Source organism: Triticum aestivum, chromosome 5D, assembly GCF_018294505.1.
Source record: "Triticum aestivum cultivar Chinese Spring chromosome 5D, IWGSC CS RefSeq v2.1, whole genome shotgun sequence".
Classification (NCBI taxonomy): Eukaryota; Viridiplantae; Streptophyta; class Magnoliopsida; order Poales; family Poaceae; genus Triticum; species Triticum aestivum.
In genome coordinates this window covers 223,628,987-223,701,075 of record NC_057808.1, presented here as the reverse complement: position 1 = coordinate 223,701,075, position 72,089 = coordinate 223,628,987, and the positions used below count along the sequence as shown (strand labels likewise).

The following is a 72,089-nucleotide window of genomic DNA, read 5'->3' as shown; positions in this document are numbered from 1 at the left end:
CTTGTATGACCTAGGTCTAGTTTTGGGCTGCCTTGGGACATCCTCCCACCTCCTTGGCCGCCACCCTTGCTCCTATATAAGTAGTGTTGGGGAACGTAGCAGAAATTCAAAATTTTCTACGCATCACCAAGATCAATCTATGGAGTTTACTAGCAACGAGAGGGAAGGAGTGCATCTACATACCCTTGTAGATCGCGAGCGGAAGCGTTCAAGAGAACGGGGTTGATGGAGTCGTACTCGTCGTGATCCAAATCACCGATGATCCTAGCGCCGAACGGACGGCACCTCCGCGTTCAACACACGTACGGAGCAGCAACGTCTCCTCCTTCTTGATCCAGCAAGGGGGGAGGAGAGGTTGATGGAGATCCAGCAGCACGACGGCGTGGTGGTGGAAGTAGCGGGATCCCGGCAGGGCTTCGCCAAGCGCAAGCGGGGAGGAAGAGGTGTCACGGGAGGGAGAGGGAGGCGCCAGGGCTTAGGTATTGCTGCCCTCCCTCCCCCCACTATATATAGGGCCAAGGGAGAGGGGGGGCGCAGCCTTGGCCCTTCCTCCAAGGAAGGGTGCGGCCAGGGAGGAGTCCTTCCTCCCCAAGGCACCTCGGAGGTGCCTTCCCCCTTTAGGACTCTCCCTTTTTTCTTATCTCTTGGCGCATGGGCCTCTTGGGGCTGGTGCCCTTGGCCCATATAGGCCAAGGCGCACCCCCTACAGCCCATGTGGCCCCCCCGGGGCTGGTGGACCCCCTTGGTGGACCCCCGGACCCCTTTCGGCACTCCCGGTACAATACCGATAAAGTGCGAAACTTTTCCGGCGACCAAAATAAGACTTCCCATATATAAATCTTTACCTCCGGACCATTCCGGAACTCCTCGTGACGTCCGGGATCTCATCCGGGACTCCGAACAACTTTTGGGTTACCGCATACTAATATCTCTATAACCCTAGCGTCACCGAACCTTAAGTGTGTAGACCCTACGGGTTCGGGAGACATGCAGACATGACCGAGACGACTCTCCGGTCAATAACCAACAGCGGGATCTGGATACCCATGTTGGCTCCCACATGCTCCTCGATGATCTCATCGGATGAACCACGATGTCGAGGATTCAATCAATCCCGTATACAATTCCCTTTGTCTATCGGTATGTTACTTGCCCGAGATTCGATCGTCGGTATCCCGATACCTTGTTCAATCTCGTTACCGGCAAGTCTCTTTACTCGTTCCGTAACACATCATCCCGTGATCAACTCCTTGGTCACATTGTGCACATTATGATGATGTCCTACCGAGTGGGCCCAGAGATACCTCTCCGTTTACACGGAGTGACAAATCCCAGTCTCGATTCGTGCCAACCCAACAGACACTTTCGGAGATACCTGTAGTGCACCTTTATAGCCACCCAGTTACGTTGTGACGTTTGGTACACCCAAAGCATTCCTACGGTATCCGGGAGTTGCACAATCTCATGGTCTAAGGAAATGATACTTGACATTAGAAAAGCTCTTAGCAAACGAACTACACGATCTTGTGCTAGGCTTAGGATTGGGTCTTGTCCATCACATCATTCTCCTAATGATGTGATCCCGTTATCAACGACATCCAATGTCCATGGTCAGGAAACCGTAACCATCTATTGATCAACGAGCTAGTCAACTAGAGGCTTACTAGGGACATGGTGTTGTCTATGTATCCACACATGTATCTGAGTTTCCAATCAATACAATTCTAGCATGGATAATAAACGATTATCATGAACAAGGAAATATAATAATAACCTATTTATTATTGCCTCTAGGGCATATTTCCAACAGTCTCCCACTTGCACTAGAGTCAATAATCTAGTCCACATCACCATGTGATTAACACTCATAGGTCACATCACCATGTGACCAACATCCAAAGAGTTTACTAGAGTCACCAATCTAGTTCACATCACTATGTGATTAACACTCAATGAGTTCTGGTTTGATCATGTTATGCTTGTGAGAGAGGTTATTAGTCAACGGGTCTGAACCTTTCAGATCCGTGTGTGCTTTACGAATATCTATGTCATCTTGTGGATGCTACCACACGCTACTTGGAGCCATTTCAAGTATCTGCTCTACTATACGAATCCGGTTTACTACTCAGAGTCATCCGGATTAGTGTCAAAGTTCGCATCGACGTAACCCTTTACGACGAACTCCTTTTCACCTCCATAATCGAGAAAATTCCTTAGTCCACTAGATACTAAGGATAAGTTCGACCGCTGTCATGTGATCCTTTCCCGGATCACTATTGTACCCCTTGACCAACTCATGGCAAGGCACACTCCATGTGCGGTACACAGCATAGCATACTGTAGAGCCTACGTCTGAAGCATAGGGGACGACCTTCGTCCTTTCTCTCTCTTCTGCTGTGGTCAGGTCTTGAGTCTTACTCAATACTCACACCTTGTAACACAGCCAAGAACTCCTTCTTTGCTGATCTATTTTGAACTCTTTCAAAATCATGTCAAGGTGTGCGTTCTTTGAAAGTATCATCGGGCGTCTTGATCTATCTCTATAGATCTTGATGCCCAATATGTAAGCAGCTTTATCCAGGTCTTCCTTTGAAAAACTCCTTTCAAACAACCCTTTATGCTTTCCAGAAATTTTACATCATTTCGGATCAACAATATGTCATTCACATATACTTATCAGAAATGTTGTAGCGCTCCCACTCACTTTATTGTAAATACAAGTTTCTAACAAACTTTGTATAAACCCAAAAACTTTGATCACTCCATCAAAGCGTATATTCTGACTCCGAGATGCTTGCTCCAATCCATGGAAGGATCGCTGGAGCTAGCATACCTTTTAGCATCCTTAGGATCGACAAAACCTTTCTGATTGTATCACATACAACCTTTCCTTACGAAAACTGGTAAGGAAACTTGTTTTGACATCCATCTGCCAGATTTCATAAATGCAACTAATGCTAACATGATTCCGACGGACTTAAGCATCGCTACGGATGAGAAAATCTCATCGTAGTCAACTCCTTGAACTTGTGAAAATACTCTTTGGCACAAGTCGAGCTTCGTAGACGGTAACATTGCCGTCCACGTCCGTCTTCTTCTCAAAGTTCCATTTATCTCGGATTTCATGGCTTCTAACCATTTGTCGGAATATGGGCCCACCATCGCTTCTCCATAGCTCGTAGGTTCAATATTTTCCAACAACATGATATCTCAGACAGGATCACGTACCACTCCGAAGTAGCACGCATCCTCGTCGTCCTACGAGGTTTGGTAGTGACTTGATCCGAAGTTTCATGATCACTATCATAAGCTTCCACTTCAATTGGTGTAGGTGCCACAGGAACAACTTCCTGTGCCCTGCTACACACTAGTTGAAGTGACGGTTCAATGACCTTATCAAGTCTCCACCATCCTCCCACTCAATTCTTTCGAGAGAAACTTTTCCTCGAGAAAGGACCCGTTTCTAGAAGCAATTACTTTTGCTTCCAGATCTGAAATAGGAGGTATATCCAACTGTTTTTGGGTATTCTATGAAGATGCATTTATCCGCTTTGGGTTCGAGCTTATCAGCCTGAAACTTTTTCACATAAGCATCGCAGCCCCAAACTTTTAAGAAACGACAACTTAGGTTTCTCTAAACGGTGTCGTCTCAACGGAATTGCGTGGTGCCCCTTTTTAAAGTGAATGCGGTTGTCTCTAATGCCTAACCCATAAACGATAGTGGTAATTCGATAAGAGACATCATGGTATGCACCATATCCAATAGGGTGCAGTTATGATGTTCGGACACACCATCACACTATGGTGTTCCAGGCGGTATTAATTGTGAAACACTTTCCACAATGTCTTAATTGTGTGCCAAACTCGTAACTCAGATACTCATCTCTATGATCATATCACAGACATTTTATCCTCTTGTCACGACGATCTTCAACTTTACTTGAACCTTTCAATAATCCAGACTTGTGTTTCATCAAGTAAATACACTCAGCATCTACTCAAATCATCTGTGAAGTAAGAACTTAACGATATCCACTGCATGCCTCAGCACTCATTGGACTGCACACATCAAAATGTATTACATCCAACAAGTTGCTCTCTTGTTCCATCTTACTGAAAACGAGGCCTTTCAGTCATCTTGCCCATGTGGTATGATTTGCATGTCTCAAGTGATTCAAAATCAAGTGAGTCCAAACGATCCATCTGCGTGGAGTTTCTTCATGCATATATACCAATAGACATGGTTCGCATGTCTCATTCTTTTCAAAAACGAGTGAGTCCAAAGATCCATCTACATGGAGCTTCTTCATGCGTTTCTATACCAATCTGACTCAAGTGGCAGTGCCACAAGTATGTGTACTATCATTACTATCTTATATCTTTTGGCATGAACATGTGTATCACTACGATCGAGATTCATTTTAGGTGCAAGACCATTGAAGGTATTATTCAAATAAACAGAGTAACCATTATTCTCCTTAAATGAATAACCGTATTGCGATAAACATAATCCAATCATGCTTAACGCAAACACCAAATCTTGATGGTAGAGGGAGCATGCGATGCTTGATCACATCAACCTTGGAAACACTTCCAACACATATCGTCATCTCACCTTTAGCTAGTCTCCGTTTATTCCGCAACTTTTATTTCGAGTTACTACCACTTAGCAACCGAACCGGTATCTAATACGCTGGTGCTGCTGGGAGTACTAGTAAAGTACACATTCATATAACGTATATCCAATATACTTCTGTCGACCTTGCCTGCCTTCTCATCTACCAAGTATCTAGGGTAGTACTGCTTCAGTGACCGTTCCCCTCATTACAGAAGCACTTAGTCCCGGGTTTGGGTTCAACCTTGGGTTTCTTCACTAGAGCAGCAAATGATTTGCTGTTTCATGAAGTATCCCTTTTGCTCTTGCCCTTCTAGAAACTAGTGGTTTTACAAACCATCAACAATTGATGCTCCTTCTTGATTTCTACTCTCGCGGTGTCAAACATCGCGAATAGCTCAAGGATCATCATAACTATCCCTGATATTTATAGTTCATCACGAAGCTCTAATAGCTTGGTGGCAGTGATTATGGAGAATCATCACTATCTCATCTGGAAGATTAACTCCCACTCGATTCAAGCGATTGTAGTACTCAGACAATCTGAGTACATGCTCAACGATTGAGCTTTTCTCCCTTAGTCTTCAGGCTTAAGAAACTTGTCAGAGGTCTCATACCTCTTGACGCGGGCACTAGTCTGAAATCCCAATTTCAGTCTTCGGAACATCTCATATGTTCTGCGACGTTTCAAAAACCGTCTTTGGTGCCACAATTCTAAACCGTTAGCATTACGCACTGAACTATCACGTAGTTATCAAAATGTGTATGTCAGATGTTCCGCAACATCTACATACGACGCTGAGGTTCAGTACACCGAGCGGTGCATTAAGGACATAAGCCTTCTGTGCAGCAATGAGGACAGTCCTCAGTTTACGGACCCGGTCCGCATAATTGCTACTACCAACTTTCAACTAAATTTTCTCTAGGAACATATCTTAAACAGTAGAACTAAAGCGTATGACATAATTTGCAAAGACCTTTTGACTATGTTCATGATAATGAAGTTCATCTGATTATTTAAAGAACTCCCACTCAGATAGACATCCCTCTAGTCATCTAAGTGATACATGATCCGAGTCAAACTAGGCCGTGTCCGATCATCACGTGAGACGGACTAGTCATCATCGGTGAACATCTCCATGTTGATCGTATCTGCTATACGACTCATGTTCGACCTTTCGGTCTCTTGTGTTCCGAGGCCATGTCTGTACATGCTAGGCTCGTCAAGTCAACCTAAGTGTTTCGCATGTGTTCCGAGGCCATGTCTGTACATGCTAGGCTCGTCAACACCCGTTGTATTCGAACGTTAGAATCTATCACACCCGATCATCACGTGGTGCTTCGAAACAACGAACCTTCGCAACGGTGCACAGTTAGGGGGAGCACTTCTCTTGAAATTTTAGTGAGGGATCATCTTATTTATGCTACCGTCGTTCTAAGCAAATAAGATGCATAACATGATAAACATCACATGCAATCAAATAGTGACATGATATGGCCAATATCATTTTGCTCGTTTGAACACCATCTTCGGGGCGCCATGATCATCTTCGTCACCGGCATGACACCATGATCTCCATCATCGTGTCTTCATGAAGTTGTCACGCCAACGATTACTTCTTCTTACATGGCTAACGTGTTTAGCAATAAAGTAAAGTAATTTACATGGCGTTATTCAATGACACGCAGGTCATACAAAAAATAAAGACAACTCCTATGGCTCCTGCCGGTTTTCATACTCATCGACATGCAAGTTGTGATTCCTATTACAAGAACATGATCAATCTCATACATCACATATATCATTCATCACATCTTCTGGCCATATCACATCACACAACACATGCTGCAAAAACAAGTTAGACGTCCTCTAATTGTTGTTGCATGCTTTTACGTGGCTTCTATAGGTTTCTAGCAAGAACGTTTCTTACCTACGTAAAACCACAACGTGATATGCCAATTTCTATTTACCCTTCATAAGGACCCTTTTCATCGAATCCATTCCGACTAAATTGGGAGAGACAGACACCCGCTGGCCACCTTATGCAACTAGTGCATGTCAGTCGGTGGAACCTGTCTCACGTAAGCGTACGTGTAAGGTCGGTCCGGGCCGCTTCATCCCACAATGCCGCCGAAACAAGATAAGACTAGTAGCGGCAAGAAGAATTGGCAACATCGACGCCCACAACTACTTTGTGTTCTACTCGTGCATAGAAACTACGCATAGACCTAGCTCTGATACCACTGTTGGGGAACGTAGCAGAAATTCAAAATTTTCTACGCATCACCAAGATCAATCTATGGAGTTTACTAGCAACGAGAGGGAAGGAGTGCATCTACATACCCTTGTAGATCGCGAGCGGAAGCGTTCAAGAGAACGGGGTTGATGGAGTCGTACTCGTCGTGATCCAAATCACCGATGATCCTAGCGCCGAACGGACGGCACCTCCGCGTTCAACACACGTACGGAGCAGCGACGTCTCCTCCTTCTTGATCCAGCAAGGGGGGAGGAGAGGTTGATGGAGATCCAGCAGCACGACGGCGTGGTGGTGGAAGTAGCGGGATCCCGGCAGGGCTTCGCCAAGCGCAAGCGGGGAGGAAGAGGTGTCACGGGAGGGAGAGGGAGGCGCCAGGGCTTAGGTATTGCTGCCCTCCCTCCCCCCACTATATATAGGGCCAAGGGAGAGGGGGGGGCGCAGCCTTGGCCCTTCCTCCAAGGAAGGGTGCGGCCAGGGAGGAGTCCTTCCTCCCCAAGGCACCTCGGAGGTGCCTTCCCCCTTTAGGACTCTCCCTTTTTCTTATCTCTTGGCGCATGGGCCTCTTGGGGCTGGTGCCCTTGGCCCATATAGGCCAAGGCGCACCCCCTACAGCCCATGTGCCCCCCCGGGGCTGGTGGACCCCCTTGGTGGACCCCCGGACCCCTTTCGGCACTCCCGGTACAATACCGATAAAGTGCGAAACTTTTCCGGCGACCAAAATAAGACTTCCCATATATAAATCTTTACCTCCGGACCATTCCGGAACTCCTCGTGACGTCCGGGATCTCATCCGGGACTCCGAACAACTTTCGGGTTACCGCATACTAATATCTCTATAACCCTAGCGTCACCGAACCTTAAGTGTGTAGACCCTACGGGTTCGGGAGACATGCAGACATGACCGAGACGACTCTCCGGTCAATAACCAACAGCGGGATCTGGATACCCATGTTGGCTCCCACATGCTCCTCGATGATCTCATCGGATGAACCACGATGTCGAGGATTCAATCAATCCCGTATACAATTCCCTTTGTCTATCGGTATGTTACTTGCCCGAGATTCGATCGTCGGTATCCCGATACCTTGTTCAATCTCGTTACCGGCAAGTCTCTTTACTCGTTCCGTAACACATCATCCCGTGATCAACTCCTTGGTCACATTGTGCACATTATGATGATGTCCTACCGAGTGGGCCCAGAGATACCTCTCCGTTTACACGGAGTGACAAATCCCAGTCTCGATTCGTGCCAACCCAACAGACACTTTCGGAGATACCTGTAGTGCACCTTTATAGCCACCCAGTTACGTTGTGACGTTTGGTACACCCAAAGCATTCCTACGGTATCCGGGAGTTGCACAATCTCATGGTCCAAGGAAATGATACTTGACATTAGAAAAGCTCTTAGCAAACGAACTGCACGATCTTGTGCTAGGCTTAGGATTGGGTCTTGTCCATCACATCATTCTCCTAATGATGTGATCCCGTTATCAACGACATCCAATGTCCATGGTCAAGAAACCGTAACCATCTATTGATCAACGAGCTAGTCAACTAGAGGCTTACTAGGGACATGGTGTTGTCTATGTATCCACACATGTATCTGAGTTTCCAATCAATACAATTCTAGCATGGATAATAAACGATTATCATGAACAAGGAAATATAATAATAACCTATTTATTATTGCCTCTAGGGCATATTTCCAACAAGTAGATCAATCTAGTAGCTTTTTTACTTGGGATTTGTTTAGTTAAAAGTTAGCCATTGCAACTTCGTGTACTTAGTTTGTATCCAATGACCAGGCGAAGACTGCTTACGAATCCACACCATTATCAATACTTCATATATTTGTAATATTTAGATTGCTTTATCATATTCTTGCTCGTTCCTCGATTGCTTGCAAGAATAGACCTTCGTGGTCAGGCTGATTGTGTTTCCGGCATTGTCAGTAACCTCGGGAGATTGGTTTAGCGATTACTAAGGCGCAACGTGGGCGCACGTTTGTAGTCGAATCATCAAAGTTGTCTCCATCAAATCGATAGTTACCATCTAATCGAAAGATCGGGACCCTCGCCTCTATCAAGTGGTATCAGTTTTCAGGTTGCTCGGTGAGAATTTCTAGTTATCCCTAGATTACATTTATTTTCTTACCTATTGTCCAAGAAATGATGGCATAGACCCAACCACGAGGAGATGGAGTTCTCCGGCAAGTTCATCAACCATGATCAAATATTAGGCTTTAGCTCCAAGGAAAGTAGTTGGCAAGGATCTTCTTGTCACGAGCCCCGGCAGCTTGCAACGCGATGGTGTATATGCATAGGACTGTGACGGATGAATCTTGTCGTCATATTTCTCCGGCAGTTCTGGCTTGAAGTGTCGGGAAGTGGGCCACTGAACTTGTCGCAACTCTCGTGCAAACGCTGGGTAACCCACCTCATAAGGTAAGTATCTAGTGTACACTGGCGCGGGCTCATCAATAGTGGGCCCTGCGCGCCTATCAGATTGACGGCGTGCTTCCCGTCGTCATTCTATGGTACTACGGGCATATTCTCCGCGCCGTGCTTGAAGAACTTGGCGCCGATCGCAGTGAGTTCGTGGATCGGACGACACCATGGACATGTCATCATGGGCGTCGACCCGCTGACTCGGCCGCTGTTGTTGTCGTGGAGGGGACTGCATCGTGGCCGCATCACCTCCAGTCCTGTCGCCGGTAGCACGCACCGGAGCGGTGGGCTGCTGCTGTGAGGGCCCCACCTACTACGGCTTGTCGTTTTTGGCGAAGCTAAGGAGGCTCTGAATAGTAGCTCTCCACTCCATCTTCTCCACAACATGAGGGAAGTTCAGGAGCAATTGTGCACGTGCAACAACTTCTGATGGCGTTGATGGCATGGAAAGGTGTGAGGAACGAGAGGTGTTCTTGCTTCCAACAGACATGGAAGGAGCTCCGTCTCGAACCTGCGACCGTGGCCTGTTTTCGCCAGCATATTGTCGTGCATGTTGGCCCTGCACATCCTGAGAATGATACATAAGGGCTTTGCCATGGGGACGCTCGGAGCTGCCGATGGCATGGCGCTGCTCATCGCGCGTGACCTGAGATGGTCGTGATGTGTGCGCCGGCATGGGTGACTTTGAGGGCGTCGTGCCGTCCTTGGAGTTCGCCATGCCACCCGCAGGCAGCATGGCTCCGTCCTTGGACCTGGTGGCATGTGGGTTGTCATGGACGATGTCGCTCACCTGGCTCTGATCGCCAGAACGTCGCGGAAACTGCTCGTGACCTCCGCCTCCTCCGTCGCCGCCCGTGCCGTCGCCCGTTTGCATGGGCGTCATCAACTTGGACATAGAAGGACTGACCGCTATGGCGCCCTTCTTCTTGGGATCCATGATGATGAAGATGATGAAGCTGACGCGCTAACTGCTAGATCAGGTTCACGCAAGTGATCTCCCTGCCTGGCGCGCCAAAGATGTCATGCATAGTATGGGACCAGCAAAGGCCCCTTTGCGGTTCGACTAGGGAGATAAGCAAGCACAAAGAGCAGAACTAGCAGAACGCACAAAGTTTACCTAGGTTCGGGCCGCTGTGAAGCGTAAAACCCTACTCCTGCTTTGTTGTATTGAGTGTGTGAGCACAAGTACAAGGAGCGCTACTTGTCAGCAAGGTTGCGCGGGAAGTGCAGTTATGCGTGTAATTGAGCAAAGTGTCGACCTTTGTAAAGGTAGACATGGGCCTCCTTTTATAGAGAAAGGGGTCACCATAGTGGCAAAATGGTAATTACATAAGGCGAATAGTGGCTATAGTGAAAAATACCTAACTCTGACGGGTTAGGACAAACGCATTAAATGCGCCGTTAGGTGTCATGTTGATGGAGCTCCCCGACAAGAGTTGTCTCTCCTTCTGTGTCGTTCGCCCATCTACCTCATATTTCCTTGACACGATCCTGGAACGGGTGTCATTAAAGTTGCGTCTTCGGCGGCGAGCTGCCACGTGCCCAGGAAAAGCTCACCTAACTGCTTGCCCGCTTGACACCTATACGACAAGTGACAAGCTGGTCGATGAGGTGGAGTGGTGGCAAGGCAGTGGAAACTTGTTGGGCCCGGAGCTTGCCGAGTCTTCACTAACTTGCCGGCAACCCCAAGCTTGATCTTTTGTACTTCTAATCTCTGGCTTGGGTGTCTTCTTCGCATCTTTTCAACTGGTCTTGATCTTGTTCTTAATTGCCCCCCGGCAAGCCTTGCCGTCGGGAAGGCTGCTACTACCTGTGCACAAGTCTGGGGTACTGAGGACCCAGATCTTAGTACACCGACAAAGGAATTATTGGATAAGTTTGCTCTTGTTTTTGCAGCTCTTATTGGCCTTCCTCCCAGAAGAAAGTATGATCACACCATTCCCTTAATCCCTGGAGCTCAACCTGTTTCCATCTGACCCTACAGGATTGCTCCTGCCCTAAAGGATTAGATGGAAAAACAAGTTCAAGAAATGCTTGCAGCTGGGATGATTAGACATAGCAACAATGCTTTTATCCTCTCCCATGATCTTAGTATAGAAGAAGGACGACCTGGAGACCTGTGTTTGACTATAGGCAGTTGAATACTATCACCGTTAAAAGCAAGTATCCAATACAAGTTATTGATGAATTGTTGGATGAATTGGCAGGCTCCAGTTGGTTTCCCGAGTTAGATCTCAGAGCTGGTTATCACCAAATCAGGCTGGCTCCTGGAGAAGAGCATAAAACTGCTTTTCAAACTCACATTGGCCATTTTGAGTTCCTGGTTCTGTCATTTGGTTTAACTGGAGGACCTAACACTTTTCTGTTTGCTATGAATGACACCTTGTCTCCTTGTCTCAGAAAATATGCAGTGGTCTTCTTTGATGATATCCTGGTTTTCAGTGCTTCCTATGCACAACACATACAACATCTGGCAGAAGTGCTACAACTGTTACTCAAACATCAGTGGTTGGTCAAGCTGTCCAAATGTGCATTTTCCCAAACTCAAATTGGTTACCTGGGGCATATAATAAGTGGTCAAGGAGTTGCTACTGATCCCTCTAAGAATTCTGCTATAAAGGAGTGGCCAGTGCCTGTCTTTGCTAAGGAAGTTAGAGGATTTTTGGGTCTTGCCGGGTATTACAGGAAGTTCATTTCTCACTATGGCATGTTGAGCAAGCCCTTAACAAACCTTCTAAAGAAGGGAGTTCCTTTCACCAGACAGATAATGAGCAACAAGCCTTTGTGCTCCTTAAACATGCATTAGTTTCAGCCCCTGTTCTTTCTCTTCCAGATTTTTCCAAGACATTTGTAGTAGAAACTGATGCCTGTGATGTGGGTATGGAGTAGTACTCATGCAAGATGGACACCCCCTTGCTTATGTCAGAAAAGCCCTTGGGCCTAGAAACCAAACTTTATCAGTCTATGAAAAGGAGTACTTGGCAATCCTCTTGGTAGTTGAGCATTGGCGCCAGTACTTGCAGCTTTCTGAATTTATCATTAAAACTGACCAGCACAGTCTAGCTTGTTTATCTGAACAAAGACTGCACACTAGATGGCAGCAGAAAGCACTGACTAAGCTGCTAGGGTTGCAATACATCATTGTATATAAGAAGGGTGTTGAAAATAGTGCAGCTAATTCACTGTCCAGAAGGTCATCTACTGCCAGTGACACATTGCCAGAGTTCCATCACATTTCCTCCGCTCAGCCTGCTTGGCTTGATGATATAATTCAGAGTTACACTAATGACCCCTTGCTTCGGAATTGCTGCAACGTCTATCAGTGTCCCCTGTTTCTGATGATAAGTTTTCTCTCAAAACTGGTGTACTGCAGCAAGGGAAATGTGTTTGGATTGGATATTGATCCCGAAACATCAATATCCCGGTACTGTGCACTGTGATGGGTATTGTCGTGTGATAGACAATACCCATCACAGTGCACAGTACCGACACTGCAATATGGCACTGCCTCAAGTCTTCTCTCCAGCTAGTTCTACAGTCTACAAGATGTGAACTCGGAGATGGCACAAAAATTTCATTCTGGTTTGATCTTTGGATGGAAGGTGGCCGGCTCATCCACTCTTTTCCGACCCTTTTCACCTTCTCCACATCAAAGCTTTGCACTATCGCCTCCCAGTACTCCAATGGTCACTGGATGATGCAACTACACCCCAATCTCTCCCACACGACGCTGCAAGAGCTGGAGGCACTCAACGGCCTGCTAAGCAATATCTCACTGAATGCTGATAGATCAGACACCAAACGGCCAGTGGCTTTTGACAACAAGATATCAACGACATACTTTTATAAGCTGCTCACCTTCAGAGGGATGGACTGCCCATCGGCTCCCTTCGTCTGGGACAGAATCATACCCAAACGACACCGCGTCTTCCTTTGGATAGCCCTCAGAGACAGGCACAATGCGAGAGACAACATGCCGAGGAAGCAATGGACAAGGGTTGTCAAACACAATGGATGTGATCTATGCCCAGCAGCTGAGACCATGCATCATATCCTACTCAGATGCAAGCTTGCCCAAGTCGTGTGGGCCAAAGCCGACCTTCTGGAACCTGCAACCTCCACCGCAACTGCAAAAGACCTCCTGGCTTCTGTAGTGGCGCGGGAGGCATATGGCGCGCTTTGGAACATCTTCTTCGCAGCATGCACAGTGGCACTTTGGCATGCTAGGAATGCACAAGTCTTCCATAACAACCTCTGGACGGGCAGGAAGGTTCTTAACGAGATTGCGGAACTTTTCATGCTCTGGTGACTGCGAGTCACTAGCAGAGAATGCAAAGGAACTTCTAACTACTTGGGCTGATGTAATGACGCAAGTCTAGTTGCGCAGAAATCCCCCCCCCCCACCCCACACACACCCCTTTTTTTTCCTTCTTCTCTTCTTCCTGTTTCCCTTCAGGCTTGGCGATGGCCTACTGCACACTCAGGGCAGCGCTTACATCGCCTTCATGTAAAATGACCTTGGTCATTCGGGCTCCGGCCGTTTTGAATGCATAAGGTAAAACAAGATCTACCTTTTCTTTTAAAAAAACATCAATATCCCTCCAAACAAAATATGTTTAGCGATCTACAAGGTTTTACATTCTACAGTTTGAGCCAACATTCTCTAAACCCGCACCCTTTTCTGGAATATGCATATAGCCAACATTGTTTAAACCAGCACATGAACGTAAAGAAACACAGGTGCCCATCAAATCAAATATTCCATGGACGATGCATGTCAAATACTTCCTCCGTTCCTAAATATAAGTCTTTGTAGAGATTTCTCTATGAACTACATACGAATGTATATAGATGCATTTTAAGTGTGGATTCATTCATTTTGCTCCGTATGTAGTCCACCTAGTGAAATCTCTATAAAGACTTACATTTAGGAACGGAGGAAGTATATGTGTCATGTTCTGCTCCGCAGATGCGTCAAGAAACATAGAACTCCATTTTGCGTCAAAGTCGAATGTATATCATGCTATCTTCTACATGCCATTAACACACAACGTAATGATCCTCCTCTACCACAACAATAAGTTATAAACCAAAATTTGAATTTGGTCAATTTTAGGGTGGTTAGGTAGCTGGACTATCGCAATAACTGCTCCCAGGTCAAACTAATGTGCTCAGTTTCGGACTAATATGGGGGTTAATATTATTCCAAGGATTTTCCTGTCTGGTTCTTATCCAATACGCCAAATCAAGCCGTTGGCGCATGGAATGAAAGTTCAGTAGAGCATTGGATTTAACATGACGAGGAAGGATAGTATGCATATAGTAGTTTCGTATTTCAACTGTCCAAGCTTCTTTCAAAAACTGTTTGAGCAGCTGTAAAAGCTTATCATGATAAGTCCCTGTTTGGATTCTCGTTTTCCATCTGAATACCCTTGTAAAATATACAGGTCTCCGCCGGTCGTTTTGGTTTCGAGCTGAAAATAGCTCTAGACCGGTAAGTTACACCCGGAAGTTAAATACACCTGTATCGAATTACAACCATACCAAGCGCGGCCTAATAGTCATGAACAGTACAGCTTAATCAATGAGCAATTGCCATTATAATAACCTACGCACTTCCTGAGAGCTTGGTGGCCTCATCTTGCAAGAGCTTCCAAGCGGCATCCACATGTTGCTCCTCTGTCAGCGGTGCTCCAACCGCAAATCTCAAGACAAATTTGCCAGCAAGAACCTGTTGAAATAGGAACCATAAAGGAAATCAGTGGATTATGCTTCATGAATAGATATCCAGATCATCGACAGATCTGCTAATAACCAACCGTATGTGAGATGAAGATCTTCCCACTTGAGTTAGCGGCATCCATTAGGTCATAGTTAAGTTGACGACCACCCTCATACTCAGAAGTTGGGGGCAGAAGGCGGAAACAAACAAGGGAAAAAAGTCTCGGAGTCACAACCTGAATTAATGAAGTAAATAAGAAATTTGTAAAATAAAGATTTCCAACTGAAGAATAAACTATAATGTGCCTTTAAACTACAGCGAGAGAGTTTAATAATCTCATTAAATATATATTAATTGGTTCATTTCTTCTTTTACCTCAAATCTTGAGTCAGATAGTACAAGTTGTTCAAAATGTTCAGCCAATTGTATGTGCTTTCTGATATAACTCTGCAGATTTTCCACGCCATAAAGCCTCAAGACCATCCATAGCTTGAGTGATCTAAAAGAAAGGTTCCACTTGGTAAGAGAAATCAATTTAATTGTCATAGAAGGAACTACCACATATAACCTCAACAATAGTGCGACGACTCATACTGTCATAGTGACTGCATTTAGAAAGTCAGAGGTCAACTATATTGATATATGGTGCTGAACAACATTAATTGTAAGATTCCTCTTTCTGTAATAGCCATATTGGTTCATGTTCTTTTGATAATATAGCCATATTTGACTGCTTGGTGAACAAGTTGGGTTCTTAATCATTTGAATGCATCCATGTCACGCTAGTTATGAATTTCTTGAATTATTTGTCACCAAAATAAATGGCTTGGTCAGGGAAAAGATCATGTATGGCAACTCAATCCAATGACGTCAATACCATGGGTACCAATGAGAAAGTAATTGGATAAGCTGTCTAATTATTTCAATTCCATTTGCATAGATTAGAGTAAGAGGTATCGGAGGTCCTGAAAGTATTTGAGTTCTGTCAGTTGGGTCCCGTAAGTATGAGAATGCATATCTAGGTCCTAAATGTGGATAAGTAGTTCATCGCAGGTCCTACCCAGCTATGACTTGCCTACGTGGTGTTAAAATTAATCCGAGGTACGCATTCGATCTACTGAGCAATCACACGAGGCACGACACCGAGATTTGTTAACAAGGTTCACCAAGCTTGGCTACACCCCAGGGGCTGACTATGTGCGCTCCACCCCATGATACCAATGACGCATCCCAGACACCAGGGAACCGGCACATGTCGGCGGCTCTCCCTGCGTCCATATGCTATGATGTTGGCACTAGCAAAAGAGCTCGTGCGTTGCAACGGGAGAAAAAAAATACCACATGCCCCTAACCCAATAACCATGACTCAAGACCCCAATAGGTCCAGGTCCTTTATTTGACCATGGTATCCCATATGTGTTGCCATTTATCCTCCCCACCCTCGCCGACGGTGTCCTCCGTGCTCACACAACCACAACACGTTTGAATGTGGTCAATCCTAAGGCGTCGCTCTCTCTCAGCATAAGATGAGAAATCTGTTTTCTTATTCCCCCCGTGAAGTTTTGACGTGGCGTGCATGCGTGATTATTGATGGTTTCTTTCGTCTCCAATTTGGTTTTGTTGAGGTGTTCATTTGCAATCCAGATTGGCGCCGGTATGAAAAAAGACAGATCATGCGCTATTGATTAAGGTTGCACCCTAAAAAGCAAAAATGGTTAACAGGTAACATAACATCATATTTAGATTCTACATATTTTTCTAATCAAAGTTCATATATAACATGTTAAAATTGGAGTTAGGGTTTAAAAGATATGAATATTTTTTAAAAGCATTTGTTGTAGATGGACTGCAGGTTGATTAACCCAAATATCAAGGGATTTTCACTTTAATTCTTGTCACCTAAAGGTGGACTGTTGGTTAATTACTAGAGAAGGCAGGGGTTTTGTAAAAATAAAAAAGGACCCTAATAAGTGCCACACGTCAGGTACAAGCACATGTCAACTCTCAATGTTTTTTATGACAAGTTTAATGACGCGAGGATGGCAACTTTAATTGCCAAGCATGGCAACTTTCGTGCTTCAGTTTCTTTTTGACAGAAACTTGTCGTGTCACTGGAATTTTCCATCCTTGCCATGACTGGAATTGTCATAAAAAACGTCAGGGCCGGAGTGCCACGCACCTGACATGTGACACTTATCATTTATGAAAAAAAGGGGAATTTGAGGATTTGCCCCATGTTTCCTTGCACTTTGAGGATTTGCCCTCGTTTTCATTGTAACTTACGATTTGCCACACCTTTGCCTGCAGTTTGATGAATTGCCCCTGACGAGGGGAGCCCACTATAAGATGTCTAAAATACCCCTGCAATTGAGATGACCTTAGCCCAGCCCCTGAGAGGACAGCGTGACGGGTGCCCGGCTGCCGGCGTTTGTGCTCGCAGCGGCCACAACGACTGGCTTGACCTGCAGCCGTCGATGTTGAGGCTTTGTGGCGGACGGCGCGGCGGGTGCCAGTGTTGGCGACCGCGGTCGGCAGACGGTGCTGCGCGCGGCAGCCGCAGCGCCCGAGATCAACCTTCAGCCAAGCGATCACAGTCGGCGAGGCGGCCCTGCGCGTGGCGGCCATAGCGGCCGGGCTCGACCTACAACAACTTGTCTGGCTGGCGTACTTGTTGAGGCGCCGAGCAGGCCCTCATCTATCAATGCGTTGGACGACGCCGCACGAGGCTGACGGTGGCCACGCACACAACCACGGCGAGCAGCATGGCCGACATGGGGTACGTGCCAGACGTCGCCGCGAGGAGCGGTGCCACGACTACAAGAAACCGCGGCGCGCATGAGTAGAAGGAGGCCGCGCGACATGGCGTTCGTGACACAGCCCCTGAGCGCCGCTCTGCGATTGCTCACTAATGGCGACTTGGACATCGTGTCCGCGCCACGGTGACCGCGGCTGTGGAGATGCACGCGTGGCTGTTGGAACTCGTGAAGGACAATGGGGTGCGCGCTGTCATGGGAGACTAACGCAGGGAGGTGAGATACCTTGCGAGGAGAGCTCACGGCTCTACAATTACAAGTGATGCGCCATGCCCGAGCATCTCGCCCATGGACGAATGCCGGAGTTGCCCCTCGAGCACATGCCGTTGTAGAGGATGGAGGTGGTGGTGATGAGAAGAGCAGAAGCATCTGCTCGTGGGCAGCAGAGCATGTGGAGAGAGGAGCGGCAACTTCAACGACGGCACCGGAGCATAAAGAGAGGAAAGCAGCACAACAGTACGAGGAGTGGGCTGCCGGATGAACTTTGAGTTGGTTTTGGAGAGAGGGTATATTGGTCATCCGTTTTGTAGTGTAATCTCAAACCAGGCATAAAGGGCAAATCATCAAGTTTTTGAGAAAGTAGTGGCAAATCCTAAGTTACAACAAAATCGAGGGCAAATCCTCAAAGTGCAAGGAAAGATGGGGCAAATCCTCAAATTGCCCAAAAAAACCGTCTTCCTGTCACTTAAGGGTGGACCGTGGGTTGATTCCCTGAAAATTCAGGAGATTTTCTGCAAAATGCGCAACGGACAGGCAGAAACAATCCCCTCTTTATTACTAGGTATAGATAGATTACATTGTGTGTCTACCCCTACATTATATAGTAGGTCTATGATACAAGTGTCCTACAAGGACATGACTCCATACTCTGACTACACACCCTACGACTCAGAGTCCAACCGTTGTAAAAAATATTCGATACTCCAACAAACTCTACCTTCGCGAATATTCTCGCCACCTTGATTTCGTGTATGTATCAATCTTCAATGTACATTGGACTAGAGCTTATCCCATGAGCACCGCTACTACTCCCAGACTCCACGTGACTGCAACTATAGTCTCTTCTTTTCTTGACCACAGTCAACACTCGAGAGAAATTAAGTTCCTCTTCACTCCAGTTTTCGCTCCCAACTTTTAGAGTATCCACTCAACGCCATCACACACTAATTGCAGATCTGCATAAAAGTGGACACCTAAAATACTGAACCACATATAAGACTCAACATCCTCGCAGTCGTCTCACCTTCTTTTCTGGATAGTCTTTTACATACCCAAACTATAGCAATCCGCCTCCTTCTGTACTTGTCATCCGCACTTTGTCATGTGCACTGAACACCACGGAATATACGGCCATATGCTCTTCAAGCTTTTGACATTTCATAATTTCCACCACTTTCTTGGATTCTCCATGGTCAACTCGCATCCATCTCCTGGTACCGATAGACTCAGTCACCAACTTGAATTTGGTAAGGCCAATGCTGCTTCAACACCCTCTGCACACTTTGTCTGACTACCAATGCCTTGGCATGTCGTCATGTCCCGCGCTTGCCGCACGCCTCGCCACTATCACCGCGTGGAGCCTCTGCTGTCTCGGTCGAAGTCTCCCAAGTAGCTAGCCCACACCACCTCAACCCCCACTGCAGAGAACCACCGATCATCACCGACCGATGCCGAGGTTCACGCATCCTTTAGACTGGACCACTATGCTCCAGCCCGAATAATATGTCACTCGCTTCTCACTGAAATAGGCTTTGACTCTCCGTCTATTTACGTCGTATCCCCTCCTCAGCGCCGACTGAAGTCTTCCCTCAGACTCCAGCTCCACCTTCAACATGACGCCATGGTGAATGACCAGTCCACCCTTGCATCACCGTCAACTCCAAGCTCTGATGTTTGAACCAACCCCTCACACTCGCCATGTCGAAGCACACAAGTCCTCGGGCCGGCGCTCTTTTTCCACGCCCAGAAGTCGGCCACAATCAACATCATGCTCCTATGTCATTGTCGCCGATATCACCACCGTTTTCTATTCCAACCGACATCCTGTTAATCCGCCAGACTATTCAGGCCATCCGCCTTATGTGTTTGACCACAGCCGAACTTGTGCCACTGCAACCATGCTTCACCCCACATCGTGTCAGCCAACATATTCATGCATCGCTCGATGCCCCTACAGAACATGATCCTCATGATATGGTTCTCCGCGCGCCTCGGTAGCCTGTCCACCTGTTTCAAGCTCTCTCAGCAAATTGACCCAGAAAAAAAAACTTTCATGCAAGTTGCACAATATTATTTTATTGTTTCTATTTGTTGTTGTAGCTTCTCCATTTTCTATTTGTTGTTGTAGCTTCTCCATGCACCTTGTAGCAGAAAAAGACCAAAGTTGATCCAGCCAAACTGCTCCTGCACACACACATGGCCCTAGCTAAGCCCGGGCATAAAAACCAAAGACCGGACCTGTAAAGACAGAGACCGAACCCATAAAGACCGGTCGGATCGGTCTTCATCTCTCGATGACTGAATAAACCAGGTAGACCGAATTAACACAACTCTCTGGATATTTATGGCACAATTAGCACAATCCCTTGCCTGCTCTGGATGTTTATGGCACAATTCTGGTTACATACACCTACTATATACACATGTTTTTTTTTGAGGGAACTACGGCGGGCAAAAGCCAGCCTGAACTCATTTATTAATTTTAAAGTTTAAAAGAGAATATATACAGAGGGAGGGGCAAAGGAAAAGAGGGAAACATCAAATAAAAACTACTATGCTACATCTAGCCGGGACAACATGATTCCCCAGTCGATCAGAATTTGTTTGCGATTCTCCTTTCCACATCGATGAGCCCAAAGAAAGAGGTCTTGCGATGCCCGCCGAAGAACGCAGCCCAAAGACTCATCTTCTTGCTTGAAAACTTTAGCGTTCCTTCTATTCCACAGGCTCCAGAGGATGGACATAGTAACCGTATTGCGAAAGTTGCAAGCAGGTGAACGCCCTTGCAGGTCTTGGATGGAAGAACAATCTGAAGGGTTGATGTTTAGCGAGTCCACAGTCATCCAAGCTTGAGCGGCAACATGGCAGTGAATTAGCATGTGGGAAGTAGACTCCGTTTCCGAACAGAAAGGGCAGGTATCGGAATCCGTTAGGTCCCTCCGGAAGCGACGCTCGTTGGTAAACAGTCTTCCTCGATGCGCCAGCCAGATAAATAACCTACACCGATTAGTCGCATAGTTCTTCCTCCAGATGAATTCAGAGAACTGATCATCCGGCCGAGATGAGAAAGCAGCTCCATACGCAGAAGCAACAGAAAGAGGCTTATCGTTGATCCTGCATAAACGGTTATCCGGTACCTGCGGCACCAAGTTAACTGTGGCTAAAACAGTACGCAGGCAAAGAAGCTCGTTAGTAGCAGCGATGGTCAGACGTGGTTGTAACGAAAGACGAAGATCCTCCGCCGAAAGAACAAACGCAACAGATACATTAGGTTTTGTAACATGGGAGAAAAGACTTGGGAAGCGAGCAGCCAAGGTATCGTTGCCGATCCATAGATCCAACCAAAACGCGGTTGAGACACCGTTACCGATCTTGACGTGGGTAATAGAGCGGAAGAAAGGGAGACCAGACAGGAGGTCCTTCCAAACAATTGTGTGTAGTCTATGAGTGTCACCAATGTAGTGCCCGCCTTCCCAACCATACGTGGAGGCAAGCCAAGAGTCCCAAGAGCCAAGACCGGGATGGTGTATTTTACTGAGGGATTTTAGAAGCAGGCAAATATTACGAGTATGAAGGCATCTAAAGCCCAGGCCGCCCTTCTTAGTGGGGGCACAGACGTCTGCCCAAGCAACTTTGCATTGACCCCCATTCACGTGGTCATCGCCAGCCCAAAAGAAAGCACGGCACCGCTTGTCAATCTCCTGAATAGAACCAACAGGAAGCAGCATAACGCTCATAGCATAGGTGGGAAGAGCTCGAATTACAGAGTTGACAAGAACTGCCCTACCGGCCGCAGAGAGGTGTCCTCGCCAACCAGCTAACCATTTGTCAACCTTAGCAATTAACGGGTGGAAATCTATTAGACGAAGTTTGTGGGTAGACAAAGGGAGACCAAGATAGTTCTGCGGGAAAGTAGCGACCGAGCAACCCAACATACTTGCCATGCGAGCGGCCACAGAAGGGTCAACATGGATTGGGGCAAAAGTGCTTTTAGCAAAATTGATGTGGAGACCCGTGGCGAGGGAGAAATTGAGCAGGATAGATTTTAGGGAGGCAAGGTTATCTTCGTCTGCCTTTATGATAATTAGAGTGTCATCCGCGTATTGAAGGACAGGACTGTTAGAGTTATAATATAAGTCATGTACCCCTTTGTATTTATCCCGTTGTATAAGGGGTTTCCTGCATATGTTCCACACCTGTACATGTATATATATCGGCCTATGGCCTCATGGGAATACAAGTTGCATATTTTCCTAACATGGTATTAGAGCTAGGTCAATTTTTTGCACGCTGCAACTCGTGCTGATTGATCCGCCTCGCGACGCCATTATCCTCTGTGGCCGCCGCTCTGTTTCCCCGTCGCCGCTGCCTCTCCTCCCGATTGAGCGCCGTGTGGATCGCTCGACCCGACTAGGCCGCTGCCTCTCCTCCCAATCGAGCGCCGTGTGGATCGCCCGACCCGACTGGGCCGCTGCCTCTCCTCCCGATCGAGTTGACGCCGTGCTCCCCGATCCCGTCGTCACTTGCCGCCGTCGTCGCCGCCGTGTGGATCGCCAGGCTGGGCTGCTGTCCCTCTCCCCCCGATCGTGTCCAGGCAGTGCTCCCCGATCCCGTCGTCCCCGCACCGGATCCCGCCCCCAGCTGCCCTTCTCGCTGGGTTTCGCCGGCTTCCCGTGCCGGATCCCGCTCCCAGCCGCCGTCCTCGTCCGGCTTCTGCTGATTTCGGATCTCTGCTAAAAAAATGTCTGCTGCATCGGGCTATGTTGCTGTCCCTCGCTGTCCGGTGATCTTCGATGGTACTAACTACACAGAGTTCGCTGGCTTCATGCGCATTCACATGCGTGGCATTCGTCTCTGGGGTGTTCTTTCTGGCGAGGTCTGCTGTCCGCCACGTCCGGTCCCTCCGGTGGCCCCTACTCCGCCGACTCCACTGGTTCTTCCTACGGACGCTAATCAGGCCGCCAAGGATGCGGCTAAGCTTGCTGATGAGACTGCTGATCGTGCTTATGATGAGAGGGTTTTGGCTTATGAGGAGGCTCTTCAGACGTATCATGGTGCTTTGTCTGTTTACACCCAGTGGCTTGATGATGATGCTCGTGCTGCAGCTGTTCTCATTGCTAGTGTTCTGCCTCAGTTTGCTTCTGAGTTTCTGGGTCTTCCTACTGTCTTTCAGATGTGGACCTGTCTTCGTCAGCGCTATGAGCCCTCTGGTGATGCCTTATACCTTTCTGTGGTTCGTCAGGAGCATGCTCTTCAGCAGGGTGACTCTACTGTTGATGACTTTTATGCACAGAGTTCTGCTATCTGGCGCCAGCTTGATTCTCTCCGCAGTGCTGGTTGTCGTACTTGCCCCTGCTGCCAGGCTGTCCAGGCCAATTTGGAGTTTCATCGCGTCTACGAGTTCCTGTCTCGGCTCCGTAAGGAGTTTGAGCCCCGGCGTGCTCAGTTGTTTGCTCGTGGCCGTATTTCTCTCATGGAGGCGCTTTCAGAGATTCGTGCTGAGGAGACTCGCTTACGTGGTGCTGGTTTGCTGGAGGTTCCCTCTGTGCTCGCTACTCGGGCTTCTTCCACTCCACCTGCTGCACCGACCCATTCTCGCTCGAGTGCTCCGCCGCTCTTGCCCACTCCTTCTGGAGGCTCAGGTCGCCCCCGTCCACATTGTGACTACTGCAACAATGATGGTCATATTGAGTCCCAGTGCTACACAAAGCGGAAACACCTGCGCAAGGCGCGATCATCATCCTCAGGGACTTCGTCATCTCCCTCGACAGCTTCAGCCATTGCTTTGACTGAGCAGGATATTCTGAGACTTAAGCGTCTGCTCGCGGCTTCAGGTTCTTCCTCGACGGGTACTGCTGGTTCTGTGACTGATGCTTCCCGCACTGAGCAACCGCCCTCTACACAGTCAGGTACATCCCCATGGGTTCTGGACTCTGGAGCTTCTTTTCATATGTCTTCTCATTCTTCCGCTTTGTCCTCTCTTCGATCGCTGGATTCTCCTGTTCATGTCTTCACTGCTGATGGTACTCCACTTTCTGTTGCTAGTAGAGGCAATCTTTCCACTCCTTATTCTGTTCCTGATGTTGCTCATGTTCCTCGACTTACCATGAATCTGTTTTCTGCTGGTCAACTTACTGATTCTGGTTGTCGTGTCATCCTTGACGTTGACTCTTGTTCTGTCCAGGACCGTCGCACGCACACTCTGGTTGGGGCTGGCCCTCGCCGCCGTGATTCTCAGGGTCTTTGGGAGTTGGACTGGCTTCATGTTCCTTCCGCTGCCACCACCATCGCCAGTTCCTCCGCTTCTGTCGCCTCTGTTACTGGTTCCTTCAAGCAGTGGCATCATCGACTTGGTCATCTGTGTGGTTCTCGGTTGTCGTCTTTAGTTCGTCGAGGTCTTCTGGGGTCTGTCTCAGGAGATGTCTCTTTAGAGTGTCAGGGTTGTCGTCTTGGCAAGCAGATTCAGTTAGCATATTCACATAGTGAGTCAGTGTCTAAGCGTCCTTTCGATTTAGTCCATTCTGATGTATGGGGGCCGGCTCCTTTCGCTTCGAAAGGTGGTCATAAATACTATATTATTTTTATAGATGATTTCTCTCGTTACACATGGCTTTATTTCATGACTTCTCGTAGTGAGGTGTTGTCTATTTATAAGCGTTTTGCTACCATGGTTCATACTCAGTTCTCTTCACCCATTCGTGTTTTTCGTGCTGACTCCGCTGGCGAGTATATCTCTAAGATGTTGCGTGGTGTCCTTGCTGAGCAGGGTACTCTTGCCCGGTTCTCTTGTCCTGGTGCTCATGCTCAGAATGGTGTGTCTGAGCGCAAGCATCGTCACCTTCTTGAGACGGCTCGTGCGATGATGATCGCCGCCTCTCTTCCGCCTCATTTTTGGGCTGAGGCTATCTCCACTTCCGCCTATCTCATCAACCTTCAGCCGTCCGCTGCTTTGCAGGGTGGTGTTCCTTTTGAGCGTCTTTTTGATCGTTCTCCCGATTATTCGATGCTTCGCTTGTTTGGTTGTGTTTGCTATGTTCTTCTTGCCCCTCGCGAACGCACCAAACTGACCGCTCAGTCTGTTGAGTGTGTCTTCTTAGGCTACAGTGATGAGTATAAGGGCTATCGTTGCTGGGATTCTATCAGTCGTCGGATGCGTATCTCTCGAGATGTGACTTTTGATGAGTCTCGTCCCTTCTACCCACGCCCATCTTCCTCGATTTTTTCAGTGGAGGATATCTCTTTCCTCACTTTTCCTGACTCACCTATCACCCCCGTCGCGCCTGTGCCTATTCGTTCCACTCCTCTGCTTCTCCACCTCTAGTCGATTTGCAGCCACCATCTTCTCCGGTCTCCTCGCCTAGCATGTCACCGGATTCTACACCTTCATCTCCGGTGACTTCTTCGTCCCCACCCCCCGATTCTACCTTGGCGATTCCTCCTTCTATTGTTCCATCTTTTCCTCAGTATTACACTCGTCGTTCACGACCTGTGGATGCCTCATTGGATGAGTCGTCCTCTTCCTCTCAGCCTACTTATGGCTTGCGTTCTCGTCCTCGTCCGCCTGTTGATCGCTTTGGATTTCCCACCGCTGGTGCTGCTGTTCTTGAGCCGACTTCTTATCGTCAGGCTGTTGTTCATCCTGAATGGCAGTTTGCGATGGCAGAGGAGATTGCTGCTCTTGAACGCACTGGTACCTGGGATCTTGTTTCTCTTCCTCCTGGAGTCCGTCCCATCACTTGTAAGTGGGTCTACAAGGTTAAGACTCGCTCCGATGGTTCTCTTGAGCGTCACAAAGCTCGTCTTGTGGCTCGTGGTTTTCAGCAGGAGCATGGTCGTGATTATGACGAGACTTTTGCTCCTGTGGCCCATATGACCACTGTTCGTACACTTCTTGCCGTTGCCTCTGCACGCCACTGGTCTATATCTCAGCTTGATGTTAAGAATGCCTTTCTTAATGGTGAGCTGCGTGAGGAGGTGTACATGCAGCCACCCCCTGGGTATTCTGTTCCTGATGGCATGGTATGTCGTCTTCGTCGCTCTCTCTATGGCCTTAAGCAAGCCCCTCGCGCCTGGTTTGAGCGTTTTGCCTCTGTGGTCACTACTGCTGGTTTTTCAGCAAGTGCTCATGATCCAGCCTTGTTTATTCACCTTTCTCCTCGTGGTCGGACTCTTCTTCTTCTCTATGTTGATGACATGGTCATCACTGGGGATGACCCCGAGTATATTGCCTTTGTAAAGGCCCGTCTTAATGAGCAGTTTCTTATGTCTGATCTTGGACCTCTTCGCTACTTTCTTGGGATTGAAGTCTCTTCTACCTCTGATGGCTTTTTTATATCCCAGGAAAAGTATATCCAGGATCTTCTTGCTCGTGCTGCTCTTACTGACGAGCGCATTGTTGAGACTCCTATGGAGCTCAATGTTCACCTCCGTGCTACTGATGGTGATCCTCTCCCTGACCCGACGCGTTATCGTCATCTTGTTGGCAGTCTTGTCTATCTAGCTGTCACTCGTCCGGACATCTCTTATCCGGTTCATATTCTGAGTCAGTTTGTCTCTGCTCCCACATCGGTTCACTATAGTCATCTCCTTCGTGTTCTCCGATATCTTCGGGGCACGATCTCTCACCGTCTATTCTTTCCTAGCTCCAGTTCTTTACAGCTTCAGGCCTATTCGGATGCTACGTGGGCTAGTGATCCTTCTGATCGCCGTTCACTTTCTGCTTACTGTGTTTTTCTTGGTGGTTCTCTCATTGCCTGGAAGACGAAGAAACAGATTGCAGTTTCCCGTTCGAGTGCTGAGGCTGAGTTGCGAGCCATGGCTCTTTTGACGGCAGAGGTGACTTGGTTACGGTGGTTACTTCAGGATTTTGGTGTTTCTGTGACTACACCGACTCTGCTCCTATCTGACAGTACATGTGCTATTAGCATTGCGCGCGATCCTGTGAAGCATGAGCTCACCAAGCATATTGGTGTTGATGCTTTCTATGTGCGCGCTGCTGTGCAGGATCAGGTTATTGCTCTTCAGTATGTGCCTTCCGAGTTACAGTTGGCGGATTTCCTGACGAAGGCCCAGACTAGAGCACAACATGGCTTTTATCTCTCCAAACTCAGTGTTGTTCATCCACCATGAGTTTGAGGGGGGGGGGGGTGTTAGAGTTATAATATAAGTCATGTACCCCTTTGTATTTATCCCGTTGTATAAGGGGTTTCCTGCATATGTTCCACACCTGTACATGTATATATATCGGCCTATGGCCTCATGGGAATACAAGTTGCATATTTTCCTAACAAGGACATGGCGAGTTGGGAACAATTGGGTGCTGCAGCAGCCCCTGAGCTGAGGCCTCTAGGATCATGCGTTGGAGGATATCGGCAATAATGATGAAGAGGTAAGGTGAAACGGGGTCGCCTTGTCTGAGACCATTTTTACATTGAATCCAGTTCCTGGGAACGCCGTTAAGAAGAATAGCCAATTGGCCAGAGTCGTTCAGCATCATAATCCAACGAATCCAAGTTTCTGAAAAGCCTTTGGCTTGAAGGATACGATAAAGACTCTCCCAAGAGACAGAGTCAAAGGCTTTCCTAAAATCCAATTTTAAGACTAAGGCCGGGCATTTTCTTTTGTGGCAAGCTTGCACAATAGCAGCTGCGAGAATGAAGTTTTCCGAGATACACTGTCCTTTGATAAAGCCGGAATGATCCGCATGGACAAGATCACGAATAACCGGCTGAACTCTAATAGAAAGGCACTTGGAGCAGAGTTTGACCGAGCAGTTTTGAAGGGAAATCGAACGCATCTGGTCAGGGTCAGTTGTGCTAGGTTTTTTGGGGATGAGGACAATGTAAGCTTTGTTGATACGCCTAAGATCTGCAGAGCAAGAGTAGAAACTGTTGAGAAGGGATAGAAGGTCGTTTTTAACTAGGTCCCAATTGGCCTTGTAGAAAGCTGGCCCAAAACCGTCTGGTCCGGGGCTAGCATTATCGTTCATGTCGAAGAGGGCCGTTTTAATCTCCTCGAGAGAGAAGGGGCGAGTCAAATCGAGAGACTGAGAGGGTCTTAGACGAGAACCGGATACTAGCTCGTTTAGATTGGGAGGAATAGAACAGGCTATAGGGGTACCAATGACAAGTTTAAAGTAGTCACGAAGAGCACGATGCTTGCCGGAGTGGGAAGAGACCTTGCTACCATCTATGTTGAGGGATTTAATTTGGTTTTTACGCAGCCTGATCGTAGAGCAAAGATGGAAGTAGTCCGTGTTCTCATCACCGAGCACACAGTCCTTGATTTTAGCCCGTTGCCGCCAGTAAACAGCAGCTAGGGCGTTGTGCCGGTGAAGGGACAGAGAAACCTGCGTGCGAAGAGAGCGTTCTAAGGAGGAGAGCGAGCGGAATTCTTCTATTTTGTCTAGGAAGGTGATGACCTTGCTTGACCCAGGCCTTAGCAGCTGCGCGCACTCTCTTAAGTTTGAGACATAAGTGGCCCAAGTGGGTAGATGGGACAACACTATTCCAATTTTGCAAAATGATGTTCATGAAAGGTTGTAAGTGCAGAAGGCCGTTGTTGAACCGGAAGACCGAAGGCGTGGGAACTTTGGACGCAGCAATGAGAACAAGCGGCACATGATCAGAAGTTGACCGGCAAGCGGACGTGAGTGTGGAGTCCGGGAGGAGGAAACTCCAAGCTGTGTTGACAAAAGCCCTATCCAAGCGCACCAAAGTCGGGGAGTCTTGTTGGTTAGACCAAGTAAATAGCCTATCGAGAAGGGGAAGCTCCTGAAGATTAAGACGGTTTAAGGTAGACGAGAAGAGCAAGGCTTCGGAATGGTTAAAGTTGTCATTCGAGCGCTCGTTTGGCTTTAGAGTAAAGTTGAAATCGCCTAAAAGAGCCCAGGGGCCGGTTACAAAGGAGCCCTGCCGGAGGCTATATACACATGTTACCTGAACTCTGAATTCTGGTTGCACACACCTGTTACACATAGCTGTTGTCTGAATTCTGCTTGCATACACTTGTACTAGTACTATAATGTACATGGTCTGAGTTGTAGCATAAAATTTGGTCTGTTTGGTCGGAACCGAATACCATCCTATAAAGACCGAAGACCGAATAGTGGAGAACCGAGAAGACCGACATAATTTCGGTCGTCAATTATGGAAGACTGAAAAGACCGGACAGAGCAAACCGAGAAGACCGAACACTTGGGCTTAGCCTTGGCAGTCCTTTTTCCAACAAATCTCGTGCCTAAGCAACCTCTCACGTGCTTGTCTTGTCTTGAAGCCAATCAGCCTGCTGCCTTAGCTCGCATGGGTTGTGTTCTCTTGCTCCCGTGCTTGGGCCACACGCGCTTTCCATGCTGCCTAGACCTCGCGTGCAGCTCGGGCCTGTGGGCCTGGCCCTTCCACACTGCCACACCACGCGCTGGAGTGTGCGTGTTACGCCGCAGCCGCTTTGATCGATCTCGTTGGCTTTCAGATACTGAGAACACCTGCTGCTACATGATTCCACCACCGCCATGATCAAGCAATCGACCTGCTCCTCTTGATTGCTTCAGTAAAGATTACAATACGACCAACGTCTGCTTCTGGATCGCAACTCGCCGACGACTTCGTCCGGTATTACGACCGCTTCCCGCAGATTTTTGTGCAACCTCGCTCTGATACCCCTTCTTAAAATTAAAAACCGAGGTATGCAGTTGATCTTACCGAGGACCAAGCAATCACATGAGGCATGACACCGAGATTTGTTAACAAGGTTCACCGAACTCGGCTACATCCCCATGATACTGACGCAATACTGCACCCCGCCCTGGCGCGGGCACACGCCGCTGGCTCCCCCTGTGTGTCTGTGCTATTATGTTGGCATAGGTTACATCGTGTGTGTACCCCACATGATATAGGTGTCTACCCCCACATGATATAGGAGGCCTAGGATACAAGTGTCCTACAAGGACACAACTCCATACCCTGTCTACACTCTACACACCGTACGACTCAGAGTCCAACTTTAATCTACCTTGGACAAAATATTCGACAGAAAACAACACATGGTGCGTTGACTGCGTTGACTGATGCCAAACAGGCGCTATTTTTCAACAAAAATACCCTCAAAATTATATCTTCGAATTCGAAGAAGCCTGGGGGCTCATAAGTATCTAAGCCGGGGAGGGGGGGGGGGAGGGGACTGGCATCCAGAGTGGGCAATAGACGTAGCCGAGCAGCAACCGGTAGACACGTACAACACTGACGTTGTGGTAAGCTGTGAGCGGCTGGGCCTTTAAAATTAGAATATATATTTTTAGGGTCTATTCTTTTTGGAAAACAGAGTGTCTGTGTGACCAGATTTTCATGCTTATAGGACCTAGCTGACATGCCTTGAATGCTGGGTTCTCTATATATTTCTCTATGGAAAAAAGAATTATAGCACAAATAACAAATACATATAAGTATGGGAAAATTAATTCCTTATCAAAATTGGAAGTACCGAACTACTCCCTCCGTCCCATAATATAAGAACGTTTTTGACACTAGTGTAGTGTTAAAAACGTTCTTATATTTTAGGACAGAGGGAGTATTAAATTTGTAAAAGAAAAACAGTACATTTGACAAATGGTGGTTATCAAAGTTGCCAAAAGGATTTCACCTAAAACGACGACCAAGTGGAATTTGCCAATCCTTGAAATCAACAACAGAATTTGCTTGGGAAGCCTGAAAATGTAAAACAGTTGTTATGTCACAAACGAAACATAATTTTATGTGAACTCATCAAAGCTAACTTATTTCCAAATGTAGAAACTCAGTAATGAGCTTTTACACGTAATTCTTTTGATCACATTGCAGGCATACAGACCATGCCATTGTTCTTTCGACACAATCTTTTTGTTCTCTTGAAAATATATTTTTCAGTTTGTCAAGTCAATCAATTAAAACTGCAGGGGATAATTTTTCTTCGTGGACTGAATACTCAAATGCTTTGCATACCATTGTTTGAAAAGAAACACTTTGTTACATCGTGGTTTGGGAAAAAGTGGCCAACCGCACACTCGTACACGAGGATGGGGTTTACTCTCCAGGAATAGTATCACCCAACACTTTGGCCCTAACCTGGGCGATTCCCATCTGAAAGTGCATCTAGGCCACCATAGTGGCTTTTGATATTTCAGGACAACAAATAATTTACTCTAGTGATGATCAGCTGAAGTCCAAAAAGATGCTAGTTGGAAAATGGTTTTCGACCCCTTAAAATCTTTGCAAAGAAATTAGCATGATTATGGACTCTTTAGACTTTTGTGATCCTGGATCACTTTGAGTCATAAATATGCCAATACTATCAAAATGGGAATCTTGACCCCAGTGAGGAGAAGAAATTCTTGCTAAGTGCTCAAACTCAAACCTTGAAAAACTCGATCAAATCTCAAAAGTTCCATTCTTAATCTTCTGTGTTTTTTCCTGATTGGAGCCACCAAGTGTTAGTTGTTTGTCCCTCCAAGTGAGTTCAGAGAGTTGCACCAGTGATACTATGTGCATTCGGACACTCTAAGCGAGGTGTTCGAACTAGACAGGATGCCACAGAGGTTAATAGCTCTTGTTTGGAACCTCCCAGTGAGCAACATTTGGAACCTCTGAGACTATGTAGCCTGACTCTCATGCTTGCTCTATTCCTCCGAGCAGAATCCACCTGGACAATCCATCTCAGGTGTGTGTAATACTTCCAGTGGTTCCAGATGTTGCCGGTGGTTTCAGCGGTCTTGCGGGTGCAGTCAACCAGCAGCTTGCCGTACCACCCAGCACCTTCATGAGAGCTTCACGATGGTGCAAGAGCACGCCAATGCCCAAGCGTGAGAGAATTGATATGCATAGGAATGTGCAGAGGTGGGAATCGATCAAGGAGTAGACTGTTACGCACATCGGCCGGTGGACAGGGGCACACTGGCCAGGGTGACCAGTACTTAGGGGTAGCTCGCGGCCGTGACAGCAACGGTGAGCGCGCGCTGCTGCTGCTTGGGTGAGATATTCCATTGGACAGGTGGTGGCTACCACTTATCCACTTTTAGGACTTACATGTGCACCGCTTATCCACTTTTAGGACTTAGATGTGCTTTTTCATACTTATAGAACCTCCGGTGCATTTTACTCCACTAGGAAAAATAGCTCCCGGTAGCAAACATGTCCAGTGATAACCAGCGGGTTACCACTGGGATTTGGAAACTGGGGATCAGACACTGGTGCAAAGTCCCTAAGCCTAAGGAGATTGTCTCAAGACGCTTGACGCCGTGACCACTGTAACAGCAGCAGTAGGGCAGTTGTACAGTTTTTTGTTTCTTGGCTTGTTTCATTCGGTTTCTCCGTTTCTTTGCTTAGGTTTCGTTCTTTGTTAAATTTTAGTTTTTTTTGTCCCTTTGAGTTGTATAAGATGCACATCGTTTCGACACTTTCTCCTAATACAAAAAGACATGCGCTTTGATGCATGTACGAGAAAAAAAGATAAACGAACAAGCATCCAGAATTCAGTTCAGAAAGTAGATTAAAATCCACTTCCATGAAATGATGAAAATCTCTAAGAGAAAAACATAGAAAGGGAAGGAGTTCTTAACCTTATTCTTAAGAAACTCTGGATTTGTAGACAATGCTTCTACAAGATAACTCCTGTCCTGTTCGTTATATGTGATGTCAGTTTGTGCAATATCAATATTGATATACTTAGAAAAAACAAGAAACCTGAGATTATTTAGAAGCGCAAATCATGTTATCCCAATTGGAACAGTATCACATGGCTTACTTTAACCCATAGCAAAGAACAGTCGAAGTTTGTGAGGAACCATTTGTGTGCATTCATATTGAATGAATCAGCCTTTTCCACTCCATCAAGGTGATGTCGATACTCTGGGCATATACAAGCACTTCCAGCGTATGCAGCATCAATGTGGAACCACATGTCATGGCCCTACCAAAAATCATAAACAGAAATAATTAGTGAAAGTACATTCATGAATAACAATATGTACAATTTGCACAAGTCATATACAAAAACAAGGTTGCTAATAACAGTGGGGGTGCAACCAACATCCCAAAAACATGCTCCAGAAAAATCCCAGACATAGGACAGTATCAGGTTCCCACTAGAGAGCTGATAAATACCTAGTTCTAGCTCTACTGCAAATTTAGATTGATTGGGATTAACATATGGACAAAAAAAATCAATTTACAAGGATTATTTTTCAAAGTTCTGGTCCCATATAAAATTTCTGCGAAACACTGTTAACCTACCAGCTACCAGTTACTACCCATCAATTTGCAGACTTGTTCCTCAGAAGTGGACATAACTAGGTTTCGAACTAGCACCAACACAACTGTGTTGTTTTCTATTCCTGCCTGGCAGAAGATCGTCAATTTTTTGGAAAATACTTATAGAAAATATAGCAAGAGAAAGTATCAAATACAGACTGATTATGTTACTTCATTATACAAATATAATTTTCCAATTATCACAACCAATGGGCCTAAACACCTGTGCTATGTTTCCTAGTTCAGGCAAGGGGTCCACGGCCGATGAAGATGTTGTGCCTACCTGAAACAAATAAGAGCTTTCCTTAGAAAGTAAATAAGGAGCAAAAATATGTGTTACCAGATAAAAAGATAAGCTTATTACACATCGGAGAACACCATCATGTTACAAAGAGTGGTTAGAGATAAGGATCCCAGTTACCCAGGGGATAAGTATCTTAGTTACCTTTTGCAAGTAGGGATTTTACTGATCACTTGCATATAATTAGTTTCCTGGTACACAAGTTGGTAGTTCCTTAATTTTGTGGTAAAGCGTTGGCTGTCTATCTAACAAATGTCAGCAAGAAACCCAAATATATATCTTCCTACTATTCTGTTACAGCGTTATGCAGTTACCTATTCTATCACCTCTGCTCTGGAGAGCCATGGCTAGAGTGATAGCCCCCATCAAGCAATCCGGCAATTTTCAAACACATTTAAGGATCATACTAGTTTAGTATTGGAGCCTGGTGATCTTCACCAGCGAGCATGATCCTGGAAGGGTTCGTTGAGAACCTCCACGTCAAAACGAGGGCTTCAACTTCGGCGGCAAGGGGGGTGCTTCTAAACGCGGTGCTCTCCGCCCTCCCGTCCTACGCCATGGCTGCCCTGCAAGGCTGCAACTTCCGGAAGGGATGCCTGCTGCGCTGTCGGTTCTTCTGGGCCAGCACCGACGTGGTCACCGGCACCCAATGCAAAATCGCATGGTCGGAGATTTGCCTCCCGCTTGTGTTGGGAATATGCCCTATAGGCAATAATAAATGTTATTATTTACTTCCACATTTATAATTAATATTTATTTCTGTGCTATAATTGCCATGGTTCTTGAATGTGAGATTTAGAGGAAAACTCATAAGCATGTATGTGGAAACATAAACACAAAAATAGGTTCCTAGTCTTGCCTCTAAGACTAGATCATGTGTTGCATGATAATCCCGTTTTCTTGGTCATAGGTCATCGTTAAAGTAACCAGTACATGTGCAAATAGAAGCCTATGTAAAGGGGAAACTACACAGCTAACAAATACACTGGACACATACCACACCAGTAGGTGGTGTTGGAATTATCTAATGTAAACAAACTGCCACCACTGCCTTTAGTTGGTCGCGAGATCTTATGGGTTTCACCTCTAGCCTACCCCAACTTGTTTGGGACTAAAGGCTTTGTTGTTGTTGTTGTTGTTAGGTCATCGTTAAAGTAACTACTACATATGCAAATAGAAGCCTATGTAAAGGGGAAACTACACAGCTAACAAATACACTGGACACATACCACACCAGTAAGTGGTGTTGGAATTATCTAATGTAAACAAACTGGCACCACTGCCTTTAGGCCTTTGTTCAGTTACACCCCTTGTCAAAGGGATTGGAGAGGATTTAAGGGGATTTTGACTTGTAGAGGATTTAATCCCCCTCAATCCCTACCAACCCCCTCCAATTCCCTGTCAACCGAACAAGGCCTTAAGAGTATCCGACTGGGAATGAAGAGTTCAGATTTTATTTTATTGTCAGCTTAGATTTGCCATTGTATGGTTTTAAGCCTTTAAGGCAATATCTTTCGGGTGGAAATAACTGCAAACCTGATTCTGTGTGGGAGCAGTTCGTATATTGCAAATGTTAGATGTGTATAGCCCTTTTCGGTTTATCCCCATTGTATAAGGGGTCTCTTGCACTTTACCCTACACATGTATATGTATTGGCCTTTGGCCCTCCTGTGAATGTAGTTGCTCACTTATCCAACATGGTATCAGTTGCCAGGTTCCTCTTCCTCTCCCGCACGCTGCAGCTCCGTGCCTAGCTTCCTTGTCGCAGGCCACCTCCTTCCCCGTCGCCGGCCACCTTCTCCGCGCCCGGCAGCCCTCCTGCTGCTGCTCTGCCCAAGCCCGCGTGCTCAGTCCGCGCCGCGCCCCAGGCCACGCCCTCCCCGCCAGGCCGCGCCCCAGCCGCGACCAGGCCGCGCCCTCCCTGCCCGACCGCGCCCCGGCCACGCCTCTGGCTGCCGCGGCTCCTCCCGCGCGCGCCCAGGCCGCGCCCTCTCCACCCGAGCGCCGCGCGCCCCGGTTGCGCCCTCGTCTTGCTCCGCGTCGGCTGGCCACCGCTGCTCCATCCGCTGCCGCAGGTGCAGCCCAGGGCCGGCCCTCCTCCTGGGCTCCCCCTTCCTCCCGATTCGGGGCTGCATCGGGCTAGCGTGAGGCTCTCAGCCCCGATCCAGATCGGGGAGAGTTGACCCAAAAAAAAAGAGAAGAGAAAAGCAGAGTTTCCTCATGTCTTCTTCCGGCTATGTTACTGTTCCGCGGTGCTCAGTGATCTTCGATGGCACCAACTACGCTGAGTTTGTGGGGTTCATGCGCATCCATATGCGTGGCCTTCTTCTGTGGGGTGTTCTTTCTGGCGAGGCCCCCTGTCCGCCATGCCCTGTTGCGCCCGTGGCCCCAATCCCACCGGTGCCGCCAGTACTTGCTGCTGAGGCTTCTCAGGCTGACCGGGATGCAGCCAAGGCCCTTGATGATGCTGCAGTTGATGCTTATGATCAGCAGGTATCTGCTTATTCCGATGCTCTTTCGGTATACCGTGATGATCTCTCTGCTTACACTCAGTGGTGCAATGACGATGCTCGTGCTGCTGCTGTTCTCACTGCGAGTGTCCTCCCTCAGTTTGCCTCAGAATTCATGGGACTTGGCACAGTTGCAGTGATGTGGTCTTATCTTTGTCAGTGCTATCAGCCCTCTGGCGATGCTCTCTACCTATCTGTGGTGCGTCAAGAGCACGCACTCCAGCAAGGTGACTCCTCTGTTGATGAGTTCTATTCGCAGTGCTCTGCCATCTGGCGCCAGCTTGACTCTCTTCGGACAGTTGTTTGTGGCACCTGTCGTTGCTGTCAGACTACTCGGTCTAATCTGGAGTTTCAGCGGGTCCATGAGTTCTTATCTCGTCTCCGCTCTGAGTTTGAGCCCAGACGTGCTCACTTGCTTGCTCGTGGTCGTGTTCCTATCTCGAAGGTGCTTGCCGAGCTTCGTGCTGAGGAGACCCGCCTTCGCTCTGCTGGTTTGCTGGTGGTCCCGTCTGTGTTGGCTGCTCGGGCTCATGTGTCGTCTGCTCGGCTCACCGCTCCACCGCTTCTCCCCACACCTTCAGGGGGGGTGGGTCGCCCTGCTTATACTGAGAGGAGCCGGTCGCGCCGTGACACCTTCTGTGGCTACTGCTCTCGGCCAGGTCACCCAGAGTCTGATTGCCGTGAGAAGAAGCGAGACCAGCGGCGCTCCTCTTCCAGCGGGACTCCTGGATCTTCCTCGACCCCGTCACTCACTGACCTGGACATTCTGAGGCTCAAACGTCTCTTGGCTTCCTCAGGCTCTTCGTCGACTGGTTCAGCTGCTGCTGTGATGGCATCCACTTCTCCACCACCGCAGGCATCTACACAGTCAGGTACATCTTCGTGGGTTCTGGATTCTGGAGCCTCCTTTCATATGTCTTCTGATTCTTCCGCGTTGTCTTCTCTCCGACCTCTTGATTCGCCTGTTAATGTTCTTACTGCCGATGGCACATCTCTTCCTGTTGCTAGTCGTGGTATTCTTTCCACTCCATCTTTTTCTGTTCCGAGTGTTTCACATGTTCCTCGCCTTACCATGAATCTTTTTTCCGCTGTCCAACTTACTGATTCTGGTTGTCGTGTCATTCTTGATATCGACTCTTGCTCCATTCAGGATCGTCGCACCAAGGCTTTGGTTGGTGCTGGCCCCCGGCGCCGTGAGTCAGAGGGCCTTTGGGAGGTTGACTGGCTTTGTGTTCCTTCCGCTGCCACCACTTCTGCCAGCTCTCATGCTCTTGCTGCCTCTTCGTCTGCGTCCTTCCAGCAGTAGCATCATCGCCTTGGTCACATCTGTGGCTCTCGCTTGTCTTCTTTAGTTCGTCAGGGCCTCTTAGGGTCTGTATCTGGAGATGTCTCCTTACATTGTAATGGTTGCAGACTTGGCAAACAGACTCAGTTACCTTATCCTACTAGTGAGTCTGTATCTCAGCGTCCTTTTGACTTAGTTCATTCTGATGTCTGGGGTCCTGCTCCCTTTGACTCGAAAGGTGGTCATCGCTACTATGTTTTGTTTATTGATGATTTCTCTCGCTACACTTGGCTCTACTTCATGAAATCTCGTAGCGAGGTTCTCCCTATATACAAACGATTTGCTGCCATGGTTCACATCCAGTTTGCCACGCCCATTCGTACTTTTTGTGCTGACTCCGCTGGAGAGTATATCTCTCAGTTGTTGCGTGGTTTTCTCGCAGAACAGGGTACTCTTGCCCAGTTCTCATGTCCTGGTGCTCATGCTCAGAATGGCGTTGCCGAGCGAAAGCATCGTCATTTGCTTGAGACGGCTCGTGCGCTGATGATTGTTGCTTCCCTTCCACCCCATTTTTGGGCTGAGGCTGTTTCCGCATCCACCTATCTCATCAACATTCAGCCATCGACTGCTCTGCAGGGTGGTATTCCTATGGAGTGTCTCACTGGTCGCCCTCCTGACTACTCAACTCTTCGTACGTTTGGATGCGTGTGCTATGTTCTTCTTGCCCCCCGAGAACGCACCAAACTGACTGCTCAGTCGGTTGAGTGTGTTTTCCTTGGCTACAGTGATGAGCACAAGGGCTATCGATGTTGGGATCCTGTGGGTCGTCGCTTGCGCATCTCGCGTGATGTGACTTTTGATGAGTCTCGTTCTTACTACCCACGTTCTTCTTCCTCGAGTTTCTCTGTGGACGACCTTTCTTTCCTTCTCCTTCCCGATACACCCTGCTATGTGCCTCATGTGTCACCTCTTCCTCCGGCACCTCTCATTCCTTCTCATTCACCACCGACCCCGTCTTCTCCATCCTCCTCCTCCACCTGTCCACCATCCTCTCCAGTCCGTCGCCCTCCCTCACCGTTTCCTCTCCACTATACTCGTCGATCTCGTACTGAGGATGTCTCCTCTGACGAGCCTTCCACCTCTGGTGCACCTCCTCTCACGCCTCCCCTGGTTCACAACCTCCGTGCTCGGCCTCGCCCCCTGCCTGATCGCTACTCCCCTGATCGGTACGGTCTCTCTGTTATTGCTGAGCCCACTTCCTATCGGACTGCCATGACTCAGCCTGAATGCAGCTTGCGATGGCCGAAGAGCTTGCTGCTCTTGAGCGCTCTGGCACATGGGATCTGGTTCCCCTTCCTTCCAGTGTCCGTCCCATCACCTGCAAGTGGGTCTACAAGATTAAGATTCGCTCCGATGGTTCTCTTGAGCGCTACAAAGCTCGTCTTGTGGCCCGTGGATTTCAGCAGGAGCAGGGGCGCGATTATGATGAGACATTCGCTCCTGTCGCCCACATGACCACTGTCCGCACTCTTCTTGATGTGGCTTCTGTTTGTCAGTGGTCTATCTCTCAACTTGATGTTCAGAACGCTTTTCTCAATGGCGAGTTGCGTGAGGAGGTTTATATGCAGCCACCACCGGGGTACTATGCTCCTGATGGTATGGTCTGTAGACTTCGCCGCTCCCTATATGGTCTCAAACAGGTTCCTCGCGCCTGGTTTGAGCGCTTCGCCTCTGTGGTGACTGCCGCTGGTTTCGTGCCCAGTGATCATGATCCCGCATTGTTTGTTCACACGTCTCCTCGTGGTCGGACTCTTCTTCTCTATGTTGATGACATGATCATCACTGGTGACGACTCTGATTACATTGCCTTTGTTAAGGCTCGCCTTCGCGACCAGTTTCTCATGACTGATCTTGGTCCACTTCGCTATTTTCTTGGGATTGAGATCTCCTCGACCTCTGATGGCTTCTACATCTCCCAAGAAAAATATATTCAGGATCTTCTTGCTCGCGCTGCTCTCGGTGATGAGCGCACAGTTGTGACTCCCATGGAGCTCAACGTTCAGCTTCGTGCCTCTGATGGTGACCCTCTCCCTAATCCCACTCGCTATCGTCACCTTGTTGGCAGTCTTGTCTATCTTGCTGTTACGCGTCCTGACATCTCCTATCCTGTCCACATTCTGAGTCAGTTCGTTTCAGCCCCCACCTCTGTCCACTATAGTCATCTCCTCCGTGTTCTACGATATCTTCGTGGCACGATCTCTCAGCGCCTTTTCTTTCCCCGCTCCAGCTCTCTTGAGCTCCAGGCCTACTCTGATGCTACCTGGGCTAGTGATCCCTCTGATCGACGCTCGCTGTCTGCTTATTGTGTCTTTCTTGGTGGCTCTCTTATTGCCTGGAAGACAAAGAAACAGACTGCAGTTTCTCGCTCGAGTATAGAGGCTGAGTTGCGAGCCATGTCTATGCTGACGACTGAGGTGATCTGGTTACGGTGGCTACTTGAGGATTTTGGTGTGTCTGCTACTACCTCGACTCCCTTAATGTCAGACAGTACTGGTGCTATCAGTATTGCACGTGACCCGGTGAAGCATGAGCTCACCAAGCACATCGGTGTGGATGCCCACTTTGTGCGTGCTGCTGTGCAAGATCAGACTCTCGCTCTTCACTATGTGCCCTCTGAGTTATAGTTGGCGGACTTCTTCACGAAGGCTCAGACTCGAGCGCAGCATAGTTTTCTTCTCTCCAAACTCAGTGTTGTCGATCCACCATGAGTTTGAGGGGGGGTGTTAGATGTGTATAGCCCTTTTCGGTTTATCCCCATTGTATAAGGGGTCTCTTGCACTTTACCCTACACATGTATATGTATTGGCCTTTGGCCCTCCTGTGAATGTAGTTGCTCACTTATCCAACCGCAAACACTAATGTTCATATCTGTTACAATGGCTTATATGATCAGGGTATCCTGGTTGCAATCCTGGGACAATATGGTATAGAAGTTACAAAAACTTCATAAATAATCAGTAGTTATAGAAAAGGGATGTCCTATATCCAGTGCAAAATGTAAGGATCAAATTCAATCTCATTTATGAGACACAAAAAAGACAACTGCTTAGTGACCATGCAATGGATACCAGTAGTGCATTTTGTCTTTTTTATCTTGTAGATGAGATTGAATCACTCTCGTAGAACTACAAGTTATTTGAGGTTGAATTGAAACCTGTACTACTGCTTATTATCATGGAATTTACAACTTGAGGAACCTTTCCATGTAATATTTTCCCATTGTCAGAAACTTGCATCGCGAACTACATTATTCAACATTACTTACATGACCAATAGGATAAACAGACGCTGGTCTAATATCAGGATTTCAAATTTTTAGTAACTACTCCCTTCGTTCGTAAATATAAGATGTTCTAGCTTTTTTCTGAATCAGATGTATATAGACATGTTTTAGTGTGTTTGTTCACTCATTTCAGTTTGTATATAGTCCATATTGAAAATATACAAAACATCTTATATTTGTGAACGGAGGGAGTATATATATTTTTTGACTCGTGAGGGAGTATATATTAACTTAAGTAGTTCATTAAAGTAGTCTCATGTTGAGATGTAAGCAACTTGATCTGTTCCATGCGCTCAAGGCCAGTATATATACATGTACTAGAGAGGAGATACGTAGGTATCCTAATACAAATGGGAAACAACAATGCATATATCTCTAGCAATATCAATGTCAAAATTCACATACAAATTTTCCATTATCTAATTCAAAGAAGTTTGCATACGAAGAAAGCATGGCTTATTGCTTACTGTTGCACAGATGAAGAATGGTATCAAACCAGATGACAAGTCAACGGAAATGGCCTCTGACACTGCTTCAGGTGCAACAGCATAGTTCTTACTACAGTCAGCTTTGACAACTCTGAAGTTCTCTGGGAAAATTCCTGCAACCTTCAACAAAAGAATGTTACCTCAGGTCAACAGAAAATAAAATAAAAAGTACATGAACATAATGCATATTTATCTAACTACCTAATTGTAATTCTTTGAAATAACTTCAAACCTGAAGAACAGAAAAGACAGGTAATTTATTCATAAGAAATAACTGGAAAACATTCTAGTGGGACTTTGGTTGGATTATATCTGGATACCTGGCATGCCTTTTGCAGAGCAGAATGTGTCTGATCAGATGCATAAACTACTAATTTTTCAAGGGATTTTTTCCCATGCTTCTTTAAAGTTCTATCTCGTGCAGCCAATAGTACAACAAGAACTGCTTCACTGGCAGTACCCTGGATTACTCCTCCACCAGGCGCTGCAAAGAGGGATGCCATAGAGAAACTCAGAAGCATGACTTTAGCTAGGAACACAAGTCCGCAATTTTTACACCAAGGAAAAACATATACATGTACTATATCAAAAGATAGCAGCGAAGCACTCCCTCTGTAAAGAAATATAAGAACGTTTAGATTACTACCTTAGTGATCTAAACACTCTTATATTTCTTTATGGAGGGAGTAAACATTCTGCTAAAGCAGCATCTATAAAGTAGATATCTCAGATCAAGGATAGTCCAAATCACGGTCTGAATCACATGATTCTAGGATCACATCAAAATATTTCGATTCCAATCCACGTAGGAGGATAATCAAGTGGCAGCTGTAACTCTAACTGGACCACATCCCCCAGTTAGTCTTACAGAGTTGCCGATGTCTACCGAGAAATCTATGCAAGGAGAGAGAGCACATGCATGCATGAAGGAATCTCTCACCTCATGCTTACATCATCGCATTAATTGCTAAATTCCATTTTTGTAACATGATTTAAAACCGTTAATCCATTTTCACCGGCGAGTTCTTCTCAACGAGGGCTTCAAAATAAGATCCCATGTTGGCGCGTTTTGATGAATTTTTTTTCGTCGCTACTGAAAGGATCGATATAGTTGACTAGAGGGGGGGTGAATAGGCAACTAACAATTTTTAGCTTTTATTTACCAAATTAAACTTTGCATCAAAATAGGTTGTCTAGATATGCAACTATGTGAACAACCTATATGATGCAATGACAACAAGCACGAGCAAGTAAGATATATAACTCGAGTAAACTTGCGAAAGTAAAGGAATGAGATAACCAAGAGTGGAGCCGGTGAAGACGAGGATGTGTTACCGAAGTTCCTTCCTTTTGAAGGGAAGTACGTCTCCGTTGGAGCGGTGTGGAGGCACAATGCTCCCCAAGAAGCCACTAGGGCCACCGTATTCTCCCACGCCCTCACACAATGCGAGATGCCGTGATTCCACTATTGGTGCCCTTGAAGGCGGCGACCGGACCTTTACAAACAAGGTTGGGGCAATCTCCACAACTTAATTGGAGGCTCCCAACGACACCACAAAGCTTCACCACAATGGACTATGGCTCCGCGGTGACCTCAACCGTCTAGGGTGCTCAAACACCCAAGAGTAACAAGATCCGCTAGGGATAAGTGGGGGGAATCAAATTTCTCTTGGTGGAAGTGTAGATCGTGGCCTTCTCAACCAATCCCGAGCAAATCAACAAGTTTGATTGGCTAGGGAGAGAGATCGGGTGAAAATGGAGCTTGGAGCAACAATGGAGCTTTTTGGGGGAAGAGGTGAGTCAACTTTGGGGAAGAAGACCCCTTTATATAGTGGGGGGAACAAACCAACCGTTACCCCACTTCTGCCCCGAAGAGAGCGGTACTACCGCTGTGCCAGCGGTACTACCGCTTGCCACTATAAGCGGTACTACCGCTCCACATCGCGGTACTACCGCTTGGCCCACAGCGGTACTACCGCGGTGGGAGGGCGGTACTACCGCACAGGAGCGGTACTACGGCCCCCCACAGCCGCCGCCAGTACCGTAAAACCCGACACGAAAAAGGAGCCCTCGAATCGAGGCGGTACTAGCACGAGACCACCGCGGTACTACGGCTTGGGGCTACTAGCGGTACTACTGCTCTGGAGTGGTACTACCGCACCCAGAGCGGTACTACCGCTTGTGGCACCCAAGCGGTACTACCGCTCCGTCCCGCGGTACCACCGCTGGGACCAGAGTTAGTACACACATGGGGGCTACTAGCGGTACTACCGCTTGTAGCACCCAAGCGGTACTACCGCTCTGGCCCGCGGTACTACCGCTGGGACCAGAGAGGGCACAATGAGAAGAGAAACAAGCCCATCATCGAAACGGAAAGGCTCGGAGGGAGGGGCAAAGGAAGTGTACGTGATGATTCCGCCCTAGCCTTTCCAAAACGGACCCCCTCTTGATAGTACAGTGATCCCTATGAAACTAGTCCACCAAACTAATCCGAAAGGACTACACCGTCTTCGCTTCAAGCTCCGAGGGGAGGGAATCGTCTCGTGCCAAAAGGATGAATCTCTGAAAAACACTCAACGCACACGATTAGTCCGCAAAAGCATTGTCATCAATCACCAAAACATCTTAGGGATAAATATGCCCTTACAGCTACCATTTACCAGATTTGAGTACCATGTAGAAAGCTAAAATATATGTGCATTGCATCCCATGTTGGCGGTTTCAGCGCTACTAGGCACGAGGAGGAGGAGGTTAATCTAGATGGGCAGGTGGTACCTCAGAAGGACACCTTTCGATATTTGGGGTCAATGCTGCAGAAGGATGGGGATATTGATGAAGATATGAACCATCGAATCGAAACCGGATGGATGAAGTGGCGCCAAGCTTATGGCGTTCTCTCTGACAAGAGAGTGCCACAAAAGCTAAAAGGCAGGTTCTATAGGACGGCGATTCGACTTGCAATGTTGTATGGCGCTGATTGTTGGCCGACTAAAAGGCGACATGTTTTTTCTTTTTTTTACCAAAAAGGCTTTCGCCCCGCTTTATATATAAAGCACCGATCAACAATCACCCGGTACAAACACACGCCACCACAACACACGCACACACCGAGGGCAGGATACATAGGCGCTGAGCGCAGCAACATCACCCCTAGCACTACCGCCGCGAAGAGATGAAGCCACATATGACGAACCATGGGCTCCAAGGCGGCGCCTTCAGGAAGGGAACGACACCAGAGCGCCGTCACCGTCCGATCCGAGGATCAGAGTTTCCCCTGGAGCCGCATGACGGGCAATGAGAGCCGCGACGACGCCTTCAAGAAGGGAACGAGCTTCGCCGCCGCCGGTCCGTCCGAAGAAAGAACAGGTTTTCACCCTAGCCAACACTCACCGCCACCCAACGCCACACCCCGGCTGCCACGCCGCCCAGACGGCCATGGCCACCGGGCAGCACCAAGCCACGGGTTCTGCCAAGAGCACTGCGCTACCACCACCAGGGCCGCCGCCCCAGCATCCAAGACCTTGACACCGCCTCACCCGAGACCCGCCGCTACCCCAACCAAAGAGACGAGCGGAAAGGTTCCACCTTTCGCACCCCTGGGCGACCCCCAGCGTCGAGACCCAATAGGCCGGCCAGAACTAGCATCCATCGGCCCGTCCTGCAGCCCCGAGCGCGAGACGAGCTCGGTCCTGCAACACTGTGAGGGGGACGAGGTCAGTCCTGCTGCACCGTGCGCGAGACGAGCTCGGTCCTGCCGCATGTTAAACAGTTAGGTGTAGCGGAGATGCACATGTTGAGATGGATGTGTGGTCACACAAGGAAGGACAGGATCCGGAATGATGATATATAGGATAGAGTTGGGGTAGCACCGATTGAAGAAAAGCTTGTCCAACATCGTCTGAGATGGTTTGGGCATATTCAGCGTAGGCCTTCAGAAGCTCCAGTGCATAGCGGACGGCTAAAGCGTGATGATAATGTCAAGAGAGGTCAGGGTAGACCGAACATGACATGGGAGGAGTCCGTAAAAAGAGATCGGAAGGACTGGAGTATCACCAAAGAACTAGCCATGGATAGGGGGTGCATGGAAGTTAGCTATCCATGTGCCAAAACCATGAGTTAGCTACGAGATCTTATTCAGCTCTAGCCTACCCCAACTTGTTTGGGACTAAAGATTTTTCATACTGAGTTACCCGATTATTTCACTATCTGATTTGAAAATTGTAGCCAGTGTCATGTAATGGCGCCCGCGGAAAAGAAAGAAACGACCACATGTTTTGATGGAGTAGCTTGAACAAGTAGTTAAGGATTCTATGCAAAACTAGACCAGACAAAAAAAAAGGGCAGCCCAGTGCACGTAGGTCCCACTTGCGCAGGGTCCGGGGAAGGGTCCGACCACTTTGGGTCTATAGCACGCAGCCTTTCCCTACATTTCTGCAAGAGGCTGTTTCCAGGACTCGAACCCTTAAAACTAGACCAGACACTCAATATGTTTTTTTTAGGGACAGACACTCAATATGTTAAGGAAGAAGGAAACAATAAAGAGTAGTTGAATAAATACAGAATGGCAACGCACGATAAATAAATACCGAATAACCAAGTATGCAAAGTTTTCATGCAGTATTTGTCAATCAAACATTCTCATTCATTTTTTACCTAGACATGCCAGTTAATTATGAGGTGATACATATTATAGAAGAACCAAATTGCAAAAAATAATGTTGAGATCAACAAATAATTTATGTATCAAACCACAATATATGGTTGCATTCTTACCATCTGACAGAAATTGGCTTGGAAGCTTAAGCATTTTTGCAAACCAGTCTAAGACTATAACCTCTAGCTCAGTTGCAGCAGGAGAGGTTATCCAGCTGAAGCCAACGATGTTAAAGGCAGCACTAAGCATCTCCCCCAGGAATCCAGCAGTGCTGCTATTTGAGGGATAGTACGCAAAATAACTTGGACTTTGCCAATGAGTTACTCCAGGTATTATCTTCTCACGAATATCTGGGCATCAGAACAATTTGCTGAATAAATGAAGGTTTCTTTTAGCAAACACATGGAATGCAATTGATAACCTAAATTCTGATATCACTTCAAAGTAGACTGGAAAGAAGATCACCGTCAAAAAGGGCATCCAAAGTATCAGGTCGGTTAGGAGCTGAATCTGGAAGAAGTTCCTTCAGATATCCTGGCTGCAATGAAATGGATGCACAAATCTTAGTCAGTGCCAACGATACTCCTTCACACAATCCATCTTCTCTAGATAAAGAGTAGTAAATTTGACTGTTTTCTTAATTTTTTAATCGCAACGTCACCACTTCACAACATGAAGGACCCAGAGTTTTCTAACCGTTAAAATGTCATTAGTTGAACTAGAAAAGGCATGAAAGTCCGATTCTGGGTGAGTAAAAAAATATGTCGAGTCTTCAGTATCAATTATCTGAGAATCACCTAATGTGCTATAGCCATGGCCCATGGGACTTATATTTGTTATATCTGTACGTGTGTGCGATTAAAACTTAGCCATACCCGCGACTGCATTCCCTCAGTGGCACAATCAGTAGTACCACATTACCCCCCACCATCTGCACTTTCTCCTCTGTTAGCCACACCATCTATTGTATGTAAATTTTGACAGTTCTGAATTTCCATTCACTGTATTCGCCGATGCACGGCACCTTCTGAACCGCAGTCCCCATTACTTACTGTCTTTGTGATCCTCGGTAGTCAGTCCTCCACCCCAACTTCCTCATACTCCCGGCAGCATCACTTTTAATATTTGTTACGGTGACTCGTAGCCTCCATACACATCTGAGATATAGTCTTCATAGTTCTACCTCTCTGTTCGATCTGGTCTGTATGGTTTTCCCGCTGCAAATCAGGCAACAGATGGTAACAGGATTCCTGAGTGGCAGCTAAGTATGCCAACACTGAAGGCTCTGATTGTTCAGTATTGCATCTTATATCATTATTAGTAGCGGGGTTATATACTCCATACTAGAGAGTTATTTACAGAACACACGGATTAAAGCTAGTAGATGGATCAATCAATAGGCCAAGTCATAATATAGGCGATAAGGGTGAGGAAGCAGCACGTGAGCAAGTTGTACTGCAGGATTAGCCGAGAGTAAGAGTGGTCGTGCCTGGACTTGGCTGAGGACGGGAAATGTCTCCATGGATTTGTAGTAATCGGCGATGAAATCCACCATCCGGTGCCCGCACTCCCGTAGCTGCTCCGCGTCCATCGGCCGGAGCGACCCGCCGCCGTCCCCGCCATCGCTGGTACCGCTCCCGTCCCTTAATTGGCAACAACAAAAACAACATAAAAGTTTAGCGCAGGGGCATTGCGCCACATGGAACTGCGTACATGAGGATCGCGAGATGTTCACATGATTGCGAGGGTTTGCAACGCGATGGCAGGAGGGGGGAGAAGAGGATACGGTGGTGGAGAGAGAGGCGCCAGACGTGGGAGGAAGAGAAAAGGGGTGGATTTTTTCAGTTGGGGTTTAGAGCAGCGACAACCGAAGGTGGACTAGGAGCACTGGCGACGCAGCCCTCCGGAATCACGGCCGATCCTCTGCCCGCTTGGGAAGGGATGCGTGCCACTTTTGACGAAATGATTGTTACGACGCCTAGAACTAAACAGTGTACATACCTGTGATGCAGGTGGGACACTTTATCAAAAAAAATGTAGGTGGGACAACATATAGTAAATTCGGCAGCTGAAATCCGCAAACATTGATCTACATTGACTGAGTGGAAGACTTATGCACGTCGCCTTGATTGTAAAACAGTATATGTAGGTAAAAGATGTTCGTGGGAGAATGTTTGTTACCGTCAGAAACTAGCTGTGTTAGGAATGAAAAAGATGTGAAAGTTCACTGTCAGGAGTAAGAAAAACATGAAGATCCAGGATACACTATCGAGTCTACAGATCGTGATAAAAATGGATATAGGTAAAGAAGAATTCGAGTCGACAAAAGATTCGCTTGAACACGATTGAGATTAACACTAATGGTAAGCGGTACAAGTTAAGAAGCACGTAGCAACCACATCCGGTGCTTATAAGAAGAAAATATTACATAGTACCTGCAAAAACTAGTCCGGCGCATGCGCCCAGAGGATGATCCCCAGTTCATTTATTTCATCATACAGACATATCAATTATATATAAAAACATCTAGTTTCCAGGAAAATACACAAGAGCTCTTGGGTGCTTCTCTTCGCAAAAAGAAAAAAGCTCTTGGGTGCTCCACACCCCTATACGGAAAGTAATCATAAAAAATACCAAAAATTCAAAAAAAAAGCTGAATTTTGGGGATACCAAACCTGGGTCCCCGATCTACTCCCGTGTGAAATTTCGTGAAAAAATACAAGGAAACGTATCCGTGGCAAAAAAGACAAAAAAATTCCTATGTATAGAAAAATACTATTTAGATGGATTTTTGTTCGGACAGTATTTCATTCACCACGGATATGTTTTTTGGTATTTTTCATGAAATTTCACACGGGGGTGGATCGGGAACCCATATTTGATATTCCAAAATTCCAAAAAAAAAAAATCTTGGTATTTTTTTAAACAAAATGTTTGTATGGAGGTGCGGAGCACCCGAGAGCTCCAAATCCTCGTCCCTAGTTTCCAGGACTAGTTGTTATAACATGTACACATTAGAGACGAGCATCACATAAGGTAAGATTGTGAGAAGACAACGGATTCAGGCAACCTTGCAGCATACGAGCAGCATAGTGACAGTGGCAATTAGAACCATCTAACAATGGGATCGAGCATAGAGGAAGAAGATTGGAGCTGAGAATGAAACAACTGGGGGGAGATATGATGTGGTGAAGAAGATGGCCGTTTTTATGAGCATGAGGAAGGAGGAAGATGACCGTTACCGTGACAACATTGAGGAAGAGAGAGAGCATGTGCATTAAATTCAACCAGGTGGTTTGGGAGTTGTTAGGTGAGGGCGGCTCCACCACAAGAACTTTGTGAGACAGGGGTAGAACCGTGTGGACTTTAGCTCTAATTTACTGCACAGTGGAAAGAGAATACGATGTGATAAAGCAGTGAATACAATGCATCTATTATAGTGGGTGAGGATCCCGATGTGACTGGATGTGCAGGATTCCAGTTAGCGTCGTCGTTGTGTGCTCCTATGCAATTTCGAGCGACAACCACACTCGCCTAATTTGGCCCTCTCTTTTTGTCCACGGATGGATGGATGCGTCCTTGCATCCGCAGAATAGGCTCGCTCCTTTTTCTTTTTTTGATTTTGAAAAGGAGATAACCCCGGCCTCTATCTAGAGTCATATATTATTATTATTTTGTGAGAAAACTTCCAATCTATTCATTTTCAATCATGGCAATACAACGGACACCAGAAATAATTAAAATTACATCCAGGTCCGTGGACCACCTAGCAACGACTACAAGCACTGAAGCGAGCCGAAGGCGCGCTGCCGTCATCGCCCCTCCCTCGCCGGAGTCGGGCAAAACTTGTTGTAGTAGACAGTCGGAAAGTCGTCGTGCTAAGGCCCTATTGGACTAGCGCAGCAGAACAGCAACCGCCGCCGATGAAGAGTAACATAGATCGGAAGGGTCTAACCTGAAGAAACACAAACGTAGACGAACTACGACCAAATCCGAGCAAATCCACCAAGGATAGATCCGCCGGAGACACACCTCCACACGCCCACCAACGATGCTAGGCACACCACCGGAACGGGGGCTAGGCGGGGAAGACCTTATTCCATCTTCAGGGAGCCGCCGCCGTCTCGTCTTCCTGAACAGGACACAAACCCTAACAAAACTTAAAAAACACCTAAAAATGAGTCCTCCCACCGGCAAGGGCCGGGATCCACCGCGCCGCCATGGCCTTAAGGCCACCGGAGACGAGGCGGATCGGCGGTGGAGCCGACGAGAGGCAAAGAAACCCTAAGCTTTTCTTGGGGAGTCCAATATTATTAAGAATGTAAAATTCAGAAGCCGAACAATATTGATCCATAAACGAAGCAAATAAAACCCGAGGTCGCATGCCTAGTGACAATAAATCCATCAGATAGTCACTAACTCTATGATACAAAACAAAATCAAAACGAAAAATACGCAACTCCTAGTTTACGCCTTCAAGAAGAAACCGTCACACGTCTGATGACGAGTCCAACCCAAGGTTTAACTTCGGATTCTCATCCCTAAAGCCAATCTTCAATCCACCATCTTTAGCAAGGACACGACACATGCGTGTGTCGACATAGCTTGATCAAAGATCTTGTGTTTTCACTGAAGTGCATAAACTCGCCGTTGAAGCCATTTGTACCATCATCTCTTAACCGGCTCGCTCCTTATATGTTCTTGTTCGCAACTATCCCTTTCGTTTTCCAACCCAAATTCATACAAATTTATGCAACATCAATCACGTAGAACCAAATCCATACAAAGTAGTACATACAGCTCGGCAGACATTGCATCGGACAATCAAAAAGGACGTCAATTTATCACAAGTTAGAGCAATTAATGGGTAGGTATCGTAAACATCCTGATTGTATCACGACATTGAAGCAGAAGAAACAGAAATGTTTTCCTTTCTTTCGCATTTGATTTGCATTCCCCTATAGATTTGACCCGGAGCCAATGCTAGTCTTTTTTGCTATCAACTGCACTTGAGCTAGTCACTAAGACTACCACAGTGAGAGTAACATAAGTGGTAACATCACACATATTTAGGCGATGATGTGACAAATAATTAATGAAGAAAGAGAGGTGTGTGGTAATATAGCTAGTTACTGTAACATCACACATATCAAGACAAGATGAGTCTACAACCTAATAAATGATGTGATGCATGACACCGCACATATGTTGCTCCCCATTATAGAGGTAGTAATATAGACTAGTAACATGTGCATGTTAGTACTCTAAGTTATCCCCCCCTGTGACTAGTCTAAGTAAGGCAACAACACCAAAAGATGTCATGTGTCCCATTGGATTACTCAACAAAAAAAGTGAAGCGCAAACTATGAAAAACGGATACTACTATACTACATATACTGTGGATTTAACTATGAAAGATGACAAGATTAACCGCTTTTGCCTTGTCCTTCCCATTGTCATCTCCAGAGGCGGCAGTAGTACATGGCGAAGTCCGTGTATGGGCCATGGTCTCGGATGTCGTCGGAGTCAGAGGAGCTACTGTGGGAGGAGGGCGAGGAGCAAGGGACCCGACGAGACGTCTGGCAGTGCTGGCCTGCTTCTCAACGAGGCGGTGGGCTTTGACGGTGATTGCCGCTTTCTCAGCCACGACACGCTAGGAGGCTTCGATCCCCTTCAGCGATGGCTTCACGTTTTTGCGCGCGGTGTCAGACGTCCTCTTGGCAACGGCCGGCACAGGACCTCGTCGTCGTTGGAGTCGGGTAGGCGGGCGATCGGAGTGGCGCCGCACCAGCTAGATTTGGTCCTATCCCGGGCACTCTGCGTGATGCGCCTCGAATTCCGAAAGCCGTCGCAGGCTCATAGGACATGGCACTAACGGCGCCCGAGAGTGCGCGATGGCGGTGGCACCGGGGAGGGGGCGGAGCCACGGGAGTCCACCGACGACTGCACAGAGCGCCTCGACTCGCGGCCGCCAGGGGCAACTCAGAGCTCGAAGAGAGGACGGGCTAAAGAGTAAGCAGAGCGATCGAGGGTGATGAGTTTGGTCCGGGGTGGGTAAATGTTTTGGACTGGATTGCTTCACCGTGATGAACACGGGCTGGGCATGTCCGGACCGCCTTATATCCGTCCCAAGCTAGATACGAGAGGGCCGAACAGTCTGGAAAAGAGCCTAGTTGCAGCTGTCCATTTGAATGTGGTCCTGTTGCGTACTACCTCCGTCTTGATTTATTGATCCTTTGTATTTTCTATCAAATTTTAACCTTAGATTTAACTAATAAAATGGTAATGCGTGTCACCGAAAAAATATTGTTGAAAACTATGTTCAAATACAAATCCAATGATATATCTTTTAATGACATGCATGAATATTTTGTTAAACTTATGATGAAAGTTTAACACAAAATACAAAGAGAATCAATAAACCAGAACGAATGTAGTATATGCTTGGTGAGGATCGGTCATTTGGATGTGGTCCTGTTGCGTATATGCTTTGTGAGGATCGAAACGACACACGCAGGCAGTCACCGGATCAAACAAATTGTGTTTTGGAATTTGGATGCATACGCAGGCGCCTATTTAGACCAAGCACGGCACATTTCTTTTCAGAAAAATATCCATTGGAGTAGTTGGGGTTATATCGAGTACTTCAGCAGATTTCATTTCTCGTGGATATTCACACGAACACTCACGTGCAAGAGCATGCACCTGCACAGCTCTGTGTATCCACCTGGTTGCCTTGCGGTCTGCAAAATCGTTGGATTTCGGATGAGGTTGCAGTAAGTTTTTACGATTTTGCCCATCATAACTTCTGAAACTTACGTTTTATCGGTAGCTCGTATATAGTTTTAGAGATGAAACTTAAAGTTTAAGTTTTTTGTCGGTCCCAGGTAGTGAAACTTGAAATTTTGTTGGTCGCTCGTATTAAGTTTCAAAAGCTCAAACTTAACAAACTTTAAAAACTCATCAAAACGCATTCAAAATGGATCTCATTGAAAGCCTTTGTCATCAAAAACACGAATATGAAAATAATTTGAACTATTCGTTGAAAATGAAAGATTAAAAATCAAAAACCAAAAGGAAAGGCACGCGCGTGGGGCTCGGTGCCCCCACACATGCGTGCCACAAATAATCTCCCTCATGTATGGTGCCTCTTATCGGTAATCGCAAGAAATAACCCTAATTCTTCCCAAACAAAGGTTTGCATGATCAGAAATTCACTTCGGCACTTGAGCTCCAGAGAGCACTATATTTTGAATAGTGCCAAAATGGTATTTTTAAAGTTGTAAAAAATCTTAAAAATTCAACATGCTCATATGGGTGTATACCACGTGATGATAAAAGCGATAAGATCTTTATATTGGGAAGATAAATAGTGCATGTATTGTTCACTATTTAGAAATCGCTATTGTTATTTTTGTATAGCTCACATGTTTACTTATTTGATCATCAAACTTTAAACATGTGTAATATACATTCATATGATCATGTAGGACTCTTTTCGGAATTTTCTAAAACATTAAATGTGATTTTAAAAGTGTTTTGGCTCCTAGGTGCATATGCACCCATTGTCTAAATACACATTTTGAAAAGTTGAAAAATTCGGAACAAAAATCCCGCGGGTATATCCCGACATTCTATGTGCATGCATAAAGTTTCGGTGAAAAACGATGTTTTTTATGGCTTGTGTAAAAAAGATAAAGAAATGCAAAATGAATAGTTGTAATGAAGCATCAGAAATTGTCTTTTTTACACAAGCCACAAAAACCCTCGTTTTTCACCGAAAACTTTGTGCACACACATAGAATGTCCGGATATACACGCGGGATTTTTGTTCGGAATTTTTTAACTTTTCAAAATGTGTATTTAGACTATGGGTGCATATGCACCTAGGAGACATTGTCAATTTCCGGTTTTAAAACTATTATAAGGTGCTCCAATGCACTTCTATTGTAATTTTTCAATAGTGCCAAAACGGTATTTTTGAAGTTTAAAAAAAATCCAAAAAATTGCATAATTTCTCTAGCTGAGCCTTTTTTGTGCAAAAGCGACCCTGGCCTATTATCAAAGTTCAGTGAAAGTACAAATGTGGGGCTAAATTCTGCAGAACTCTTGATACGGTATCCTGACTAGACTAGTTGGTGAGATGGTAATAGAGACAATGGTTTTACCTAGGTTCACGCTCTCACGGTGGAGATAATACCCTACGTCTTGCTCTTTGCTTACAAAGTACCAAGAGATTCTAATGTGTAAGGTGTGTTCTACGACGATCCCTACCGTTGCCTTATATAGCATACAGAGAGACCTAGGGTTTACACAACTAGGTCGGCTACATCTAGGAGGTAGAACTCTCCACGACTCCGTCTTCTTGTCTTGTACGCCAAGCCTTGCGGAGTTGTTGTGTACATCGCCATGGGCCGCCCAAAGTGGCCCAGGACGAAACCGACAAAGGAATCCTCAGCCTGGCCTACCAGGTGGGGAACCAACGCCATGAGAGCCCCCTTAGTCGGGACACTGCCAGTAGCCCCTAATCTTGTCAGCGTTCTGGGAACCAGGGTACCCAGACCTGCCTGCCTGCGACCCACAGCATGGCTCGCTCGACGGCCCAGTACGGCCCATCTGCAAGACTACCAAGACAAGACCCTTGCGAGGGCTTTGGCCTCAACGACACCAAGACCTCCAGAGGGAGCGGCCTCCCCAGGCTGCCTCCAGAGGGAGAGGTTTTCTATGCAGGTACCCAGCCTCACAAGTCTATGATGACGTAAGCCGCGACGATCAGGGCCAGGCGGGTGCCAGCAGGCGCAGAGGAGGCAGTTGCCTCTTTGGTGCTAAGGAAGCAAGGATAGACGCAGGTTCCCAAGGAGTCCCCCAAAGGTTTCCATTCCGGTGCAACGAGACCAAGACCACGGGTTCGGCAGGACGGATGTCATCGTCGAGCCCACCGCTGCGTCACGACCAGAAGCTTTGCAGGCGAAGACCACCTTTCGTCAGGATAAGATGTACTACTTGTCCCCTTTCAAATTGGCCACTTTGGGATCCCTTCCCGCCTACACTTCTGGGGAAGAGGACCAAGGCCACTATAAATATAGATTAGCCACCACCATAGGAGGGGTCGACTCATCTCTCACCCCCGAGCCCTCACGAGGCAGCTCATCCACTGTACTAGTTCATTCTCAAACCTCCTCGTGAGGCCAATCCACCACAAAGCAGGAGTAGGGTTTTACACCACAAGGTGGCCCGAACCTGGGTAAACTGATGTGTCCATCTTCTACCCCGCTCACGCGAATTCGGCAAAGCTAGGCTATAGGGTGAGGTTTAGATCTTCGCACATGCCCAGAGTTCGAACCTTTGTGGGTCTGTGGAGCCCTGAATCCGACATTTGGCGCGCCAGGTAGGGGGCGTGTCGAAGACCTTCTTCCACGTCCGCTTCGCTTCCGCTCCGTCGCTCGCATGCCGACGCACACAGTGTCCGTGCCGAGCGCCGGGCCGCTCGTGTCGCCCAGACGACACCCGTGGGCAACGGTGGTCCTCGCCGATCTGCCTCCCCCGCGGCCAACGCTGCCACTGACCCTGCGGCTCACGAGTAGCAGGACTCATCGATGCCGCCTTCCGTGCATTGTGATGGCTCCACCGCCACTCCGTCACCTACTCCCGCCACGGCTCGTCCTCCCATGCTCGCCGTGGGTCGGCAAACGCGCAGGCTGCGCTGCTCATGGCGCGCGAGCTCCTGCGTTATCGCCCTGCCAACAAACTCTACGACGACTGGTTTGGCCGCATCGCTGAGCTCGTCAACACCGTCGGTGAGGCCCCTACGCCGTCCCGCTCGCTCCTTCCCCCGCCATCCCAGGCCGGTGATGTGGCCCACGGCGCGCCTCCTCTACCTCCTCGGTGCGACGCTGACCCGGAACCCAGGCGCGACGTGCCCCCGCGCGAGCCACGGTGCGGAGCGCCGACGAGGGATGAAGCAAGCTGCCAGGTGGTGCAGCGGCCATAGGCCGATGCGCGCGCGCTCCCAGTGCCTCAACGCCAGCACCAAGACCCAGCGCTGCCGGAGCCTGTGGCGCATGGGCATCAAGACAGAGCCCCCCGGTACGCGCTAGGCCCTCGAGCGCGGCGGGCTACCGCGCCTTCACCCGGAACTGCGCCGCGTCGTCTGGCCCGGCAAGTTCAAGCCGGATCTACCTCCACGCTACGACGGCACCCCCGCCCCCCACCCCCCGTGGAGTTCCTCCAGCTCTACGCGCTGAGCATCGAAGCGGCGAGCCGTGATGAGAAGGTTATGGCAAACCGGTTCCCCATGGCCCTCAAGGATGGCGCCCGCTCTTGGCTCTTGAACCTCCCAGAGGGGTCGATTTCCTCTTGGGACGAGCTTCGCGAGCGTTTCATCGCCAACTTCCAGGGCACTCGCGACCGCGCTCCTGCAGTAGGTGACCTGCGGCGCGTGAATCAGCAGGCGGGCGAAACCCTTGAAAGGATCGATATGGTTGACTAGAGGGGGTGAATAGGCAACTAACAATTTTTAGCTTTTCTTTACCAAATTAAACTTAGCATCAAAATAGGTTGTCTAGATATGCAACTAGATGAGCAACCTATATGATGCAACAACAACAAGCACAGAAGCAAGCAAGGGATACAACACAATATAAGCTTGCACAAGTAAAGGTAAGAGATAACCAAGAGTGGAGCCGGTGGAGATGAGGACGTGTTACTGAAGTTCCTTCCCTTTGAAAGGAAGTACGTCTCCGTTGGAGCGGTGTGGAGGCACAATGCTCCCCAAGAAGCCGCTAGGGCCACCGTATTCTCGTCACACCCTCACACAATGCGAGATGCCGTGATTCCACTATTGGTGCCCTTGGAGGCGGCGACTGAACCTTTACAAACAAGGTTGGGGCTATCTCCACAACTTAATTGGAGGCTCCCAACGACACCACGAAGCTTCACCACCATGGAATATGGCTCCGCGGTGACCTCAACCGTCTAGGGTGCTCAAACACCCAAGAGTAACAAGATCCGCAAGGGATTACTGGGGGGAATCAAATTTCTCTTGGTGGAAGTGTAGATCGGGGCCTTCTCAACCAATCCCTAGAAAATCAACAAGTTTGATTGGCTAGGGAGAGAGATCGGGCGAAAATGGAGCTTTGAGCAACAATGGAGCTTGGGGAGGGAAGAGGTAGGTCTCTTTTGAGAAGAAGACCTCCTTTTATAGTGGGGGAACTTATCCAACCGTTATCCCCTCTTCAGCCCGCACAGAGTGGTACTGCTGCTTAATGGAGCGGTACTACTGCTGGTAGCAGCGGTACTACCGCAGTGACTAAGAGCAGAGGCAAAAGAGGGAGAACGGAAGAGAGAGAGAAGGTTTGGGCGGCACTAGTAGCAGTGGTAGCCGCGGTACTACTACTCACGAGCGGTACTACCGCTGCTACTACCGCTACTACTGTCGCACAGCCCGACACTAGGGGAGACGCCCTCGAATGGAGGCGGTAGCGGTGCCGAACCAGGACGGTACTGCCGCCGATGCACCCGAGCGGTACTACCGCTGTTGGACAGCGGTACTGCTGCTTGAGGACCATAGGCGGTACTACCGTACTGGCGGCGGTACGACCGCTAGCACCTCACAATCCCCACTTCCGTCGAAACGGTAAACTCCAAGGAGAGGAAAGGAGCTGGGGGTGCAAAAGTGAAGTGTACGTGTTGATTCCACCTTAGCCTTTCCAATGCGGACCCCCTCTTGATAGTACGGTGTCTCCTACGACTCAAGTCCACCAAAACCAAAACGAAAGAGACTACACCGTCTTCACTTAAAGCTCTGAGGGGAAATAATCGTCTCATGCCAATGAATGAATCTCTGAAATACTCAACGCACATGATTAGTCCGCAAAAGCATTGTCATCAATCACCAAAACTACTTAGAGAGAGACATGCCCTAACAATCTCGCCCTTTTTGGTGGATTTATGACAACACGGGATTTGCCGAAAGGAATGACATGAGAAAAGGCGAATCCCAGAGACTACAAAATATAGACGGGCTCCCCCTAGATGTGTGCACTTAATTAGAAGTGCCTTTGGAATGCAAAGTACACACATTAGGATCAACACCCCCCCTATATTTTATAGTCTGACAACATTTACATCAAAGATGAGACATATATGAGCTAGGATGCAATAGAGTAGCAAGTGAGCAAAGTAGACATATGAGATAAGCATGAACTCACAAACTACTAAAGTACTTGACATACAAAGATAATAATAGGATGGGGTAGCATATGTCTCACACCATATGATAGGGTACCTGGTCTCACGAGCACAAACCAAACTAAAGCAAATGACGAGAAAAGAGTTTGCGAGGGAGAAAGACAAGGCAAATAAGACACGCTCGCAACTCGACAAATCCCACAAATCCCTAAACTCTCTCCCCCTTTGGCATCGAGACACCAAAAGGGCAAAGAGTGCTGCTACAACCACAGGTGATAGCACAACTGACGATCTCCATCATCACATCCCCGCGTGATCGTCCGCTCCTCCGTCATCGGCAGGGGGCTGCTCGGTGTCTGAGTCTGTCCACAGGCAGTGCTATTGAACCCACTCCTCATCGGTGATCTTGCCCTCAGATCCATTGGCAACAGTCGCACCTAACTGACGCATGAGCTCCTTGTGGCGGCTCCTGGCCTTCTTCTCAGACACATGAGCCATATACTGTCCATGAGACTCCATGCAGAAAAGTTTCTTCATCTTGCGCTTGAGCTTCTTTGCCCATGAGGGTTCCGCTCCAGAGGGCACATAGTCCTCATCATCGTCAGCATCAGCCTATGCCTCTGTTAGGGAACGTAGTATTTCAAAAAAATTGCCTACGATCACGCAAGATCTATCTAGGAGAAGCATAGCAACGAGCGGGGTGAGTGTGTCCACGTACCCTCGTAGACCGAAAGCAGAAGCATTTAGTAACGCGGTTGATGTAGTCGAACGTCTTCATGATCCGACCGATCCAAGCACCGAACGTACGGCACCTCCGAGTTCTGCACACGTTCAGCTCGATGACGCCCCCTCGAACTCTTGATCCAGCAAAGTGTCGAGGGAGAGTTCCGTCAGCACGACGGTGTGGTGACGGTGATGTTGAAGTAATCCGCGCAGGGCTTTGCCTAAGCACTACGTGAATATGACTGGAGGCGTAAACTGTGGAGGGGGGCGCCGCACACGGCTAACAATGTTTGTTGTGTGTTCTAGGCGCCCCCTCCCCACGTATATATAGGTGGGAGGGGGAGGGGAGCAGAAAGGGCGCACCCAAGTAGGAGGAATCCTACTTGGGGCCTTGTCCAATTCGGCCTCCCCCCTTTCCAAAAGTGTTGGAGGGGGAAGGAAAGAGAGGGGGAGAGAAGGGAAGGGCAGGCCGAATCCTCCTCTTTCCTTTCTCTCTTCCCCTCCTTCCTTCTCCTCCTATTTGGCATATATGGGGTGCACCAGCCCACTAGGGGCTGGTCTGTCCCGCCCTTGGCCCAATAAGGCCCATATCTTTGCCGGGGGGGGGGGTGCCCGGAACCCCTTCCGGTGACCCGATACGTACACGGTACCCCAGAACACTTCCGGTGTCCGAGTACTATCGTCCTATATATGAATCTTTACCTCTCGACCATTTCGAGACTCCTCGTCATGTCTGTGATCTCATCCGGGACTCCGAACAACATTCGGTCACCAAATCACATAACTCATATAATACAAATCGGCATTGAACGTTAAGCGTGCGGACCCTACGGGTTCGAGAACTATGTAGACATGACCGAGACACATCTCCGGTCAATAACCAATGGCGGAACCTGGATGCTCATATTGGCTCCTACATATCATACGAAGATCTTTATCGGTCAAACCGCATAACAACATACGTTGTTCCCTTTGTCATTGGTATGTTACTTGCCCGAGATTCGATCATCGGTATCATCATACCTAGTTCAATCTAATTACCGGCAAGTCTGTTTACTCGTTCCGTAATGCATCATCCCGTAACTAACTCATTAGTCACATTGCTTGCAAGGCTTATAGTGATGATCATTACCGAGTGGGCCCAGAGGTACCTCTCCGATACACGGAGTGACAAATCCTAATCTTGATCTATGCCAACTCAACAAACACCATCGGAGACACCGATAGAGCATCTTTATAATTACCCAGTTACGTTGTGACGTTTGATAGAACACAAGGTGTTCCTCCGGTATTCGGGAGTTGCATAATCTCATAGTCAGAGGAACATGTATAAGTCATGATGAAAGCATTAGCAATAAAACTATACGATCATTATGCTAAGCTAACGGATGGGTCTTGTCCATCACATCATTCTCTAATGATGTGATCCCATTCATCAAATGACAACACATGTCTATGGTCAGGAAACTTAACCATCTTTGATTAACGAGCTAGTCTAGTAGAGGCATACTAGGGACACTTTGTTTTGTCTATGTATTCACACATGTATCAAGTTTTCGGTTAATACAATTCTAGCATGAATAATAAACATTTATCATGATATAAGGAAATATAAATAACAACTTTATTATTGCCTCTAGGGCATATTTCCTTCAGCCCCCACCTCGTCAGCTCCAGACGGAATCCCAGACTTTGAAACCGAAGTGCCCCAGTTCTCCTTCTTCCTCGGACGCTTAACCTCATGAGGAATCGACTCGCCAGTCTCCAGAACGACACCAGGATAAGTGTGTTCCCAAGATTTCTCAATAAGCAACATGAGAAAAGGAGCATATATGGGGCACTTGCGCTCGGAGATAGCGGTGACAAGCTCAGACCACATGACATGAGAGATATCCAATGATTCTCAAGTGTTTTCTTCCTTCTCATGTTGACAGAAAAGTAACATGTCCACGAGAAACGAGTGAACCATATCCAAGTTCCCAATGCAAGGGAAAAGAGTCTCCCTGAAGATGCGATGAAGGATGTTCAGAAAGGTAGGCAGCTCATAGGTCTCCTTCTGCATCTCGGGGTTGATCTTCAAAGAGCAGTAAGGCCAGAGAGATTTCTTGTGAGTAGAAGTTGCATTGCGATGAGGACGAAAGCCAACTGGGTTCTCAAGACCGTGATCTTTAATCCCAAGTAATTCCATGAATGCCTTCCATTTGACAGAGAGAAGTTTTCCATTTGTCATCCAAGTCAAAGATCTTTCCTCATCAGTGCCAAGATGGACCGCTGGCATAAAACTGAGCCACCAAGTCCGCATCAAAGTCCTTGTTGAACTCCATGATCCTGAGAATATTCAGCTGAGAACACATCCGCAGAGCTTCGCCAAAGTAGGCAGGATCCTTCTCCATATAGGCAAGGTCGATGGAGCGGACATCAACATAGAGATTCTTCTTCGCTTTGATCACATCAAAATAGATTGCCGACTGAAAACGTTTCCAGAAAGGACGGTTGACAAGATTGGTCTCTTGATCTTGCTCACAGGGATGCGCCGACGCCTCTCCTAGAACTCCTTGGCAGTCATCTCAGTCACGGACTTGGGTTTCGGCTTCGGCTTCTTCACAGTACTCTTGGAAGGCTGCTGGGACTGAGTTGGCGGAACATTTGAAGAAGGAACACTTGAAGAAGGAATACTTGAAGAAGCAGCCGCTACCTCAGAGGTGCGATAGCGCTTTGAAACAGAACGCCCGGGGTTGACACGACGGACAAGACGCTCTGAAGGGCCATCACCTGGAACCAAACACACGAACACGAGAAACAACACGAAAGAACGAGCATAAGCCACCAGAAAACGCAACAAGGATCAATAGTTGGTACGGCTATGGTGGAAGTTGGCATCCAGTGGTAGTACCGTGATCTGGAAGTGGTAGTACCGTCTAAGCAGTAGTATCGCTTCAGGAGAGCGGTAGTACCGCTCCAGGCGGGGGTCGGCGGTTCCCCTACTGCCGCGGCCAAATCCGGTACTGCCGGGATGCCAAATTCAAAAATAAACCTACCAAACATCAATCCAAACAGTCTAGTAGCCTTCACCATCATACTCAAGCCTGGATTTGGACAAAAATTGATGAATGCAAAGCCTATTGCCCCTAAATCCTAGATTTGAAACCTAGAAGCAAAGAGAAAGAGATCGGGGGCAATATCAGCATCCATGGCTAGAGGAAGGTGTGGGGATTGATCCCACTGGAGGAAAACGTGAAGGACAGCCCGGAGGAGGCGGCCCACCGGCGCCCTCCCACGGCGAGTTTGTCGCTGGCGCACGAAGAAGATGAGAGGGTCGAGTGAATGGGTATGGGGGAGAAAGAAACTCCCCCTGCCCAACATAAACCCCCAGTCCCACTCCACAGCGGTAGTACCGCTCGAGCGGGAGGTAGTACCGCTTGATGTCAATAAGCGATAGTACTGCGCGCCCCCAACGGTAGTATCACCCAGCCAAATACTCGAAGACTAGACTGAAAACAGGCTTAGCTCAAGCAAGGAGAACACACGAAGAGGCGAGAGAGCAAACACAAAGGCAGGGCACAATCAGGAAAGAAAAACACCGGCGAGAGGACAAGAAACAAAAACCACATGACTCTCAAAGAAAGGGCGGTGGCCGAGGCCACCTATGTTTGAGTCAAGTGGTATGGCACCACGAAGATTTTAACCTTGGCCCCATGACCAAAACTCATCTTTGAAGCACAAGTACCATAAAAATGGCTAATGTGAAAGACGTGATCAATTTATGCATAATGGGGGAGGAAGAGTTCATTGAGAGAACAATACTCCCCCTATGTCCATGCCTACATCTAGAACAAGATATACTGATGAGTGCAGTGGGGTGTGCCTAGATTCAAGCCACATTGCTCGAATCAATGATATTTAGCTCACGCCTTAACTCGTGGAATCTTGCTCCATCCAAAGGCTTCGTGAAAATATCTGCAAGGTTATCATGAGTGTTGACATAGTTAAGCTCAATCCCCCTCGCCTAATGTGATCCGGGATGAAGTGATACCGAATCTCAATATGCTTCGTCTTGAAGTGTTGCACCGGGTTGAGAGAGATCTTGATGGCACTTTCATTGTCACACCAAAGAGGCACTTTGTCACAAATGACACCGTAACGCTTTAAAGTTTGCCTCATCCATAGAAGTTGAGCACAACAACTACCGGCGGCCACATACTCGGCTTCGGTGGAGGAGAGAGACACACAACTTTGCTTCTTAGAAGACCACCTCACCAAAGAGCAACCAAGAAATTGGCACCCTCCGGAAGTTGACTTCCTATCCACTTTGTCTCCCGCCCAATCCGAATCCAAAAAGCCCACGAGGTTGAAGTTTTCTCCTCTAGGGTACCATAAGCCAAAGTTTGGAGTATGAGCCAAACATCGAAAGATTCGCTTGACCGCCACATAGTGGCTTTCCTTAGGTGAGGCTTGAAACCGTGCACAAATTCCCACACTCAACATGATATCCGGTCTAGATGCACAAAGGTAAAGCAAGGAGCCAATCATGGAACGATATACCTTTTGATCCACCGCTTTACCATTGGGATCAATGTCAAGTTGGCATTTGACGGGCATTGGTGTAGAAGACGGCTTGACATCATTTAGCTTGAATCTCTTGAGCATGTCTTGAGTGTATTTGGCTTGGTTGATGAAGGTTCCTTCTCTTCTTTGTTCGATTTCTAACCCAAGAAAGAACTTCAACTCTCCCATCATGGACATCTTGAACTTCGAGGTCATGAGTGCGGTAAACTCCTCATTGAAAGCTTTGTTAGGAGAACCAAAGATAATATCATCAACATATAGTTGGCATACGAACAACTCCCCTTTGACCTTCTTAGTAAAAAGAGTGGGGTCGATTTTCCCAATTTCAAACCCACGATCTTGCAACAACTCGGTAAGGTGCTCATACCACGCACGTGGGGCTTGCTTTAGGCCATAGAGTGCCTTATCGAGTTGGTACACATGATTGGGGAACCCGGGATCCTCAAACCCCGGGGGTTGTTTGACATACACCAACTCATTAATAGGACCATTAAGAAAAGCACTCTTCACATCCATTTGTTGCAACTTGAAATTATGATGAGAAGCATAAGCAATCAACAAACAAATAGATTCAGGGCGAGCAACAGGAGCAAAGGTTTCACCGTAGTCGATACCCTTGACTTGGGAGTAGCCTTGTGCCACCAAAACGAGCCTTGTTGTGAACGATAATCCCGTGAGCATCTTGCTTGTTCTTGAGTATCCATTTGGTTCCAATAACATTATGGTTCTCCTTTGGTCTTGGCACCAATCTCCACACCTTGTGGTGCTCGAAGTTGTTGAGTTCTTCATGCATGGCATTGAGCCAATCCGGATCCTCGAGCGCCTCATAGACCTTTTGGGGTTCAACACAAGAAACAAACACGTGATGTTCATAATAGTTTGCTAATTTTCTACAAGTGCTTACCCCCTTTCTTAAGCTTCCAAGCACATTCTTCATGAGATGATCTTTGGTAGTGAGCTTGGACGCAATCTTGGCGACACGACACTCCAATTCCTCCTCAAGAGAGAGTTGAGGAGCGATAACTTGATCATCTTGAGCTTGTTCTTGATCTTGAGCTTGCTCTTGATCTTGAACTTGCTCGGTGGAAAGAACTTGATCTTGGGCATCACTTGGTGGATTACCACCATCTTGAGGTTGATCTTGCCCTTGATCTTGCCCTTGATCTTGTTCATTTGGTTGAGGGCCTTCACTTTGTTCTTCGGAAGCGTGTGGGTCTTGGGTTGGTGATGGTTCCACATGAATGTAACGTTGTCCTTCTCCTTCGGCCACAAGGGGTTCCTCAATGGGTAGGATATGAACAACACCCATTCTTCTTATGGTTTGGGGAGGAATTTCATCACCTACATCACAAGTACCACTTTGCTCCACTTGGGAGCCATTATTCTCATCAAACTCCATGTTACACGTATCCTCAATGAGCCCCGTAGACTTGTTGAGGACACGGTAAGCATGAGAGTTTGTAGCATAACCAACAAATATGCCCTCATGAGCTCTAGCCTCAAATTTAGACAAACGAACACCTTTCTTGAGAATGAAACACTTACAACCGAACACCCGGAAGTACTTGAGGTTGGGCTTGTTGCCGGTGAGTATCTCATATGGAGTCTTGTTCAAGCCTTTGCGGAGATAGAGCCGATTGGATGCATGACAAGCGGTGTTGATGGCTTCGGCCCAAAAGTTGTGTGGAGACTTGAACTCCGCCATCATGGTTCTTGTCGCGTCCATCAAAGTCCGGTTCTTCCTCTCTGCTACACCATTTTGTTGAGGGGTGTAAGGTGCGGAATATTGATGTTTGATCCCCTCATCACTAAGAAACTCACCCACGGTGTAGTTCTTGAACTCCGTGCCATTGTCACTTCTTATTGTCAAAACCTTTGCATTGTGTTGACGTTGAGCTTCATTTGCAAAGTCGGTGACGGTTTGTTGGTTCTCACTCTTCCTATTGAAGAAATATACCCAAGTGTATCTTGAATAATCATCCACAATCACCAAGCAATACTTTCTACCCCAAGACTATCAAAGGATGGAGGCCCAAAAAGATCCATGTTAAGGAGCTCCAAGGGCCTCTTTGAATAGATGATAGCCGTGGGAGGGTGAGCCTTCTCATGTAGCTTTCCTTCGATACAAGCACTGCAAGCACGATCTTTGGCAAAATTAACATATGTTAGTCCACGGATATGGTCAACCTTGAGAAGACTTTGCAAAGATCTCATATTGACATGGACTAAACGGCGATGCCAAAGCCATCCCACGTCAACTTTAGCCATTAGGCATGTCGCGGTCTTAGTGGGTCACTCCAAAAAGTTCATCACATAACGACCGTTCTCGACATGCCCAACAAAGGCTACTTTAAGAGTCTTGCTCCACAAGAGGGCCATGGTATCTATCAAAGAAAGTGGCAAAGCCCATGAGTGCAAGTTGATGAACGAAAAGTAAATTGTATGCAAGGGACTCAATAAGCATGACTTTCTCGACCGTGAGATCATGAGAAATGACAACCTTGCCAAGACCCAATACCTTAGAAGATGAGGCATCACCCCATTCAACATCGGTGGGCATAGATGAAATCTTGTGCACGTCCACCACCAAGTCCTTGCTTCCGGTCATATGATTTGTGGCTCCACTATCGAGCAACCATGATCCCCCACTGGAAGCAAACACCTACAAGAGATCAATGCTTGGTTTTAGGTACCCATTTTGTAATGGGTCCTTTGATGTTAGTAACAAGGGTCTTAGGAACCCAAATAGACCATTCAATGTACTCATAAGAAGAACCAACAAATTTGGCATAATCATGCCCATCACTAGCATGGCATAACACATAAGAAGGGTTAAAGTCGTCGGCTTTGTTGGAAGGGGTGGCATTGCCCTTCTTGACACCACCACCCTTCACATTGTTCTTCTTCTCCTAAGAAGTACCCTCTCCCTGTTGGAAATATGCCCTGGAGGCAATAATAAATGGTTATTATTATATTTCTTTGTTCATGGTAATTGTCTATTATTCATGCTATAATTGTATTGTCCGGAAATCGTAATACATGTGTGAATACATAGACCACAACCTGTCCCTAGTAAGCCTCTAGTTGACTAGCTCGTTGATCAACAGATAGTCATGGTTTCCTGACTATGGACATTGGATGTCATTGATAACGGGATCACATCATTAGGAGAATGATGTGATGGACAAGACCCAATCCTAAGCATAGCATAAAAGGTCGTGTAGTTTCGTTTGCTAGAGCTTTTCCAATGTCAAGTATCTTTTCCTTAGACCATGAGATCGTGCAACTCCCGGATACCGTAGGAGTGCTTTGGGTGTGCCAAACGTCACAACGTAACTGGGTGACTATAAAGGTGCACTACGGGTATCTCCAAAAGTGTCTGTTGGGTTGGCATGGATCGAGACTGGGATTTGTCACTCCGTGTGACGGAGAGGTATCTCTGGGCCCACTCGGTAATGCATCATCATAATGAGCTCAATGTGACTAAGGCGTTAGTCACGGGATCATGCATTGCGGTACGAGTAAAGAGACTTGCCAGTAACGAGATTGAACAAGGTATTGGGATACCGACGATCGAATCTCGGGCAAGTAACATACCGTTTGACAAAGGGAATTGCATACGGATTGAATGAATCCTCGACACCATGGTTCATCCGATGAGATCATCGTGGAACATGTGGGAGCCAACATGGGTATCCAGATCCCGCTGTTGGTTATTGACCGGAGAGGCATCTCGGTCATGTCTGCATGTCTCCCGAACCCGTAGGGTGTACACACTTAAGGTCCGGTGACGCTAGGGTTGTAGAGATATATGTATGCGGAAACCCGAAAGTTGTTCAGAGTCCCGGATGAGATCCCGGACATCACGAGAGGCTCCGGAATGGTCCGGAGGTGAAGAATTATATATAGGAAGTCAAGTTTCGGCCACCGGGAAAGTTTCGGGGGTTACCGGTATTGTACCGGGACCACCGGAAGGGTCCCGGGGGTCCACCGGGTGGGGCCACCTATCCCGGAGGGCCCCGTGGGCTGAAAGTGGAAGGGAACCAGCCCTTAGTGGGCTGGGTCGCCCCCCTTCGGCCTCCCCCCATGCGCCTAGGGTTGGGAACCCTAGGGGGGAGCTTCCCCCTTGCCTTGGGGGGCAAGGCACCCCTTCCCTCCCACTTGGCCGCCGCCCCCCTTGGAGATCTAATCTCCCAAGGGCTGGCGCCCCCCCAGGGGTCCTATAAATAGTGGGGGGAAGGGAGGGCAGCGAGACTACAGCCTTGGGCGCCTCCCTCCTCCCTGCAACACCTCTCTCTCTCTCGCAGAAGCTCGGCGAAGCCCTGCCGGAGACCCGCTACATCCACCACCACGCCGTCGTGCTGTTGGATCTCCATCAACCTCTCCTTCCCCCTTGCTGGATCAAGAAGGAGGAGACGTCGCTGCACCGTACGTGTGTTGAACGCGGAGGTGCCGTCCGTTCGGCACTCGGTCATCGGTGATTTGGATCACGGCGAGTACGACTCCGTCATCCACGTTCATTGGAACGCTTCCGCTCGCGATCTACAAGGGTATGTAGATGCACTCCTTTCCCCTCGTTGCTAGTAGACTCCATAGATGCATCTTGGAGCGTAGGAAAATTTTAAATTATGCTACGATTCCCAACAGTGGCATCATGAGCCAGGTCTATGCGTAGTTACTATGCACGAGTAGAACACAAAGAAGTTGTGGGCGTTGAGTTTGCCAATTCTTCTTGCCGCTACTAGTCTTTTCTTGTTTCGGCGGCATTGTAGGATGAAGCGGCCCGGACCGACCTTACAAGTACACTTACGTGAGACAGGTTCCACCGACTGACATGCACAAGTTGCATAAGGTGGCTAGCGGGTGTCTGTCGCTCCTACTTTAGTCGGAACGGATTCGATGAAAAGGGTCCTTATGAAGGGTAAATAGAAATTGGCAAATCACGTTGTGGTCATACGTAGGTAAGAAACGTTCTTGCTAGAAACTTACAAACCACGTAAAAACTTGCAACAACAATTAGAGGACGTCTAACTTGTTTTTGCAGCAAGTGCTATGTGATGTGATATGGCCAGAAGATGTGATGAATGATATATGTGATGTATGAGATTGATCATATTCTTGTAATAGGAATCACGACTTGCATGTCGATGAGTATGACAACCGGCAGGAGCCATAGGAGTTGTCTTTATTATTTTGTATGACCTGCGTGTCATTGAATAACGCCATGTAAATTACTTTACTTTGTTGCTAAACGCGTTAGCCATAGAAGTAGAAGTAATCGTTGGCGTGACGACTTCAAGAAGACACAATGATGGAGATCATGATGATGGAGATCATGGTGTCATGCCGGTGACGAAGATGATCATGGTGCCCCGAAGATGGAGATCAAAGGAGCATGATGATATTGGCCATATCATGTCACTATTTGATTGCATGTGATGTTTATCATGTTTTTGCATCTTATTTGCTTAGAACGACGGTAGTAAGTAAGATGATCCCTTATAATAATTTCAAGAAAGTGTTCACCCTAACTGTGCACCGTTGCGAAGGTTCGTTGTTTCGAAGCACCACGTGATGATCGGGTGTGATAGATTCTAACGTTCGAATACAACGGGTGTTGACGAGCCTAGCATGTACAGACATGGCCTCGGAACACACGCAATACACTTAGGTTGACTTGACGAGCCTAGCATGTACAGACATGGCCTCGGAACACGGAGGACCGAAAGGTCGAGCATGAGTCGTATAGAAGATACGATCAACATGGAGATGTTCACCGATCTTGACTAGTCCGTCTCACGTGATGATCGGACACGGCCTAGTTAAACTCGGATCATGTTTCACTTAGATGACTAGAGGGATGTCTATCTGAGTGGGAGTTCATAATCAGATGAACTTCATTATCATGAACATAGTCAAAAAGGTATTTGCAAATTATGTCATAGCTTGCGCTTTAGTTCTACTGGTTAAGATATGTTCCTAGAGAAAATTTAGTTGAAAGTTGGTAGTAGCAATTATGCGGACTGGGTCCGTAAACTGAGGATTGTCTTCATTGCTGCACAGAAGGCTTATGTCCTTAATGCACCGCTCGGTGTGCTGAACCTCAGCGTCGTCTGTAGATGTTACGAAACATCTGACATACACGTTTTGATGACTACGTGATAGTTCAGTGCGGTTTAGAATTGAGGCACCAAAGATGTTTTTGAAACGTCGCAGAACATGTGAGATGTTCCGAAGATTGAAATTGGGATTTCAGACCAGTGCCCACGTCAAGAGGTATGAGACCTCTGACAAGTTCTTAAGCCTGCAAACTAAGGGAGGAAAGCTCAATCGTTGAGCGTGTGCTCAGATTGTCTGAGTGCCACAATCGCTTGAATCGAGTGGGAGTTAATCTCCCAGATGAGATAGTGATAGTTCTCCATAGTCACTGCCACCAAGCTAGTAGAGCTTCATGATGAACTATAACATATCAAGGATAGTTATGATGATCCTTAAGCTATTCGCGATGTTTGACACCGCGAAAGTAGAAATCAAGAAGGAGCATCAATTGTTGATGGTTAGTAAAACCACTAGTTTAAGAAGGGCAAGGGCAAAAGGGATACTTCATGAAACAGCAAGTCGTTTGCTGCTCTAGTGAAGAATCCCAAGGTTGAACCCAAACCCGAGACTAAGTGCTTCTGTAATGAGAGGAACGGTCACTGAAGCAGTACTACCCTAGATACTTGGTAGATGAGAAGGCAGGCAAGGTCGACAGAAGTATATTGGATATACGTTATATGAATGTGTACTTTACTAATACTCCTAGCAGCACCAGGGTATTAGATACTGGTTCGGTTGCTAAGTGTTAGTAACTCAAAATAAAAGCTGCGGAATAAATGGAGACTAGCTAAAGGTGAGATGAGGATATGTGTTGGAAGTGTTTCCAAGGTTGATGTGATCAAGCATCGCATGCTCCCTCTACCATCGAGATTTGGTGTTTGCGTTGAACATGATTGTATTATGTTTACCGCAAAACGGTTATTCATTTAAGGAGAATAATGGTTACTCTGTTTACTTGAATAATACCTTCAATGGTCTTGCACCTAAAATGAATCTCGATCGTAGTGATACACATGTTCATGCCAAAAGATATAAGATAGTAATGATAGTACCACATACTTGTGGCACTGCCACTTGAGTCATATTGGTGTAGAACGCATGAAGAAGATCCATGTAGGTGGATCTTTGGACTCACTCGTTTTTGAAAAGATTGAGACATGCGAACCATGTCTATTGGTATATATGCATGAAGAAACTCCATACAGATGGATCGTTTGGACTCACTTGATTATGAATCACTTGAGACATGCAAATCATACCACATGGGCAAAATGACTGAAAGTCCTCGTTTTCAGTGAGATGGAACAAGAGAGCAACTTATTGGAAGTAATACATTTTGATGTACGCAGTCCAATGAGTGCTGAGGCATGCAGTGGATATCGTTATGTTCTTACTTCACAGATGATTTGAGTAGATGCTGAGTGTATTTACTTGATGAAACACTAGTCTGAATTATTGAAAGGTTCAAGTAATTTCAGAGTGAAGTTGAAGATCGTCGTGACAAGAGGATAAAATGTCTGTGATATGATCATAGAGATGGGTATCTGAGATACGAGTTTGGCACACAATTGAGACATTGTGGAAAGTGTTTCACAATTAATACCGCCTGGAACACCATAGTGTGATGGTGTGTCCGAACATCATAACTGCACCCTATTGGATATGGTGCATACCATGATGTTTCTTATCAAATTACCACTATCATTTATGGGTTAGGCATTAGAGACAACCGCATTCACTTTAAAAGGGGCACCATGCAATTCCGTTGAGACGACACCGTTTATAGAAACCTAAGTTGTCGTTTCTTAAAAGTTTGGGGCTGCAATGCTTATGTAAAAAAGTTTCAGGCTGATAAGCTCGAACCCAAAGCGGATAAATGCATCTTCATAGAATACCCAAAAACAGTTGGGTATACCTCCTATTTCAGATCTGGAAGCAAAAGTAATTGCTTCTAGAAACGAGTCCTTTCTCGAGGAAAAGTTTCTCTCGAAAGAATTGAGTGGGAGGATGGTGGAGACTTGATAAGGTTATTGAACCGTCGCTTCAACTAGTATGTAGCAGGGCACAGGAAGTTGTTCCTGTGGCACCTACACCAATTGAAGTGGAAGCTTATGATGGTGATCATGAAACTTCGGATCAAGTCACTACCAAACCTCGTAGGACGACGAGGATGCGCACTACTTCAGAGTAATGCGTGATCCTGCCTTGGAAGTCATGTTGCTAGACAACTATGAACCTACGAGCTATGGAGAAGCGATGGTGGGCCCATATTCCGACGAATGGCTCAAGGCCATGAAATCCGAGATAGAATCCATGTATCAGAACAAAGCATGGACTTTGGTGAACTTGCCCGATGATTGGCAAGCCATTGAGATAAATGGATCTTTAAGAAGACGGACATGGACGGTAATGTTACCGTCTATGAAGCTCGACTTGTGGCAAAGAGTATTTTCACAAGTTCAAGGAGTTGACTACAATGAGTTTTTTTCTCATCCGTAGCGATGCTTAGGTCCGTCGGAATCATGTTAGCATTAGCTACATTTATGAAATCTGGCAGATGGATGTCAAAACAAGTTTCC

At 47.3% G+C, this 72,089-nt stretch overlaps 1 protein-coding gene across 4 annotated transcripts; it reads right to left on the bottom strand.

Moving 5' to 3' along the window:
* Window positions 1–14,616: 14,616 nt before the first annotated feature.
* LOC123120269 (tryptophan decarboxylase 2) lies at window positions 14,617–47,921 on the bottom strand. Of its 4 annotated transcripts, XM_044540238.1 has the most exons (13): window positions 47,669–47,921; window positions 47,423–47,576; window positions 46,399–46,471; window positions 46,053–46,283; window positions 41,600–41,763; window positions 41,259–41,399; window positions 33,576–33,635; window positions 32,847–33,011; window positions 32,662–32,718; window positions 30,711–30,775; window positions 15,418–15,541; window positions 15,140–15,277; window positions 14,617–15,051 (listed from the first exon to the last, which is right to left on the bottom strand). In XM_044540238.1, coding segments are annotated over exons 1-13 (1,497 nt in total). In that variant the 5' UTR covers window positions 47,671–47,921; the 3' UTR covers window positions 14,617–14,928. The 4 variants fall into 4 exon arrangements, with proteins under 4 accessions (XP_044396173.1, XP_044396175.1, XP_044396174.1 ...); XM_044540240.1 differs by lacking the exons at window positions 14,617–15,051; window positions 15,140–15,277; window positions 15,418–15,541 and adding an exon at window positions 18,608–20,081; XM_044540239.1 differs by lacking the exons at window positions 14,617–15,051; window positions 15,140–15,277; window positions 15,418–15,541 and adding an exon at window positions 20,171–21,211.
* Between the last annotated feature and the right edge of the window lie 24,168 nt (window positions 47,922–72,089).

What these genes read in the sequence shown, in the direction of transcription:
- LOC123120269 (XM_044540238.1), bottom strand. An exon ending in CCACTTGGTCGTCGTTTTAG is followed by an intron (nt 15,542 to 30,710) that starts GTGAAATCCTTT and finishes CCTTTCTTTTAG; the next exon opens with ATCACTCAAGCTATGGATGG. An exon ending in AGATCTTCATCTCACATACG is followed by an intron (nt 15,052 to 15,139) that starts GTTGGTTATTAG and finishes CTATTTCAACAG; the next exon opens with GTTCTTGCTGGCAAATTTGT.